Source organism: Trachypithecus francoisi, unplaced genomic scaffold (assembly GCF_009764315.1).
Source record: "Trachypithecus francoisi isolate TF-2019V2 unplaced genomic scaffold, Tfra_2.0 Contig01579, whole genome shotgun sequence".
NCBI classification, from domain to species: Eukaryota; Metazoa; Chordata; class Mammalia; order Primates; family Cercopithecidae; genus Trachypithecus; species Trachypithecus francoisi.
In genome coordinates this window covers 1,284,158-1,345,105 of record NW_022681442.1, presented here as the reverse complement: position 1 = coordinate 1,345,105, position 60,948 = coordinate 1,284,158, and the positions used below count along the sequence as shown (strand labels likewise).

At 44.9% G+C, this 60,948-nt stretch overlaps 1 protein-coding gene and 1 long non-coding RNA gene across 3 annotated transcripts; both read left to right on the top strand.

The window, feature by feature from the left end:
• The first annotated feature begins 274 nt into the window (after positions 1 to 274).
• GLRX3 (glutaredoxin 3) lies at positions 275 to 44,567 on the top strand. Of its 2 annotated transcripts, XM_033178711.1 has the most exons (12): positions 317 to 420; positions 9,070 to 9,178; positions 23,533 to 23,621; positions 23,781 to 23,855; positions 24,573 to 24,774; positions 30,916 to 31,088; positions 31,326 to 31,387; positions 33,535 to 33,592; positions 35,658 to 35,710; positions 39,829 to 39,868; positions 39,959 to 40,051; positions 44,299 to 44,567. In XM_033178711.1, exons 5-12 carry the CDS (start codon positions 24,735 to 24,737, stop codon positions 44,347 to 44,349), a joined length of 570 nt encoding a protein of 189 aa, XP_033034602.1. In that variant the 5' UTR covers positions 317 to 420; positions 9,070 to 9,178; positions 23,533 to 23,621; positions 23,781 to 23,855; positions 24,573 to 24,734; the 3' UTR covers positions 44,350 to 44,567. The 2 variants fall into 2 exon arrangements, with proteins under 2 accessions (XP_033034591.1, XP_033034602.1); XM_033178700.1 differs by lacking the exon at positions 23,533 to 23,621 and having other exon boundaries at positions 275 to 420.
• On the top strand, positions 9,846 to 12,065 carry LOC117064699. The gene is made up of 2 exons (XR_004429621.1): positions 9,846 to 11,438; positions 11,747 to 12,065. It is a non-coding gene; the product is annotated as an uncharacterized LOC117064699 (long non-coding RNA).
• Positions 44,568 to 60,948: the final 16,381 nt, after the last annotated feature.

The window sequence follows — 60,948 nt, the reverse complement described above, 5'->3', positions numbered from 1 at the left end:
GCGCCTACAGCCAGGAGCCACTACAGCCAGGGAGCCCCGACAGCCAGCGAGCCCCGACAGCCAGGAACCCTGACAGCCATTAACTCCGGAAGCCAGGAGGTCCGCAGCGGAGCGCCCAGACCTGGCAGGGTCAGAGCCCCTCAGCGGGATCCAGAGCCACCCAGCGGGATTCAGCGCCCGCTGCCAAGGCCCTTTCTGGGATTTCTCAGGCTCTGCAGCGTCAGCGCAGGCAGGGGCGGGGCTTTCCCTTGCGCAGCCGCTACGCTCTCCGCGGCCCCGCCTACATCCGGCCGCCGGCACTCGATTGCTTCTGTCTGGCGGCGGCAGCATGGCGGCGGGGGCGGCTGAGGCAGCGGTAGCGGCGCTGGAGGAGGTCGGCTCAGCCGGGCAGTTTGAGGAGCTGCTGCGCCTCAAAGCCAAGTAAGCGAGGCGGCGAGCGGCAGGAGTGAGGAGCCGGCGGGAGAGGCCGCGAGACCGGGCCGGTGTGGGGCGGCGGGTGGCTCAGCCCGGCTCCTTGGCGCCCGGCTCTCTTCGGCCTCGGGGGACCGGGCCCGGCGCCACCCGTGGATTCCCCCGAGCCTCCGGCGCTGACTGGCCCGAACCGCGGGCTCCCCGCCCCGGAACAGCGAGCAGGGCTCGAGGCTCTCCTCGCAGCCCCGGCCCCGGCCCTCGCTCCGACCCCGACGGCTGTCCAAGCCGGGGGGACGCGACCTTCCCGTCCTCTGGCCTGGGCGGCCCCGCAGCGGGACGGAGGCGGTGACTCAGCCTTGCCGCAGCGGCGGGACGGGGGACGGGGCGGTGCCGAGACCCCGGCCCACCGCGCCACGGAGCGGGGACCCATGGCTGCGGGCTCCACCTTTCCTGTGCCCGCGGGGTGGGAGCTGCAGACCCGTCGTCGGCCCTTTCCTCTTCAGCCTCCCTTCAGGAACGCCCCTGTCGCAGGAGGGCGGCCAGGGAAGGCCCCGCCGCATTAGCTAGGCCTGGCTGCCTTTGGAAGTCAGTCTTTAAAGTTTGCTGGTCAGCAGGTAGCCTGAGACTTAACCTGTTGCCGGAGACAGATTTCCTGTTCCATGAACTGGTGTCGTGAGAGTCTGTTCAGATTTGGCGCCGGTGTCAAGTCTTCCAGCCCTGGGAAGACAAAAGAAGATCCATAGGAATGCATAGCAAACGTTTTCTGGGTGGACTAGAAGCTCTGAACTGCAAGCATGCTGACGAGTCAATGCTTGCTGGCGTGCGTGTGTGCTGGGAAAGGCCTGCACGTGGACTCTCCGTGATAATACCACCTCACATCGTAGACTCCTGCAAGGGCTGAGTTGTTCTCTTAGTTGTATTAATAGCGGTTGTTATGGGAGCTCTTATGTCGGATTGCCTGGGATCCAGTCCCACTGCAGCCACTCACTAGCCATGTAACCCCTGGGCACATTTCATACCCAAGCCTCAGTTTCCCAACGATGAAATAGATCAGCACCTATTAGTGCCTCAGGGTTGTTGTGAGGGTTCAATGAGATGACGTCTGTAAAATAAAATTAATACAATGCCTAGTATGCAGGAAACACTCAGTAGATGTTGGCCCTTAGGTAGGAAGCAGAGTGGTTCATGGAATTCACAGGCTAAATATACTTTGTTTTGTTTTGTTGTTGAGAAGGGTCTGGCTCAGTCACCTAGGCTGCAGTGTAGGGAAGTGATCAAGGCTCCCTGCAGCCTCCTCCTCCCAGGCTCAAGTGATCCACCCACCTCATCCTCCCATCTTAGCCTCTCGAGTAGCTGAGACCACAGGTGCTCACCACCACGCCCGGCTAATTTTTATATTTTTTTGTAGAGACGAGGTCTCTCCGCGTTGCCCAGCCTTGTCTTGACCTTCCGGACTCAAGCGATCTATCCTCCTCAGCCTCCCAAAGGGTTGGGATTACAGGTGTGAGCTACCACATCTGGCCAAAAATGCTTATTGATCCAAATTTTGTTTTGTTTTGTTTTCGAAACAGGCTGTTGCTCTGTTGCCCAGGCTGAGTGCAGTGGCGTGATCTCGGCTCACTGCAGCCTCTGCCTCCTGGGTTCAAGCGATCCTCCCACCTCAGCCTCCTGAGTAGCTGGGACTACACGTGCGGTCCACCACCCTGGGCTAATTTGTATATTTTTCGTAGAGACAGGGTTTCTTCATGTTGCCCAGGCTGGTCTCTGGAACTCCTGAGCTCAGGTGATTCGCCTGCCTGGGCCTTGTCAAGTATTGGAATTACAGGCTTGAGCCCCCCGTGACCAGCACTGTTGATCTACATTGAGAGGAATTTTGCTGACTGAATTTGAATTAGAGGCAAGTAGTACTCTGATTTTGCAATGGAGAGTGCAGGTGAGATGGGGTGTTGCCTTTGGAAATGGGGAGGGGTGAGAGTTACTGACTAATGGTTAGAAATGCTTTATGGGGGTGAGGAAATAACACAGCTGTTTAGGCATTTCAGGTTTACCTGAGAAATTATTAAGGAAAAAAAGCAGGGGTTGTGGGGGGGACATGTGACATTTACTCACTGATGGAAGCTGGGCTCTGACTCATCCACTACAGATCAGCACAATCACGGGAGTCACCAGAAGTGACCTCTTGAAATGAGCAGGTGGTCTTGTGTGGACCTGCCCTAAGTAAACGTTTTGAATTTACCATCACCTGAAAAGACTGTTTTGTCTATGTGTTTTATATGTTTGTTTTAAATGCTTCATTTTTTTTTTTTTTGAGACGGAGTCTCGCTCTGCCGCCCAGGCTGGAGTGCAGTGGCCGGATCTCAGCTCACTGCAAGCTCCGCCTCCTGGGTTTACGCCATTCTCCTGCCTCAGCCTCCCGAGTAGCTGGGACTACAGGCACCCGCCACGTCGCCCGGCTAGGTTTTTGTATTTTTTAGTAGAGATGGGGTTTCACCGGGTTAGCCAGGATGGTCTCGATCTCCTGACCTCGTGATCCGCCCGTCTCGGCCTCCCAAAGTGCTGGGATTACAGGCTTGAGCCACTGCGCCCGGCCGCTTCATGTTTTAAAAAGTCCTTAAACTATCAAAATGGATAATTTTTTTTTTTTTTTTTTTGAGACAGTCTCTCTCTGTTGCCCAGGCTGGAGTGGAGTGCAGTGGCAGAATCTTGGCTCACTGCAACCTCCGCCTCATGGGTTCAAATGATTCTCATGCCTCAGCTTTCCAAGTAGCTGGGATTACAGGTACCCACCACCACGCCTGGCTAATTTTTGCATTTTTAGTAGAGATCAGTTTCACCATCTTGGCCAGGCTGGTCTCGAACTCCTGACCTTACGTGATCTGCCAGCTTTGGTCTTCCAGCGTGCTGGGATTGCAGGCATGAGCCACTGCGCTCTGCAGGCATGAGCCACTGCGCTCGACCAAAATGTATAAAAGTTTAAATGTGAATACCATTTGGATGTATCCTTGCCACTGGTTTGTACTTGAAATGACCCAGGAAACAATGTACACTTTCCTTAGTGACTATTTTAAATGGACACATGAGAAACGATGTGTGTCATCTGGGGAAGGAGCAAATTTCTGCAGCTTTTTTGGTGAAGATGGAGACATTTAAGAATATTATGGTAGCTCATACCAGCAATCCCAGCACTTTGGGAGGATGACTTGAGGCCAGGAGTTTGAGACTAGCTTGGACAACATAGTGAGAACCCATCTCTACAAAAAATTAAAAAAGTAGCCAGGCATGGTGATACACACCTGTAGTCCCCAGCTACTCAGGAGGCTGAGGTGGGAGGATTGTTTGAGCCCAGGAGTTCCAGGCTGCGGTGAGCTGTGATCCTGCCACTGTACTCCAGCCTGGGTGACAGAGTGAGACCCTGTCTCAAAAAACAAACAAAAAGTGCCCGAATTTTAGTACTTGTGTTGATGTAATAATTTTAAATCTACTTTCCAAATCATTGCTTCTCCAATTTTAAAATTTGACATGAATTGAAATTTTTTTCTTCTAAGTAATTGAATCAGATATTTACATAAGTTGCTGAAATCTCAGCTGGTCTGTACAATGGGGTTATTAATATCCATTTGCAGAGTAAGCAGGTTTAGTATATGATATGTTTAATAAGCAGTAGCTGGTATTATCTGCAGATGAATGTAGTAGCAGAATACTGTAATACTTGAAAAACAACTATTTGCTGATGAAGAGCTGTCGTTTATTACATTGTCTAAAATTACATTAGTCAGGATTTGAATGTGGTTTTTGTCTGATGTTTTTCTCCAACAGTGCACCAGGCATATGGGGCTATCCATCAAGATGGAAAGAATACTGTAACATATAATCCAAAAGGGGATAACGTTTATATTTGTTTCAGATATAGTATGTCCTTATAATACTGGACATTATGTGCTTAATTGAGAAATGGAAGTTAAGCATTAAATAGAATATTGTGGATAATTTCAACTAACAATATCATGTTTTAATGTTTTCAAATGTTTTATATTTTTGTTTCATCTTCTCAACATCCCAGAGTGTTGGTTATTGCTATTTTACAGATGTGGAAGTTAAATTACTCTTCAAAGCCTTGTTAGTAATAATGAAACTGAAATGAATTCTGTTTCTATAGCATACTTTCTTTTTTTCTTTTTTACTTATTTGGACTCATACTGTTATAAAGTTTGGTAACCTACTTTAATTTTTGAAAAATGTAGTTATATTAGTATTACTGTGGCATTGAAAGTTCTTTGAAAATTTGATTTGTAATGGCTTTATAATATTTTCTTATGACCATTTAAAAACTATTATTGAGCATCAGATTTTTCTGATTTGCTACGTAAAATAGTGGGAAAATATCCACATACAGAAAATCTTTTTTCTCTTAATTACTCCTTAGGATTGATACTCATGTGTAAGAAATTTCTGAAAGGTCCCAATTTAATTTTTACCACTAGGACATGAAAGTACTTCTCATCGTCCTTTTTATCATTGAATATTATGATTTAAACAGTCCTTTTGTTGGCTAGGCACAGTGGCTCATGCCTGTAATCCCAGCGCTTTGAGAGGTGAATGCAGGCAGATTGATTGCTTGAGCCCAGGAGTTTGAGGCCAGCCTGGGCATTGGCGAAACCCCAACTTTACAAAAAACAAAATATGGCTGTAGTCTGGGAGGCGGAGGTGGGAGGATCACCTGAGCCCAGAAAGTCGAGGCTACACTTGCCTTGCACTCCAGGCATTAAAGTAAGACCCTGTCTCAAAAAAAGAGAAAAAAAAATTTCTTTTGGTCAATTTGGTGAAAAATGGTATCCCAGCTTTATAAAGAAATTGAAGTATTACATACAGTAACAAAATGCACAGATCTTAATCGTCAGATGTGATGAATTTTCACAATTGTATACATACCAGTAACCACCATTCACAGGAAGAATGTAGAACCCAGGAAGTTTTCTATCTCCTTTACCTAAACGACTGATTTCTTACTGTCCCCGTAAATGAGTTTTCCCTGCTCTTGGACTTTGTGTGAGTGGAATCATACAGTTCTTTGTCTGTGGCATCTTTTGCTCACATATTTTTGAGCTTCATCCATGTCATTGCCTGTGTTTGTAGTTGGTTCCTTTTTACTGCTAAGTTACATTCTGTTGTATGAATGTCTATCACTTTCCCCCATTGGCGGGCATCTGGCTAATTTCCAGTTTTGAGTTACTATGTATAGGGCTGCCATGAGCATTCTTGCATGAGACCTCTGAACCTCTGTTTTGTTCTCGCCATCCTTAGGCAATGGAGCCTCCCTGGATCCTCTTCATTGCTGGAGGCTATGGTGGGCAGAGGCTCCTGAGAGAGTTTTGAGGGGTCAGGCCTGTGTTCTAGTTTTAGGGCCAGAATTCAGTTCCAGGGCCCCAGACAACTGCAAGGAAAAGACTGAAAAATGTAATCTAGCTGAGTGCACAGGAGGAAAATGAAACAGTGCTTGATTGAAACAGCACAGTCTTTGCCTTGGACCTGAGGCGCCACCTACTCAACCGTTGAAGTTGCTGAGTTGTGCTGGATGCAAATTAACAGCCATTGATTGGGGGCTCCTAGAATGTGTCCTTCCCTGCCTTAGGTGGGTCTTTATTTGGAGCATCCTGCTTTCCTTTTGTGTGCCTGTGGACACTCTCCCTTCATCAGTCCTACCAGAGGTCTCTGCTCTCTATTTTCCTATATTTCGACAAATGACCTTGCTTCCCACCTGAGAGAAAACAGGACTTCAGGTAGTATCTCCCCGAGCCCTCCTTCCACTCCCACCTATCCCAGCACTTACCATTTATTTGTAGCCTTACCCATTCTTCATTCCTTGGCTCCTGACTCAGAGGAGACTGCCTCCTTCTTCTGCAAGGTAAGCTCTTCTCTGCTCTGGATTTCCCCTCTCCTGCCTCTTCTGAGTCCTTGCATCCTCAGCTCTCTTGTGTCTACAGCCTTTCCCTCTCCATTTGCACTATCCCCTGGTAAAGTAAACATATGAAGATTTTCTTGTATTAAAAAAGCCCATCCCTTGATTTTGTTTTTCCCTCTGCCTGTACAGATCTCTTAGAGTATATCTCTCCTTCCTCATCTTCACTTCAGTCCTCAGTGGACTGCAGTCTGACCTGTGCTTCTGCTATTCTGTTGAAGTTACTCTCTCTGTTAGTTGCCCTTTCCCACTGCATTGGATGATTATCACTCCCTCTTGACACTCTTCTCTTGACTTCTTTGAGACCCTTTAGTCTTCCAGTACCACCTAGGACCCCTTCTTTGCTTCACTACATGAGTTCCTTCTCCTCCATCTGTCCTAACTGAATGTTGCTAAGCCCCCTGAGGCGCTGACCTCGGGTCTCTTCTGTGTCCCTCTGTATCCCTTTGCAGGTTGGTGCTGGCACTGTTCCTTTCTTGATTCCCAAATCTGTATATCAAGTGCAGACTTCTTCCCTGAGGTCTAGACATCATACTAACAGCCCATTAAACTTCCTTTCCTCAGGTTGGCAGCTTCTGCACTATGATTTGAGGCATAGTTTCGCCACTAGCCGTCAGTCTCTAAGCCAGAACTTGGAGCCAGATGTAGACTGCCTCATCTGTCACCAAATCCTGTCCTTTCTACCTTTGAAATCCTCATGCTGCTCTTTGCTTCTGCTTTCCTGACACTTTATTGTAGGCTTATTCTCTTCTCACTGATATTATTTGATCGGTTTTTACAGTTTGTTATTCCTTTCTTTACTCATAGGTTAGTTGTCTTTGTTTCTTTTTGGCATGGAACATATTTCTGTTTGTGATTTTTCAGGTTTTTTTTTGGGAGGTGGTATTATATTTGAACAGAATTCCATAAAACTGAAGGATTTTTTAGTTGGATATGACCATAGATACCTTTGCCAAGATAATTTTGTATGAAAGCTAACTAAAGTAGATACTGAGTTGTTAATCTATTCTGTGTGTTCATACTATAAATGTTTAGAAATTTTTTATTATTATTTTTTAATGGATCTTACTCTGTTGCCCACACTGGAGTGTAGCGGTACGATCATAGCTCATTGCAGCCTCGACCCCCTCAAGTGATCCTTCCACCTTAGCCTCCCAAAATGCTGATTACAGGCATGAGCCACCTTGCCTGGCCTATAAAAATCCTTTTTTTTTTTTTTTTTTTTTTTTGAGACAGAGTGTTGCTCTGCTGCCCAGGCTGCGGTGCAGTGGTGTGATCCCAGCTCACTGCAGCCTCTTGCCTCCCGGGTTCAAACAGTTCTGCCTCAGCCTCCTGAGTAGCTGGGATTATAGGCATGCATCAACACACCTGGCTAATTTTTTGTATTTTTAGTAGAGATGAGGTTTCACCATGTTAGCCAGGCTGGTCTTGAACTGCTGACCTCAAGTGATCTGCCTGCCTCGGCCTCCTAGAGTGCTGGGATTACAAATGTGAGCCACTGTGCCAGGCCTGGAAAAATCTTTTGTAGCATAATATTAAAAAGTATAAAAGAATGTCTTTGTGAAAAGCAGTTCTGTTCTTTTCCTCATTTTCCACTGGCATGCCTTCATTTTCAACACTTACTACTGTTTCTATGGTCACGATTATGTCTCTTCACGATACCACATTTGAAAAGTAAATAATGATATTACTAGTAATAATGTGTCTACAACCATTTTTCACAAACATTGTGCCATTAATACGGAAATTCAGTTTCCACTTTGCCCAGGGGTCTGAAAATACAGTTGATTTACCTGATTTTTTTTTTGTTTGTTTGTTTACTTTAAGTTCTGGGATACATGTGCAGAACGTGCAGGTTTCTTACATAGGTATACATGTTCCATGGTGGTTTGCTGCACCTATCAACCCATCATCTAGGTTTTAAACCCTGTATACATTAGTTTTTGTCCTAATGCTTTCCCTCCCCTTGGCCCCTACCCCCGACAGGCCCCGGTGTGTGATATTTCCCTCCCTGTATCCATATGGTCTCATTGTTCACCTCTCACTTATGAGTGAGAACGTGCAGCGTCTGTTTTTCTGTTCCTGTGTTAGTTTGCTGAGAATGGTGGCTTCCCTGCAAAGGACATGAACTCATTCCTTTTTATGACTGCATAGTATTCCATAGTATATATGTGCCATATTTTCTTTATCCAGTCTATCATTGATGGGCATTTGGGTTGGTTCCAAGTCTTTGATATGGTAAATAGTGCTGCAGTAAACATATGTGTGCATGTGTCTTTATAGTCGAATGGTTTATAATCTTTGAGGTATATACCCAGTAATGGGATTGCTGGGTCAGATGGTATTTCTGGTTCTAGATCCTTGAGGAATTGCTACACTGTCTTCCACAGTGGTTGAACTGATTTACACTCCCAACAACAGTGATTTACATGACTTTTAATTGATGTGGATGAATATTCAGATCTACTTCAAATGGGCTTGACTCGAAATGCCATTGACTTGAAAATTTATCTGAAAGTCTCAAGACCTTGCAGAGTGCTTTTACATTCCAGTGTTGTATACAACAAAATTCTAGCAATATGAAAAACTTCAGGCAGTTCTTTTAAAGTTTTTTTTTTTTTTTGGTAATTTAATCTATATCAGTATTTGTTTATTTCTAAAATTGGTATAATTTTAAATCAGTGCATTTAATTGATTTACAGATCCCTCCTTGTGGTCCATTTCTGGGCACCATGGGCTCCACAGTGTGCACAGATGAACGAAGTTATGGCAGAGTTAGCTAAAGAACACCCTCAAGTTTCATTTGTGAAGGTATTTATATTTCAATGTCATGTCTTTTATGAATTTAATTCTGATTTATGGGTTAGATTAGGGCTGGACGTGGTAGCTCACACCTGTAATCCCAGCACTTTAGGAGGCTGAGGCGGGCATATCATCTGAGTTCAGGAGTTTGAGACCAACCTGGCCAACATAGTGAAACCCTGTCTCTACTAAAATACAAAAATTAGCTGGGTGTGGTGGGGGGACGGTGCCTATAGTCCCAGCTGTACGGGAGGCTAAGGCAGGAGACCCTTTTGAACCTGGGACGCAGAGGTTGCAGTGAGCTGAGATTGCGCCACTGCACTCTAGCCTGGGTGACAGAGCGAGACACTGTCTCAAAAAAATACATAAATAAAATAAAAGATTAGATTTTATTAACTTATATAAAGATGGAGTGGTGTGGAATTCCAAATATCTGTGATTGATGTGGGATCTGTTATTTTTGCACATTGTTCTTAAAAATCTTAAAATAATTTTTCTTTTCTTTTTTTTTTTTTTTTTGAGACGAGTCTTGCTCTGTCGCCCAGGCTGGGGTGCAGTGGTGCGATCTCGGCTCACTGCATCCTCTGCCTCCCTGGTTGAAGCGATTCTTCTGCCTCAGCCTCCTGAGTAGCTGGGATTGCAGGCGCCTGCCACCACGCCCAGCTAATTTTTTGTATTTTTGGTAGATAGGGTTTCACCGTCTTAGCCAGGATGGTCTCGGTCTCCTGACCTCGTGATCTGCCTGCCTCGACCTCCCAAAGTACTATGATTACAGGCGTGAGCCACCACGCCTGGCCAAATGTACACTTTTCCTCGATCATCCTCGGGTGTGGGGCGTGACTACCAAATGTCAAAGTGGCTGTGGGCTGGAGTTTTGGAGAGCACAGGCAGATGAGTTAGTTCTGTGTAGGTAACTGTGGTTTTAAGACATTTAAAATAGTAACACAAATTATGTCATTGAAAAGCTAGGTGTGCTGTGGAAAATAGTTCAGGAAAGGGTATGTAAATGCTGCTAGGGACCAGGGAACAGGAAGTTGCTATCTTGGTTTAGATGAAGGCAGACAGACCTATGGGAGAAGGTGAAAGTCTTTCTAACCTGTTCAGAATGCGGAGGAAGAGGGAAGCCAGTCAGTCTCTTCCTTGCCTCTTTTGTTTTTCACTCTGGTTTGTGTGCTCCTACATTCCTGCTTCTCTCTTGAGTGGATAAGTACTAGAAAAGCCATAGTTGTGACTGTGGATTAACTCAATTGGTTTAGCACATTAAAGATATTATTCAGGACTTAGTACTGGTTTAGGCAACAGGGCCAAAATATGTGTTGAAAGTCTTAGAAATGAATTATCAGGAGGGGAAGTGCACCTTGTATTCCAAAGCCTGAATCCTTAAGATTAAAAAAAAAAAAGGAAAAACCAAAGTCTTATTTTTTAAAACAAGAGTCTGTGAGTTCAGAGTACATGTTACCCAATATACTCTTATATGGGGTTAAAAATAACATCAACTGTATTGGTCTTATGTCTCTTTTTATGTAAACTGAAAACAGAATTCTGACAGGGTAATTCATTCATGTAGTAGGTGATAAAATTTTCAGGTAGCTTCTGTAGAAATAAGTTTGCTTTGAATAGGTATTGTACTCAGATGGCTCAAAATTCCGAACAGTATAGAAAGGTGTCCATTGAGAAAGCTCACCCCATTCCTCCGTTGTCAGCCTTGTGTCCCACCACATAAGTAACTGCTTGTATTAATTTTGTATGAATCCTTCTAGTGTTTCTTTATGCAAATAGGGCAGATGTGAATATAGTGATTAGCTTTTTAAAATTTAAGGGCTTATTTAAAATTCCAATGAAATGTATAATGTAACTTTAGAGTGTAACCCTAAAATGTTCAATATAAATAATAGAAGGGGGTCATTAAAACTGTATGTTTGGTCAGTGATAAAAGATAATGATTACAAGTGAAATGAATGATTAAACATTTCAATCATAAGATTAATCGAGATGATGGTAATTGTTCTAAGTCTGCTTTTATGTGTATCATGTTACTGGTTTAGGTAACACATTGTTCTTAGCTGCTATCTGAATGATTTATTTAAAGTGACTATAGAATTACTTCTCACATTGGTACCAGACTTGGCAGTGAGATTTTAAGTTGTTCAAGTGCTTAAGTATCTCTGTGAGCCAAAGGTTGGAGGAGCCCTCAGAGATTTTGGGTTGTGGGGGATACCTGAGCCTGACTGCACCTGCCACTCATGAGGATGATGACAGCGTAAGATTGGTCATTCTGGCCGGGCGCGGTGGCTCAAGCCTGTCATCCCAGCACTTTGGGAGGCCGAGGCGGGCGGATCACAAGGTCAGGAGATCGAGACCATCCTGGCTAACATGGTGAAACCCCGTCTCTACTAAAAAATACAAAAAACTAGCCGGGCAAGGTGGCGGGCGCCTGTAGTCCCAGCTACTCGGGAGGCTGAGGCAGGAGAATGGCTTGAACCCGGGAGGCGGAGCTTGCAGTGAGCTGAGATCTGGCCAGTGCACTCCAGCTAGGGTGACAGAGTGAGACTCCGTCTCAAAAAAAAAAAAAAAAAGATTGGTCATTCTTCCAGAAGTCATCACTTTATGGAAATTCACTCTATAACATAGTTTTTCTTTCATTAGCCATCACTGGGGCAAAGGTAATTTGCATGGCATTTGTAAGGTAGCTAATTAAAAGGCACTGGCTGAACAGTAGTAAGTAAAAGAGAAGTAGAATGAGATATCATTGGTCTTTCCCAGTAAGAGAGGCATGCAGGCTGGGCGCTGTGGCTCACACCTGTAATCCCAATACCTCTTGAGGCTGAGGTGGGAGGATTGCTTGAGGCCAGGAGTTCAAAACCAGCCTGATGCACATAGCAAAACCATCTCTACACAAGAAAAACTAAAAAAGTTAGCTGTGCATGTTGGTGTGCACCTGTAGTCCCAGTTACTCGGGAGGATAAGGCAGAGGATTCCTTGAGCCCAGGAGGTCTCAAGGCAGTCACACCACTGGGTAACATAGGGTGAGACCATGTCTAAAAAAAAAGGAATGTAGTTAATTTTAAAACTGCTTTCTTTTTGTTAATGAGAGTTTTTGGAAAGTTCTAGAGTATGAACTAATGTTCTTCTACTTTATCTTGTGTCTATTTGATTTCTTAGTCTTTTTTTTGGAGACAAGGTCTCACCGTTATTACCTAGGCTGTAGTTCAGTGGTGTGATCTTGGCTCACTGCAGCCTCTACCTCCCAGGCTCAAGCAATTTCCCCACCTTAGCCTCCCGAATAGCTGGGACTGCAGGTGTGCACCACCCTGCCCAGCTAATTTTTGTGTTTGTTGTAGAGATACAGTTTCGCCATGTTGCTTAGGCTGGTCTTGAACTCATGGACTCAAGCAGTCTGCCTACCTTGGCCTCCCAAAGTGCTCGGATTACAGATGTGGTGAGCCACTTTGCCCTTCAGTCTTTTTTTTTTTTTTAAATGATAAAATAATTTGGCATTTTTGGCTTGTAAAGTAAAGGGATCAGTTCTTTTTTGTGACTGGGATTTATAAAACATTTAAATAAGTGATCATAAAGTAGATATTTTTAAACAGATTGTAAACTTTTGTGACTATCAATAATTTCTTATTTTGTAGGAGCTGGTAAAATAGAGTTAGAAGAGTTAGTCACCCATTTTTGGTCAGAGTAGTTAGTTTGTGCTCATTGGAATTGAATGCTGAAGGACAAGGTTTTCATATTTATTGCGTCTGAATCCCTCATTCTCTATATTGATGATGTGGTCGTAAAGTGTATTTGGGGTGGGGCAGAGTGGTTCACACATGTAATCCCAGCACTTTGGGAGGCTTCTCTGGGAGGCGTGAGTGGAGGATTGTTCAAGGACATGAGTTTGAGACCAGCCTGGACAACATAGTGAGACTTCATCTCTGCAGAATAAAAATTTAAAAAACTAACTGTGTACACCTGTTGCCCCAGCTACTTGGGAGGCTGGGGTGGGAGGATTGCTTAAGACTAGGAGTTAGAGGCTGTAGTGAGCTATGATTGTGCCATTACACTCCAGCTTGGGTGACAAAGTGAGACTTTGTCTCTTAAAAAAAAAAATTAAAAGGGCATCTATATTCCTTCTGGGTGCTGTGTTTATAATGGGTGGTGTTCCATTTACCTGAGTCACTGCCATGTATAGTGGGCTCTTCTGGGCTCCATCCTGAGGCTGTCACACCTCCAATGGCACAGAAGAGATGATGTGGTATTTCTATCACTAAAAGGAGTTCAAGACCAGCTTGAGTAACATGGTGAAACCCTGTCTGTACTAAAAATACAAAATTTAGCCAGGTGTGGTGGCGCACGCCTGTCATCCCAGCTACTCAGGAGGCCGAGGCAGGAGAGTCACTTCAACCCAGCAAGCGGAGCTTGCAGTGACCGGAGATCGCGCTACTGCACTACAGCCTGTGCGACAGAACGAGACTTCGTCTCAAAACAGAACAAAAAAGTCTTAGAGAAACCTTACGTTTATTCAGAATAAAATGAAATACTTAAAATGTCTTAATGCCTTTTATTTTCAAATTACGTAGTCAGTACCTTCTCTCATACTGATCCTTTGTTGTGTCTTTACCTAAAATAGGAGTACACCTTTGTCATTTAGTTAATTGTTTGATAGAATCTTCCAAAATATGGTATCTGGCAGAGGGGATGGGAGAGAGGAAGAATAGCACAAGGCTTTGTTGGATACCTGCTGCTGGTTGTATTTGAGATCCAAATCAGCTATTTTGTATGAAAGTTTAGCTATTTTTTCCTGTAGCTTTTTGTTTGTCTCTGAACTTAGTCTGTGCCATGGGTTGCTTGGATCAGGAAATGCCCTATATTTTTGTCTGTATTGTCATTCAATTCCTCTTTTCGTTGCCTGCTTGACTAGATGTGAGGTACTTGAGATGGGGACCTTTACCTTATCAGGTTTTCATTAGTAAAAAAAAAAAAAAAAAAATAATAATAATAATAGGGCCTGGCATGGTGGCTCATGCCTTTAATCCCAGCACTTTGGGAGGCCGAGGCGGGCAGATCACGAGGTCAGGAGGTTGGGACCATCCTGGCTAACATGGTGAAACCCCGTCTCTACTAAAAATACAAAAAAAACCCAGCCGGGTGTGGTGGCACGTGCCTCTATTCCCAGCTACTCGGGAGGCTGAGGCAGGAGAATCGCTTGAACCTGAGAGGCGGAGGTTGCAGTGAGCTGAGACCTCACCACTGCATTCCAGCCTGGGCAACAGAGCAAGACTCCGTCTCAAAAAAAAAGAAAAAAAATGACTTTCTTTTGTTTGGGTGGCTCCTGCTTTCCATGCAAGCCTTCCTGATCCCACTTGCAGCTTAGTACTCTCATCCTGCTAGGCCGTGGTATAGTCATTTTACCATATCATGTGCTTCAGCGCAAACATTCTCAAAGTCAGACTTACCAACTGGGTGGTTGGTGAGATTTTATACTATTGTATTTCATTTGACATTAATTTTGTTTGTATAGTAGCTGCTGTACTTGCGTTTTATGTTGACTGTAATTTAAAATATACAATCAAGGTTATGGAGGAGTTATGTATTTAAATGTATTTTTGCTTCTTAAAAAACAAGAATCTTTATAGTTTATTCTTATTTTGAAAGTGCGACTCTCTTAAAGATACAGATTGCATTGTTGAATTTCTAAAGGTCTGTACAATCATAAATGTAAATGTAGTTTATGTTTAATTTCTGAGTGTATAATTATTGTATGTAAACAGATAGTGTTGGGCAATATTCTGAAGGATACCAACTAGCTGTATAACCAGGTGCACGCTAACTAGTGGAATTAAAAATTTTCAGTGTCATAGAATGTTGGCCAATTTATTTGGCATCTTAAGAGAGCATATGTTGGATTTCATTCTACAGGAAGGAACTCTAAAAATGCTTCTCAGATAATTCTGGTAGAATTGTTAAATCTTAAAAAGACTGTAGGTTTTTATCTGTGCTATCTTGGTAATTAAAAAAACCCACAATTAACATGGTTTTATTAGCTGTTTCTGGGCTAAGTTTGGTGAAAGTCTTTGAAGAAGTTATCAAAACTTTTTTCTTTTTAAATTATCATTATACTTTAAGTTCTAGGGTACAGGTGCACAACATGCAGGTTTGTTACATAGGTATACATGTGCCATGTTGGTTTGCTGCACCCATCAACTCATCATTTACATTAGGTATTTCTCCTAATGCTATCCCTCCCTGAGCCCCCTACCCCCAGCAGGGCCCTGGTGTGTGATGTTCCCCTCCCTGTGTCCATGTGTTCTCATTGTTCAGCTCCCACTTATGAGTGAGAACATGCAGTGTTTGATTTTCTGTCCTTGTGATTGTTTGCTGAAAATGATGGTTTCCAGCTTCATCTATGTCCCTGTAAAGGACATGAACTAATCCTTTTTTAGAGCTGCATAGTATTCCATGGTGATATGTGCTGCATTGTCTTTATCCAGTCTGTTATTGTTAAACTGTTTTATCAGAGACCAGGATTGCAGTGTCTGCTTTGCTTTTTTTGTTTTCCGTTTGCTTGGTAGATCTTCCTCCATCCCTTTATTTTGAGCCTGTGTTTGTCTTTGCATGTGAGATGGGTCTCCTGAATACAGCACACTGATGGGTCGTGACTCTTTGTCCAATTTGCCAGGCTGTGTCTTTTAGTCTTTTAATTAGGGCATTTAGCCCACTTACATTTAAGGTTAATTTTGTTATGTGTGAATTTTTTTTTTTTTTTTGAGTCGGAGTCTCACTGTTGCCCAGACTGGAGTGCAGTGATGCGATCTCGGCTCACTGCAACCTCCGCCTTCCAGGTTCAAGAGATTCTTCCGCCTCAGTCTCCTCGGTAGCTGGGATTACAGGCACCCACCACCATGCCCAGCTAATTTTTGTATTTTTGGTGGAGACAGGGTTTCACCATGTTGGCCAGTCTGGTCTCGAACTCCTGACCTCAAATTATCCACCTGCCTTGGCCTCCCAAAATTGCTGGGATTACAGGTGTGAGCCACCATGCCCAGCCTGTTGTGTGTGAATTTGATTCTGTCATTATGATGCTAGCTGGTAATTTTGCCTGTTCATTAATGCAGTTTCTTCATAGTGTCAATGGTCTTTTACCATTTGGCCTGTTTTTGCGGTGGCTGGTACTGGTTGTTCCTTTCCATGTTTAGTACTTCCTTCAGGAGCTCTTGTAAGGCAGGCCTGGTGGTGACAAAATCTCTCAGCATTTGCTTGTCTTTAAATGATTTTATTTCCTCTTCACTTATGAAGCTTAGTTTGCCTGGATATGAAATTCTGGGTTGAAAATTCTTTAAGAATGTTGAATATCGGCCCCCACTCACTTCTGGCTTGTAGGATTTCTGCGGATAGATCCACTGTTAGTCTGATGGGCTTCCCTTTGTGGGTAACCCAGCCTTTCTCCCTGGCTGCCTTTAACATTTTTTCCTTAATTTCAACCTTGGTGAATCTGACAATTATATGTCTTCGGGTTGCTCTTCTCCAGGAGTATCTTTGTGGTGTTCCCTGTATTTCCTGAATGTGAATGTTGACCTGCCTTGCTAGGTTGGATACGTTCTCTTGGATAATATCCTGAAGAGTGTTTTCTAACTTGATTCCATTCTCCCTGCCACTTTCAGATACACCAATCAAACGTAGATTTGGTTTTTTCACATAGTCTCATATTTCTTGGAGGCTTTGTTCATTTCTTTTCACTCTTTTTTCCTCTAATCTTGTCTTCTCACTTTATTTCATTAATTTGATCTTTAATCACTGATAACCTTTCTTCCGCTTGATCGAATCGGCTAGTGTGAAGCTTGTGTATGCTTCACGCAGTTCTTGTACTGTGGTTTTCAGCTCCATCAGGTAATTTAAGCTCTTCTCTACACTGATTATTCTAGTTAGCCATTTGTCTAACCTTTTTTCAAGGTTTTTAGCTTCCTTGCGATGGATTAGAACATGCTCCTTTAGCTAGGAGAAGTTTGTTATTACCAGCCTTCTGAATCCTACTTCTGTCAACTCGTTGATCTCATTCTCTGTCCAGGTTTGTTCTCTTGCTGGCAAGGAGTTGTGTTCCTTTGGAGGAGAAGAGGCATTCCTGGTTTTTGGAATTTTCAGCCTTTCTGTTCTGGTCTCTCCCCATCTTTGTGGTTTTATCTACCTTTGGTCTTTGAAGTTGGTGACCTACAGATGGGGTTTTGGTGTGGATATCCTTTTTGTTGATGTTGATACTATTCCTTTCTGTTTGTTAGTGTTTCTTCTAACAGGCCCCTCAGCTGCAGGTCTGTTGGAGTTTGCTGGAGGTCCACTCCAGACCCTGTTTGCTTGGGTATCACCAGTGGAGGCTGCAGAACAGCAAATATAGCTGCCTGATCCGTCCTCTGGAAGCTTCATCCCAGAGGGGCACCCGTCTGTATGAGGTGTCTGTTGGCCCCTACTAGGAGGTGTCTCCCAGTGGGGCTATACGGGGATCAGGGACCCACTTGTCTGTTATTGGATCTTGAACGCCATGCTGGGAGAACCACCTGCACTCTTCAGAGCTGTCAGGCAGGGATGTTTAAGTCTGCAGAAGCTGTCTGCTGCCTTTTGTTCAGATATGTCCTGCCCCCAGGGGTGGAATCTAGAGAGGCAGTAGGCCTTGCTGAGCTGCGGTGGGCTGCACCCAGTTCGAGCTTCCCTGCCACTTTGTTTACACTGTAAGTATAGAACTGCCTATTCAAGCCTCGGCAATGGCGGACGCCCCTCCCCCAGCCAAGCTTCATAGTCCCAGGTCGGTCTCAGATTGCTGTGCTAGCAGTGAGCAGGACTCCATGGGCGTGGGACCTACTAAGCCAGGTACGAGAGGGAATCTCCTGGTCTGCCAGTTGCGAAGACCGTGGGAAAAGTGCAGTATTTAGGCAGAAGTGTATCATTCCTTCAGGTACAGTCACTCACAGCTTCCCTTTACTAGGAAAGGGAAATCCCCCGACCCCTTGCACTTCCCGGGTGAGGCGACGCCCCGCCCTGCTTTGGGTCCCCCTCCGTGGGCTGCACCCACTGTCCAACCAGTCCCAATGAGATGAACCTGGTACCACAGTTGGAAAGGCAGAAATCAGCCGTCTTCTGCGTCAGTCTTGCTGGGAGCTACAGATTGGAGCTCTTCCTATTTGGCCATGTTGGAAGCGATCTCTGCCTAAGCTATCAAAACTGTTATTTTAAATTTCTAGTTTGAGATTTATATTTGGCTGTTTGACAAATATTTTGATTTTGAAATTCTTTTTTTTTTTTCTAATATCACACATCACAGAGTAGAAGGAAGCCTCTTTTGGAGGTTTAACCAAATGTTCCTGAATAGCAGATTTAAGTGTTCTCTCTGTAGTCTTGGGGCTCAGTGCCATCATTGGCAAGTGGCCATCCCCATTCTTGGCTTAGGTATACTGACCACCTTTAATATTCTATCAAAATTTATTTATCAAACACTAAAGGCCACACAGTAGTCTAGGCACTGAGGATACAAAACATAACGCTAAAGGTCACAGACAACAAACAGTAGACATGTATGTTATCAAGGTCATTTTAGGTAGTAATAAGTTCTGCAAAAGAAAGAAATAGGCTATGAAAAATGGGAACCGGGATAGGTGGGATACTTTATTTAGATTGGACTGGAAGGGTGTATCTAAGGAAGAGAGTGTTTTTTTTAAATTAAGAAACAAGGTCTCACTCTGTCACCCAGGCCAGGGTGCAGTGGCGTGATCATAGCTCACTGCAGCCTCAAACTTCTGAACTCAAGCATTCCTCCCACCTTGACCTCCCAAAATACTGGGATTACAGGTGTGAGCTACTGTGCCAGCAGGGCCATCAAGAAAATGAAAAGGAGCCAGCCGTTGGGAGAGCTAGGAAGAGCTTTTAACCGAAGTGCAGAGTGTCAAAGCAGAAGGCTAGTGGGGCTGGAGAGTGGTGAGGGAGGGAAGAGTGTGACATGAGGTTGGAGTGGCAGGCAGGGGTCAGTGACCTTGTGGGGAATGATAACATTCAGGTCTTATTCCAAGTGCAATAGCAGTGACACAGTTCCATTCCTGTCATAAGTCAGTTACTCTGGCTGCTGGGTGGAGAATGGTTTGAAGGGGGAAGGGTGCAGAATAGAAGCAGGTACCCCAGTTAGCAGGCTACTAAGCCAGGTGAGAGATGAAATGATGTCATGGTCTGAGTGGGATTATATTTTGGAGGGGAGCCCAGAAAACCTGTTGATGGAGTAGATGTGAGAGTGAGAGAAATGGATTAATCAAGGTTGTCTCCTTTTTGATTTGAGGAACTGGATGGATTTTGTGAGATAGAGATGCCTTGGGGGAGGAGCAGGTTTAGTGAGAGGTGTTTGATAGAGCTCTGAGTGCAGATGTTGAGTGTATAGTCTGGAGGTGAGGGGAGAGGACTGGGCTAGGAAGAACTTGGGAGTTGTAATAGCAGCGTCATTTAGAGCCATAGGATCGGATGAGCCCACTCCAGGACAGTGAGTGTGGATAGGCATAGAAGAGGACTCAGAACCAAGGCTGGCACATGCTGGTGTTCAGAGGCTGCCAGAGATGACAGAAACGGACAGAGTCTGAGCAGTTCGGGAGGGCAGAGGAAACATGGAGAGCCAAGTGGAAGGTGTTGCAGGAAGGCAGGTGTGGTCACTGTTACTGAAGGATACTGAAGGGTCTGTGGAATGAGGAAAGGGCAGCAGCCATGAAGTGGAATGTGGTGTAGGGAGGCGCTTGGCTCCAGAGACACACTGCCTCCATCACTCAACAGGTTTGTAATTGTCCTAGTCCATTTGTGCTACTGTAATAGAATACCTTAGACTGAGCAATTTTTAAGCAGCAGATTTATTGTTCACAGTTCTAGAGGCTGGGAAATCCGAGATGAAAGCACCAGCAGATTCAGTGTCTGGCAAGGGCTTGCTCTCTGTTCCCAAAATGGCATCTTGTTGCTGTGTCCTCACTTGGCAGCAGGAGAATAAGGGCAAAAACGGACTAGCCAGCCTCAAACCATCTTATAATGGCACTGTTCCCATCCATGAGGGCAGAGCCCTCTTGGCCTAATCACCTCCCAAAGCTCCCCTCTTAATTGCTATCACCTTGGATGTTGATTTCCAGCATACGAATTTAGGAGGGACATATACATTCAAACCATGACAGTGATCTAGGCCAAGTTATTGAACCTCTTTAAGTTCCAGTTTCTTCTGTAAAATGGATGTTAAAGACAGTACCTGTTATTGTGAGGATTAAATGAGTCTATACATGAAGCACACTTAGAATAGTATCTGGCCCAGAATAAGTTGTAGCTATTTGCTGTTACTATCATAGTGGCCTCTGATGACCCCTGCTCAATAAAAGTAGAATAGAGAGAGGATTCCCCATCTCTGGATTTACCTGATGCCTCCCTTCCGCTTTCTTTCCTTCTCCATAGACACATAGCAGGTGGGACTGGTCCCAAGGTTTAGATTCTTGGTATAGGAAGCAAGTGGTTCCCACTTGAGGCATTTTGCCTGGATTCTGATTTGGAAATGTTCATGTTTGGTTGGTGCTGAAGTCGTGTATAAATCCTACTTTGACATGTAATCTTTCTTTTTGATTGTAGTAGTAGAAAAAATTAACCATGGTATAGTGAAAAAAGCACAGGTTTTATAGTCAAACAAACTTGGATTTGTTTCTCAGCTCTGCCATTTATTAGCCGTGTATCTTTGGGCAAGTTACCCAAGTTATCTCCTGTGTTAATTAGGGTTCTCTAGAGAAACAGAACTAATAGGATAGGTACAGATAGATATGAGGGGATTTAGGAGGCTGAGTAGTCTTGCCATCTGCCCTCCCTCTCTGGAGAACTAGGGAAGCTGGTGGCGTGGCTCAGTCCAAGTCTGAAGGCCTGAGAACCTGGGGGGCCAGTGATGCAAGTCTTGCAGTCTAACGGTTGGAGAACCTAGAGCTGTGATGTCCAAAGACAGGAGAAGGTGGATATCTCAGCTCCAGGAGGGAGGGATGGGGTAGGAGGGGTAGGGGATGGGGGTGTTCGGAGGAGAGGGAGGGAGAGAGAGAAAGAAGGAGAAAGACAGGATTTGCTTTTTTGCTTTTCCTCTGCATTTTTTTTTTCCTAGTTCTTTTCAGGCCTTCAACTTATTGGATGGTGTCCCTCCCCCCCACCATATTGCATGGGAATGGATCTTCCTTACTCAGTCTACTGATTCAAATGCCAGTCTCTTCCTAAAACAGCCTCACAGCCATGCTCAGCAGTAATGTTTTAACAGCTGTCTGGGTATCTCTTAACCCAGTCAAGTTGAAACCTTAAACCAACCATGGCACCTCCTCTTTAACCACTTATTAACCTGAGGTGATAACATGCTAAAATTTTGCACCTTTCAAAATTGTCTGTAGGCTAGGCTGTTTTATGTTAGGCCTTCTCATAGTTTATGGCACAGAGTAGGTCACCCATGAATGATGGCTATTTCTGATCATCTTTGAGCTCTTCTGAATGCAGATCCTTTAAAAATATTTATATATTTATTTTCTGTTTTCATTGTTAAAACTGTTACGTTAAATTCAACAAAGTATTTGTAACGAATTTTAGTGCTGCAAGAGTTTTAGGACTTCAGTCAGATGCCCTTGATGTTCTGGAGAACTCTTTTGCCTTAAATGATATTCCTGTTTCCTTCTTCTGAAGATTTGTCTGTTACCATTGCCTCTGAGTTATAAAGATCTCTTCTTTTGCGAGCTGATTGAGTGGAGGCAGTTGTGGTAGTTCTCAGCCTTCAGCAAGAATTGTAATTGTTACTCCACTGGAAACCAGCAGGAATGTAAGAATATAAGAAGAAATCAGATTTTTTTTTTTTTTTTTTTTCTGAGACGGAGTTTTGCTTAGTCGCCCCAGCTGGAGTGCAATAGTGCGATCTGGGCTCACTGCAACCTCTGCCTCCCGGGTTCAAGCGATTCTCCTGCCTCAGCATCCCAAGTAGCTGGGATTACAGGCACCCGCCATCATGGCTGGCTAAGAAATCAGATTTTAAAAGAAGATCGGAATTTGTTTTTATGAGTCAGGGTGCTACCTGTTTTGTTCTGGTTTAAGATCACATTACCTTATTTCTACTTAGTATTGCCCTGTTTTTAGATTTGTATTACTTTTTGATTAGAATTCAGTTGTACTAAAGGAAGGGCCATTTTCTGATCTTTGCACAATGCCCAGTGGGCACTCCATAGATGTTAGTTGAAAGACAGAAAATAATGAGCTGGAGGATGGTAATGTAGGCATGCCCTACTCGTCAACTTTTCTGGTCATCTTTGATCTAAGTGTGCTGTTGTGTATGTAAAAGAAAATAGCACAAACGTCTTTAAAACTTTTGAGAGTTTGTACTAAATCGCTGTCTCAGAATGCCTTATCTTTTTGTTCTTTTTTCAGATTATTAGACGTTGATATTATGGAATTTTCACATAAGTACATTTTAAAAATGGAAACAATTAAAAATATTGTCGCACAAGGGTTTTCTAAAAATTAAAAATTAAGGTAGTAAAAGAGCACCCGCGAATGTAGGAGATAGAAGATAAAAACCAAATACATATGACTTTGCTTCCCACTTTATCTGCAAACTTTATTTGGGTAGATATAACCTGATTGGGTAAGGCTCTAAATAAAAATAGTATTTCAAGCCCAGTGGAAATCTTTCCGTCTTGGAAAAATACAGTGTATATGATTTAAAAACTTTTAACAATCTAATTTATCAATAAATTTTATTTCCTACAGGTATAATGTGAATACAGATTTTTATTGGTTTCAAAAAGTTTATATTAAATTGACAGTCCTATGAGGGAAGGATATATCTTGGTATTTCTCAAAGTATATCATTTATAAAGACCTAAATAAATAGCTTACAGTAATTGTGCTCTAATTATTTAGAAATTCTGTTACTAAATAATGTTTTAAATTCATGCGTCAGATATCACATCCTGTCTTGTTGAGGGGCCTCAAGGAAATTATCAAACAATGCAGTCATCTTATTTAAAAGGCATTTACATTGTAAATAGACCGGAAGCAAGTAACCTAGCAAGATATCTGCCTAGTGTCCAGCAGCCTTGCAGGAGTTAAAAGCAAAATTTATCAGACATCAATAGTTTATTGAAAAAATAGTCCTTTTTGCTTCATAATTTGCAGAAGGCTGCAACTGTCAGTCATGATGTACTGCCTCTTGAAATTAGTCAATAGAGCAAACAGCAAGAATTGCTGTGGGCAGAAAATAAGCACTGTAATCATGACATAACTGGGGTCAGTGATTTATGGATTTCAATATAGTAGTAGCTGCATATGATTGAAAATTTACTAGGTCACTAGTGCACCAAAAATTTTATTCACAGCCTCCAGGCATCTTTTGAAATGTGCAACAAAATAAAAACCTCTGAACCTCTTTTGACACTGCAAACTCAGTGGATGACATGCCAGCCCAGTGAGTCTCATTTAAATGTAAATGTGTCATAAACTTTTGTACCATACTCTTTAAAAATGCCAACTACTTGAAGGAATAATGCATGTGAAACTGATTTACATATCGAAGTAGAGAAAAAGGACCTTGTAATAATCAAGTTTGAATTCTTTTATTTTAAAGTTGGAAGCTGAAGGTGTTCCTGAAGTATCTGAAAAATATGAAATTAGCTCTGTTCCCACTTTTCTGTTTTTTAAGGTAAGGATAAAGGTGGTACAAGAGATTATCCATTTGTAGGGTGCCATGGGGCTACCTATTTTGTGTCTTTACCCTCTCCCTAATCCCCGAATATTAGGTATTTTGCTGTTTCTGGCCTTCCACCTTTCTTCTGATAGTCTCATTTTGCACCCATGCTGAAAAAGAAGACCATGCCAGCTGCTTGCCAACATCTTACATGGACTGTGTAGGGCCAGCAGCCAGAATCAAGAGCTTCTTGATCAAAATTCAGATATGTGGCTGTGGAATGCCAGTGTTCCCTGAGTTGGTTAAATTGGTTGTTCAGAGCATGTGCCTGGACATAATGGAACCTCTGGCTGGTTCTGGTTTGATGAATGAGTCTTAGGAGGCAGGTGCACAACTGTGCTGGGCACCCATGGGTGTCATCGTAGTTCCCCAAATGCCTCATTTATACTTAATAATAGATTCATCCCAGCCAGTGTGGGGGCAGTCTTTTTTGTATTATGTTAGACTGACCTGATTTGACTTTGAGATGTGGCAGTGTTTTCTCTGTGTGTTTCCAAGAAAAGAAAAAAATTATTATGTATTTCTAAAATTGAGATGCAGTGCAGGCAGTTGGCAATGAGGGTTTCTTTTTTTACATATCCATTAATACTGTTGTCTCCTTTAAAAATTTGCTAGAACAATGTCATTATTATGGAATGCTGCACGTATTCTAAATAACTTTTTAAACTTTAGAATTCTCAGAAAATCGACCGATTAGATGGTGCACACGCCCCAGAGTTGACCAAAAAAGTTCAGCGACATGCGTCTAGTGGCTCCTTCCCACCCAGCGCTAATGAACATCTTAAAGAAGATCTCAACCTTCGCTTGAAGAAATTGACTCATGCTGCCCCCTGCATGCTATTTATGAAAGGAACTCCTCAAGAACCACGCTGTGGTAAGAAGCTGCCTTTAAGATAACATATACAAAATGGATGCTTTCCCAGAACAGGGTTTGGTTGAGATGGGCATCCTGTTTCCAAGTTATACTATACATCTTATACTTGTCTTCACATACCTTTAAAATCAGAAAGGTTATAACTCCCAATGACACTATAGAAGAATTAGTTTGCAGGCCAGGCGCAGTGGCTCACACCTGTAATCCCAGCACTTTGGGAGGCTGCGACGGGCGGATGACGAGGTCAGGAGATCGAGACCATCCTGGCTAACACGGTGAAACCCGTCTCTACTAAAAATACACACAAAAAAATTAGCCGGGCATGGTGGCAGGCACCTGTAGTCCCAGCTACACGGGAAACTGAGGCAGGAGAATGACGTGAACCCGGGGAGCGGAGCTTGCAGTGAGCCGAGACTGCCTCACTGCACTCCAGCCTGGGCGACAGAGTGAGACTCCGTCTCAAAAAAAAAAAAGAATTAGTTTGCATTATGGACTCAGAATGTTGGAACCAAAAGGAGTCTCGGAACTCATCTAATTCAGATTTTTGTTTTATACTTAAGTCCTCAGACTCAAAGATAGAGGTGACTTGCCCAAGATCACCTGGTAAGCAGAGTTAGGATTAGGTTCCGACTGCCGTATTGCTGTCTCTTTTGCCTGTTTAGCTGCTTTTGCTGTTAGCAGTTATTTTTTCTTTCTTGGAGTCTCCTGTTTTTCACCTAGTTCAGATTCAGCAATTTAAAAATTTGTGGAATATTTTAGTGTTTTTGTGTCCACCCTGTGTGCTTTTGTCTCCCCTGTGTCATCACTGTCTTAATGATTCTCTTCCCGCATTGCTGTCATTTCCAGTTTATAGCTGCTAGTAATGGAAAGATTTCGAAATCTTGGCCTGTAGTCACTCTTATTTTCTTATTTTTTATTTTTTTTTTTTTTTTATTTTTTATTTTTTTTTTTTGAGACGGAGTCTTGCTCTTTCGCCCGGGCTGGAGTGCAGTGCCGGATCTCAGCTCACTGCAAGCTCCGCCTCCCGGGTTTTACGCCATTCTCCTGCCTCAGCCTCCGGAGTAGCTGGGACTACAGGCGCCCGCCACCTCGCCCGGCTAGTTTTTTGTATTTTTAGTAGAGACGGGGTTTCACCCTGTTAGCCAGGATGGTCTCGATCTCCTGACCTCGTGATCCGCCCGTCTCGGCCTCCCAAAGTGCTGGGATTACAGGCTTGAGCCACCGCGCCCGGCCGTCACTCTTATTTTCTATACACATGGATGCTTATAATTTTGTCCTTAAGTAAGTTTTAGAGTTATTTGACCCCTCTGGTACTGGGTTTATGTTATTTTCTTTTTACTGTGCCTACTACAACATTAGTATGCTGCATAATTGAGCATTTAATGCCATTTGATGATGCTGTTGAGACTCTTAAGAGTATTTATATCAACTACACAGGAGGGACTTTATTTTGAGTATGCTCTTAATGTGATTACAGCATGTCCAGAGTGACTTTATAAAGATAGCCAAGCTTCTAGTGTGAATTTGATTCTAAATTCTTCCCTGTAGGGTTATTAAATTACATATTAGGTTATGATAATGTCTAGTTTTAAAACTAAAGTTTCATGATGAATTCTTATTTTTTCGAGATGGAGTTTTGCTCTTGTTGCCCAGCAATGGTGCGATCTCAGCGGGCCGCAACCTACATCTCCTAGGGGTCAAGCGATTCTCCTGTCTCAGCCTCCTGAGTAGCTGGGATTACAGGTGCCTGCCACCACGCCTGGCTAATTTTTTTGTATTTTTAGTAGAGACAGGGTTTGTCTGTGTTGGTCAGGCTGGTGTCGAACTCCTGACCTCAGGTGATCCGCCCGTCTCGGCCTCCCAAAGTGCTGAGATTACAGTCGTGAGCCACCTGTGAATTCTGTCTTAAAAGTATCTCTTAGTTCTGACTAAAAAATTTCACTGCCAGTATTTATGTGTCACATAATGCCTGCTGTTTATGTATTGCAAAGCTAACTTAGTCTGTACTAAACTAAAGGTAGCAACAGATAGTCTCTGTTGCGTTTGTTATTTTGTTAAAAACAGGGGTTGCAAATGGTTCACATTCACCTTCTTCCATGAAACATGAAAATCATTTCTTGTACTTTATGTGGTAGCCACTAAGTGAGAACTTACCACTTCAGTCGAATGGATCGTATTCAGTACCTTCATTCAGATCTCAGGTACAGTAGAACTGGCTATGAAATGTGGGTGAAGCACACCTACAGTGAAATCTCTACAGTATTCTCTCCTTTGGGGTTGAACAGCAGCAGTCTCAGTCTTTTCTGAATGATAAAACTAATGAAAAGGCAGGTGGCAACACTGAAGCTTGGGGAAGGGGTGCTCAGAGGAGAAGGGCGTCCTGGGAAGTGTGCTACACTGGATGTCATGCCAGGCGAGCCTCAGGGCCCACCCCTGCGGCCTTAGCAACTTTGGAGACAAGTCAGGTACCCTCCCTTATGCCTTTAATTCCTTCTGGTGCTGTTGGGAATAAGATTGGCTGTTGGAGCCAATCTTGGAGGGCCTTTTCAGTGCAGATATTGTATGATTATTCAAGTAAATTAGAAATTTAGAAATTATAATTTTTCTGCTTACCTTTTACTTTATTAAACTGAATTTAGAATATACTGCTAGCATTTTTATATTTATGTTAAACATATTATTTATATTTATATTATTATAATGGAGTGACATTTGGAAGACTGCACAAATAATAGAATAAAAAACTTTGAAATAGTTCAGGGCTGGGCGTGGTGGCTCACCCCTGTAATCCCAGCACTTCGACAGGCTGAGGTGGGCGGATCGTTTGAGATCAGGAGTTTGAGACCATCCTGGCCAACATGGTGAGACCCTGTCTCTACTAAAATACAGAAATTAGCTGTGCGTGGTGGCATGCTGTAATTCCAGCCACTTGGGAGGCTGAGGCAGAAGAAACGCTTGAACCTGGGAGGCAGAGGTTGCAATGAGCCGAGATCGAGCCACTGCACTCCAGTCTGGGTGACCGAGTGAAACTCCGTCTCAAAACAAAACAAGAGAACAAAACACATTTCAGAGCCGTCTGAAAACATGGTGTTATAGATATTTAATTAATACAAGACAATAAATATTTTGAGATACGTATGATTGAACGGTTACAGTTTCTTCTTTCAAAGTACTTGTTTTCTATGTAATTTTTATAACTACATTTTCAATGGGTTTTTCTGTTTCCTGATATTTTCTGTTACATGTCTTTCTGTCTTACATAGTAAATAGATCATTTAAGAATGTTGCTGTTCTTTAATAAAATACTTAGGATTAGCTGGAAAATATTTTTAAACTGTTTTCTTATGGGAACATAAGTCCCCTGGACCCTCTGCTGTTCCTTTCCGAGCCTGCTTACTGGAGCATTGTTTTTGCTCTTCTGCTGGCATTTTAGAGAAGGGTGTAGGTAAAGCCCCCTTTATAAAAGCGCTGGCCGTCTCATCTTGTGAGCACGCACGTGGCTGCCCTTTCCTTGTTTTGCACTAAATTAGCTTTGAAAGCGCTACCTCTGCTAACACCGCTGAACTCCACTGTGGAGTATAACCATGTCTGTTCAGTTGGTCCCCACCTTGCTTTCTGCTAATCAGAAAAACATGAATGAGTAACATTTAAATTTTATATGTAGAAAACCTTGAAAGCCATTTTTAGGGTTTCTGCTGGAGCCCCATTGGACTCAGCCCAGCTCCTGCATAGGTCATGTCTCCATCTTCTTATCCTTCACGTGGGCTCTGCCTGCAGAATTGTATGGTGTGTTATGAGCCTGACATGTAGATGGGGTCTCAGTTGAAAAGAATTGGATTGTCCTTATTCTGTGATCCTCATGAAGACAGGAAAATGCTTGTTTTAGGAAGAGTTTCCAGAAGCACTGAGATATATGTCATCTTAAACAGAATCTTAAATCCTTGAGCAGGTTAATTATTTGGGAATTCTTACAGCTATTTCAGTTAACAAAGCTTTTAGCAAAGCAAAAGGTTTTTGAGTCATAGTCAGATATTCCTCCTGCAGTGAGAGTCATTCAACTGGGCTCTTACTTTTAAATCAGTATCAGCCACAAAATCAGGTTTCAAAGATGTTTTTTAGGGTTTATTGTTAGGTAGTGATGAGATGCGGTGTTAGGCACCTATTCATGTCATGAGTAGAAATGACTGGGGGTGGAAATGGGGATTCTGTGGCAGTTAAACATTACTTTTCTACATTTAAATATTTTTATTGCTTGCATGCATTTTTCTTAAAAAAAGTGTGTAAATATTTTGTTACTAGAATAAAGCCTTCTTGCCATCTTATCCTTAAGCATAACATTTCTAGTCTGCCACTTTAACCCTTAAAAATGAAACACTACCAATCAATCTTTCTAGTCTGCATGTAATTGCCTAAAGCTAAAATAAAGCTTTTTCTCCGCCAGTTACAGTAAAAATGAGTTAATATATTGGCAACAGAATAACCATCAGCAATCAGCCGTTAGCTGTTTACTAATGAACTCCCAGATGAATAAAAAAATTTCAGAATCAGTGTTTTACTTCAGGCTGTACATGAACTTCACACTTCAGATGTAGGAAAAGCAACTTACATGCTATACAAATAAATACTAGTGCTTCATCTCAATAAACTGCAGAACTGGAAAATGTTTGGAGCTCACTTGTAGATCCATGTTTTAATAGTAAATATGATTTTGGGTGACATCAGTAAAGCCCATTCTTGCAATTAATCTTATATTGAATTTTATGGTTTGATTTTATTTAAAAATAATTGCTGATACTGCTAAGTCTTTTAGAAATTTTGAATCTGAAGAATAGGTTCCTTTCCAGTGAATTGTAACTGTGTTTGAGAAGAAGAATGAGGCGTGAAAGAGTAGGGCCCTACAAAGTATTGGGAACAATGGAGAAGAATTAGCTTATGGAAAGAAAAATACTTTTCTTTTCAGACTAGGCTAATAGGTTTATAAAAGACTGATATTCACACTCTTATTCTTCAGTTCTAATGTCATAATAAGATGATGTCAAAAAAGTACAGAATAAAAATGTGTCACAAAAGTATAATAAAATCATGGAACATAAAATTGTCACTATAGTGTAGTAAAAAAAATTACATTACATACTTTAGGGAGTGTAAATAGTTTTAAAAAAGAAACTGTCAAGTTATGACATGAGATGAGAAAGAATACCGTCAATCTATTGATGGTTCATATATAACAACAGAGAAGATAGTTTTAAAATTCAATGTACTGTGTGTATTTCAGACTACAGGAGAACACATGCCTTCTTGATTTTTAATTTATCCTACTTAGAGATAGTGAAGATTGAGAACTACCAAAGTGGGAACTCAGGAAGTAGTAAAATGGCGGTAGAAACGAAACAGCATTGAGTTTTTAGTATAGTCAAGTAGTTGTTAAAAATAACAATTGTAGAATTTTTTCCTCTGCCCAGAACTGATTCTTGTAGGTTCACAACAGGAAGGCTGGGAGGGACTGTCCAGAGCGTCAGGTCAGTCTCCTGATTACTAGGAAAGTGCTGAGCGGAGGCCACCCATGGCCTCATCATGTGTCACCTTGGTGGGTGGAGGGAGCAGGTGTCAGATTCAGATTTCTGGTTTTTTTTAAAGACAGGGTCTTGCTCTGTCACTCAAACTGGAGGCTGGAGTGCAGTGACAATCTCATAGCTTGCTCCAGCCTCAGATTTCTGGTCTCAAGTGATCCTCTTACCTCAGTCTCCCCAGTCTCTGGGATTACGGGTGTGCACCATCACCCTCAGGTCTGTGCTTTTTGGCTAGTGCTATTTCTTCTGTGACAAAAAATGTCCATAATATTGAAGAGTAACTTTAATAAATACACCACTTTTTTTTTTTTTTTTTTTTTTTTTAATACTCACAGTTGTGTCAAAAAGTTAAGTCATATCTGAGTGTGTGATATGGTTCAAGGTCAAATAAGGGGATCCAGGAATTTATTTTCTGTTTGTATACTATTCAGCCATGCTAATTAAATCACCAGCAAAATAAGGCAGGTGTCTATGTCCATTAGATGATATGTATGCTGAACTAATGTATTATCATGTGTATGTGTTTCGAGAGAGAGAAGCTAAGTGCTTTATTTTCTTTTTTTGTGTACAGGTTTCAGCAAGCAGATGGTGGAAATTCTTCACAAACATAATATTCAGTTTAGCAGTTTTGATATCTTCTCAGATGAAGAGGTTCGACAGGGACTCAAAGCCTATTCCAATTGGCCTACCTATCCTCAGCTCTACGTTTCTGGAGAGCTCATAGGAGGACTTGATATAATTAAGGTTAGAATTGAGAAGTCTGTGCTTTGTGAATAAATTCCATTTACAGCATACTTTTTAAAATGTGATAAATCTAAGATACAAATTTCTTATGAATCTATATTTACTAATAAGAACCTGCAATGAATACACAGTATTTCTGATTAGTTGATTGATCAATAAGCTGTGTTATGGTGTGATCAAGGAGATTTATGTTATAATAATTTTTTTTAATAAAACTGACATGTGTGCTTATTTTAGGAGCTAGAAGCATCTGAAGAACTGGATACAATTTGTCCCAAAGCTCCCAAATTAGAGGAAAGGTAAGTGTTTTAAAAAGTTTTAAATAGTCTATCATTTAATATGTTAAAAATATTTTAAAGTCCTCAGGTTTTGCATTGCTCTTTCTGTGTAGAAATCAAGGATTTGGTATTTGTATGCCAGAGGTCATAGTTTCATTGTTTAGTCAAACTAGCCATGCAAACTTTGGCAAATCTAATTTGGATTGGAGAAATTTTAGCACCAACTTAATGATCATGTGGAGGATCTTCTTTGCTTTTATAGAAATGTCATTGTTTCTGTGGAACAACCAAATTTTGCTTACCTCTCTGCATTTCAGAGCCAGGGTCCAGTTGTCTTGTCACTGCTCCATGGCGTAACCTCAGCACACTCGTGTTTTCCTGGGTGCAGCCTTGGTGACTGCTGCGGGTGCTGCCCCAACGCCAGAGCACTGAGTGACAAGTGGTGAGTGTGAAAAGCTCATCACCTCGCAACAAGCTTTGGGCACTTCTCATGGCCTTTCTAGACCACGAGAACTTACATGAGCAGGTTTTGGGGCTGTGAAACATGTATTTGTTTTATCAAGGATCTCAGTTGGCTTTTGGAGAAGTTCTCTTACAGAAATGTTGGACTTTGGTGTATAAGGCAACTTAATGGGATTTTTATTGCAGTAAATGTGAATTAATATAGAACTTTAAAAAGGAACTTACTATGTGAGCAATCAGCCATTCATAGTTGGGGCTGGAGATTGTAAGATAAACCTTCCTTTGGTAATTTTTTTTTGCCATGTAACATCTTGAGAATTTCTAAAAGTGTGTAATAATAATAAATACCTCATTTCTCTCTCGTTAATTAATAATTTCTATAAATAATATTCCATTCCACGTATGTAAGGCTGATCTTTGAGTACCGCATTCTGTCCTGTGGTTTGTACCATTTCCTGCGTTCTTCGTGAGAAAGTGATGCTCTGCATCCCTTTGTTGACTCTGGACGTCTTCATGTGTGGTTCTTGCCTGTAGCCTGGTGATGCCCTTGGCCCATGGAGGCTGTGTGTTCTCCAAGGACAGCTGTGCTTTTTATATGCTTATATTCGCTGTTCAGTTGATTTTCCTTCTCTGCTGAGTACACTTGCTACTTGTCTTGTCTCCATCAGACCTTTGTTTTCCTAATGTGCTGTTTCTAAATCTGTGCTTGCAGACACCGAAAGGTAACTGGTTAGAATTATGTAGAAAGTAAAATTCAGCATATTTTGAGTAATAATTTAAAGGGCTCCTAGTGAGCAGAGTGCAGGAAGTGGACTTCATGGACTTGTGATGTGTATTTTGGCAGTACATTGTGAGCTGTGGTTCCCTGTATCCAGGTGGCTGGGTTAGTTATTGGGTTGTCAGGGTCAGCATCGTATTTCTGTATCCATTCATATTTTTCTGAACTTGAGCTGATTCCACTCGGTTGGCAATGTAAGTGATACAGCTTTGTGCATGATTTATGCATTTCATTTGGGATGTGTTTATAAGGAGATTGTTGAGCCTTGCATTGGGAGAACATGGTGGTGTGGCCCCGTGGAGCTTAGGTTCTTTAGTGACCTGTCATCCCGACACTGACTTCCTGAGATTTGTGACTAAACTTGTGGCTGTATACAGATAATTAAAATTCCTGACAGCATGTTAGATTATGATGTTGGAGAAAGACTATATAAAATATAATGTTAAGATGAGAGTATTTGATTTGAGTATCTGGCATTAGTTGATGTTCTGAGGTTTAATGCTGTCACACTGCAGTCCGACCTTGTGAGCTTTACACGTGTACAGTGGTATGCAGCATCGTGATGGAAGATGGTGCACACAAGATCTAGTTCTGGAAGTTTTGGATGGGCTTAATATATAGGCCCCTTATTGAACAAGTCCTTACTGAATTGGTTATTATTATTATTTTTTTTATTACTGTGAGTTGATGGGCTTAAATTGCAACTTGAAGGAACATTCTTTGCCTTAAAAGCCATATTGTGTTTTACAGTGGCTTAGGGAGAGAATGAAATCAAGGAAAATGTCAACGCATTTGCTTGTTTAATACCACTCAAAGCTGTGAACTGTCATCCTGCCATCCCTCAAATATGCATGTTACTCACGAAGCGGAGGAAAAGTGGTGTTGCATAATTGAGCTGAGCCGTTTTATATCAATTTTCTCTCTTTAGGCTCAAAGTGCTGACAAATAAAGCTTCTGTGATGCTCTTTATGAAAGGAAACAAACAGGTAAAGAACTCAAAAATGGTTTTATTTGTAATTTCTTTTGATGTTAACATCTGCAACAAGGGGACAGTTAAATCTCTTTTTCCTAGCTTTAGCTAATGAAGCTGTAGCAGTATCAGGAAGTTATCCAGGCCTTAATTGGTGCTTACGGAGATCAAACAAAGTAATCTACATTTTGCTTGACTTTATCATCAACATCTCAGTGGGGTGCATTTCTTTCTACTGCCAAACTTTGTCAGCTAACGTGGTCAACACTGTTAACACTTTACTGGTTGTATGAGTTCTTATTTCATTATCCTTTGTTGGAGTTTGTGGACTGCTGGAGTGTGCAGCTGAGTCACTGGACTTCCTGAATGCAGGGAACCTGGTGGTGCTTGGGTTTGCACCCCTAGATCGTCCTTTTGTGACAGTGGAGGAGCAAACCCTGGCTGTAGCAGGTGTGCTCTGTGTGTGTTTGATGAATGAGTGAAATGGTCAGCAATTCTCATTTGTAATGGGATGGTTCTTGTAGCTTTTTGACGAAAGTGCATATTGATTGTGCGTCATTTTGAATATCAAGTTTGATAGATTACTTCCACTAATAGTTTGAGCAGAACTAATTTTCTTTCAGATTGAGATCAGAGTGGTAATTTCCAGAAACCAGCCATACACATTTATAGCATATTTTGTAGTTTTCATAGCAATTTAACCTCTATTTAATTCTCAATCAGTTGTTGAAGTAGGCAGGGTTGGACAGAGTTTGGACTATTTTAGAGATAAAGAAACCAAAGCTTTGAAAGTTGAGGCTGTTGGAGTAAAGAAACTGCCTCACTTGGTAGCCAGATGCACTGGGCAAGTGACACAGAGAACCACTTTGCTCATTGGGAAAGGGACTCAATACTTCTTCACAGGGCAGACTCTGGTTGCCATAACTAGTGTGTAAGTTAATATAACTAGTATAATGAAGCTAATTAGTTAACATAACTAATTGGTTAATATAATTAGGTAATGAAAGTAACAGTAACAAATAAAATGTTAATATAAATTTCAGCATGTTGGAATCATTAGGTTAGAGCCTAAATTCTTTGGTTTTGCTTCAGTGTATTGAAACAGTAGAGGAAGTTAATAATTCCTAGTAATGATAAAGTGACATTTTTTTCTTATTCTTGGTAATTGTTTAAGCGGATATTTATTCTCAAAACTGTTTTTTTCTGGAAACCTAGAAAGTTTTGATACATTTTGGAAACAGTGTTATTAGGGCTATTAAAATGTTTACATGGTACCATATCTTTTGCACAAGATTGCTGGAATTTGGAGTCCTGTGGCATGAAAAAAGCTTAAGATTTTCATAAACTCAAAAAAGTGTTAGTATTCTGCAATGTAAAAATAAATGAGGCCGGGCGTGGTGGCTCATGCCTGTAATCCCAGCACTTTGGGAGGCCAAGGCAGGTGGATCCCAAGGTCAAGAGATCGAGACCGTCCTGGCCATCATGGTGAAACCCCATCTTTATTAAAAATACCAAAAGTTAGCGGGGCGTGGTGGCGTGCGCCTATAGTCCCAGCTACTCTGGAGGCTGAGGCAGGAGAATTGCTTGAACCTGGGAAGTGGACATCGCAGTGAGCCGAGATTGCACTCCAGCCTGGGTGACAGAGTGAGACTCCGTCTAAAAAAAAAAAAAAGGAGTCAGAGTCCAGTTGGAAATGAGAAAATAATTGTCATAATCATTGCAAAAAGACTAAGTGAGTTAAGATCATTTTGCATGAGTGAGGTGAAGAACGAACTGAAATCTTTGTAGAAAATCTAGGTTTCACTTAGAAGAACTTTTTGACCACAGAGATTATAAACTGTTGGAACACATGTCATCTCAAGTGGTTACAAACTAAAGTAAGTCTGTGGGTCACGTGTGCCTGGGTTGATGTGCAGATGGTTCGTGCTTGAAGAGGGGATTAGCAGAAGCTCTGCCAGCTGAGTGAAAGCAGTGGCATCCACGATGGACAAGTGCTGTGCTGGTTGACAGAGTTTTAGGTACAACCGTGCTGCTCGGGTCATATAAAAAATGTAATCTTTATAAATTTTTTTTTCATCTAGGAAGCAAAATGTGGATTCAGCAAACAAATTCTGGAAATACTAAATAGTACTGGGTATGTAAATGTTGTTTTCAGATGTCCCAGAGAAGGAAGGAAATGCCCTTTGCCACCACTCTCAGGAAGACAGAATTGGAATTAAGCTTTCGTAAAGCTTCCCAAATCCTTTCATCATTCTACAGTTTTATGCTGTTTGTGGAAAGATTTCTTTCTCAAGTAGTAGTTTTTAATAAAACTACAGTACTTTGTGTATTTCTTTTCACTGTGTATATTTCCACTGATCTGATCTCACTGTTGATGTTGCTTTCCAAAGATGTATGTTGCATAATACAGTGGATCTGAATTTATTATTGCTTATAGAACACATTTGATGGAATAGGAGTACTGGTTTTTCATTATGGTTAAAAATGAAACCAGCTGTGGATTTCAAAACACAGTGTATTCTAGATCATCTGCTATCCATGCTGATTTTTATTGCACAAGAATTAGGTTTGAACTCGAGCTGGAACCCTCAGCAGACTAGAGTGTATATTGTTCGGTATTTCTTTGGAAACATTTCATTAATGTACTTGTCTTAGAGAAATTTCTGGACTTTAGTAAAAAAAGTAAAGTTAAACTTTTAAAACTCAAAAAAAAAAAAAAAAATTCCAACCTGGCCAGGCGTAGTAGCTCACATCTGTAATCCTAGCACTTTGGGAGGCTGAGACAGGAAGATTGCTTGAGCCCAGGTGTTTGAGACCAGCCTGGACAACATAGTGAGACCCCTTCTCCACAAAAAATAAAAAAATTAGCCAGGCATGGTCACATACGTCTGTGGTCCCAGCTACTTGAGAGACTGAGGTGGGAGGATCACTGGAGTCTTAGAGGGTGAGGCTGTAGTGAGCCGTGATTGTACCACTGCACTCAGCCTGGGTGACAGAGCAAGACCCTGTCTCAAAAAAAAAAAAAAATTTCAACTTTTCCGTTCTGCCACTGGTGCTTTTCAGTTGTAATGTCTATATCCATAAATATTTGTATCTTTTCGTTATTTTTGCTGTATTATTTTATGAATGCCTTAACTTAGACCAAAATGGTATTTTCTGGCCAGTGTCAACCTATTAGTAACATAAAGGAGGTCCTGAGGCAACCTTTGGAATAACTATTTGTCTACTTTCCCAGAGGAAGATGTGTAACTTGAGTCCTCACCATGCATAAATATATTTCAGGGAGAATATATTATAGGTAGTTTTAAATTTTTCTCAAATATCCTAGTTGCTAAACAATACAAAAAGCTGAGGGGGCGCATATTAAGGTCCATTACCTGCATCTGAGAGTTGTAGCGCAAGTTAAATTGCAGTGCTCCTAGTTTTAATGTACTCAGTGGTGAAGCTGTCAGGTAAGAATACTGCCATTGATTTTTGTGGTTATAAACAAAAGCACTTATTTGGAGATATATAGCACATATTCTGTAGGGTTTGTCAAATATTTTTGTTTATTTCTCATTTCATAATTGCATCTTTTAAAAATCATATATTCTAACTGTAACTTTAAATAAATTACTTTCAAGTAATCTTTGATATACTTCAAAGATCTATTGAAAATCGTCAGTTGAATAGCACATGTCGAATACAATTTCAGGGACATAAAAATAATATGAGGCCAGGCACAGTGGCTCACACCTGTAATCCCAGCACTTTGGGAGGCCGAGGTGGGCTGATCACTTGAGGTCAGGAGTTCGAGACCAGACTGGTGAACATGGTGAAACCCCACCTCTACTAAAAATACAAAAATTAGCCGGGTGTGGTGGCACACGCCTATAATCCCAGCCACTCAGGAGCCTGAGGCTGGGAGAATCACTTGAGCCCAGGAGGTGGATTTCAGTGAGCTGAAACCAAGCCACTGCACTCCAACCTGGGTGACAGTGAGACTCTGTCTCAAAAAAAAAAAAAAAAAAAGATGTGGTTGTTTTCTTCAGATTATTATGACATTTTATAGAGGCAAGTACAGTGAGTGTATTGTGATGGTAACTTCTAGCCTGTTCCTTTCTTCACTCCTGCCCTGGGCTATACAGTGGGGGCTGGCTTGTTTCTAGTCATTTTGCTCTTTCTTTGTCAACTCTCTGCTGCAGCCCCACAGTGAGACACACACACAGTCCATCCCTCCCTAAGCAGCACCAGGTTCCTCAGGTATCTTCTGAGCCGACACACTGGGCCTGACCCAGCTCATGTCTGTGGTGGAACATCTTGGTAACTTGGCTTTCTGTCCCATATCTGTCTAATCTCCATTGTATTGAAAGCACCCTGTTGTCACAGAATGCAGGAGGCTGCTTTGGGAGAGAATGACTCCCAGCTCCGGACTTGCTAAGCATGATTGGCCCTAAGATGAGTGAGGCCATCCAGGACCTCAGCTTCTTTTAACGTGAACAGACCATGCTCTTGCTGGGAGTCGAAAGTGTGTGGAGAAAACTGCTTTTTACTTTTTCTCATTTCTTATCTTTTCCTTTAGTAGCCAAAATATACATGCATGCGTGGCTGAGAACCAAGTGTATATTGAGGTTTGAAAGGTACCCTTTATGAATAACTCTTAGGAAGTGTATTGACTGTTAGGACTCCACATACATACACTTGGGCCCAGTGCTTCCTGGATCCTTTATGAATAGTTTTTTATTTTTTATTTTTTATTTTTATTTATTTATTTTTTTTTAGACGGAGTCTCGCTCTGTCGCCCGGGCTGGAGTTCAGTGGCCGGTTCTCAGCTCACTGCAAGCTCCGCCTCGCGGATTTACGCCATTCTCCTGCCTCAGCTTCCGAGTAGCTGGGACTACAGGTGCCCGCCACCTCGCCTGGCTAGTTTTTTGTATTTTTTAGTAGAGACGGGGTTTCACCGTGTTAGCCAGGATGGTCTCGATCTCCTGACCTCGTGATCCGCCCGTCTCGGCCTCCCAAAGTGCTGGGATTACAGGCTTGAGCCACCGCGCCCGGCTATGAATAGTTTTATAACTCATTGTTTTCACAGTATTAAGAGATCTGCCACCTTTAGTTAGTTCAACTTGAACAAAGACTTACATTGGGTTTTTAAAAAAACATTAGGTTTACATTGGGGTCCTTTTTTGCTCTTCTTTCAAACATTCCGTTTTTGGTAATTGCTTCTGATTTATCCTGCCACTTAGTTGTTTTGTTTTTGTTTTTTTTTTAACTGTTCCCTGCAGCATAGTTTCCTTGGGAACTTGTTTACTAAATAAACAAGATTTCCCTGTGATAGTTTCAGTTTTACGGAAAGTCTAGTTTTTTTTTACATGTAGCATTTTCTTTGACCACCTTTGGGAATTGCACCTGTACCCTCAGGCACCCTGCAAGGATTTAGGCATACATTCTTGCTTAATACCTGATCACCTAAGAGTGAAATCACCCTGAGTAGATACAGTTGGATATTCATGCAGTGATTTTTCTTTGTACGAGTAATGTTCATTGTATGGCATAAAGCCACAAAGCTTTCATTGGCCTTTTGTACATTAAAAACAGCACCCTCTCTGAAATAAGTTTAAGTGTGGAAAGCATGTCTCTTGCTAAAGTGGAGGGAGCTGGCAGCGTGGTTGTCATCTGGCTGCTGAGCCCTCCAGCCTCCGTCCACGAGCACTACTACATCCTGCTCCACGGGCAGCTTCCAGGAGGTTAAGCAGCAGCAGCCGGGGGTGGATTAGATATTAGAAGTGGATGAGTGTGTTCACTTAATGAAGGCTTGTGCAGATGGGGATGTGGGTCTGACCCAGGGGTTGGCAAGTTGCAGCTGGCTGCCCATTTTTGTAAATAAACTTATATTGGCACATAGCCACATCCTTTCATTTATATGTTGTCTGTGGCTGCTTTTGTGCTGTCCAGCAGAACTGAGCAGTTAAAACAGAGACTGGCCTCTAAAGCCTGAAGTGTTTACTGTCTCACTCTTTAAGAAGAAGTTTCCCCATCCCTGGTCTAACCCAATATTGTCTGGAGAAAAATCCAGATAAAGTCGTATCTTGGAATGACTAATTCTGTGTAGTACCAGACAGATTAAGAAGTAAAATCATTTCCGTTGGTCTGTAGTACATTTTGTTAGCAATGAAATAGTTTTCTTGATTATTTTAAAAACATCAAATGCATAGAGGTTTTACAATTTGATTTAACTGTATTTCCAGTTAAAATGTCTCCTCTTTGTTCCAGTGTTGAATATGAAACATTCGATATATTGGAGGATGAAGAAGTAAGTTCTGTGTTTGATGTTTCACCTTTGTCTTAGCTTTAATCGTAAGGGCCTGACAGGATGGTTTCCGGATTCCTGTTGTTTCTTTAGGTTCGGCAAGGATTAAAAGCCTACTCCAATTGGCCAACGTACCCTCAGCTGTATGTGAAAGGGGAGCTGGTGGGAGGATTGGATATCGTGAAGGTAAGTCCAGTTCTTCTGCTGTTCTAAAGAGCGGAAAAGACTTCGGTATGTTTACAAATGATTTCAGATTGAATGGAAACTTGAGAGTGGTTTTTGACTCCTGTTTCCAGCCTGACTCAGGCATTTCTAGACCAGTATCACCATTTCTGTGTGCATAAGTACCCTGCCATTCTCACTGTCCCCACCTGGCAGCCTGTTCTTACTTCCAAACCGGAACTAGCCATTTCATCCCTTTTCTGTGGGGCGATCTTACCTGTCACTCAGGGTCCTTGTTAGATCCTGCTTCAGCTCCCAGCCAATAAATTATTTTTTCTTGCCTTACTCACCTGCCCTTGGGTGCATGGACTGACAGCAGTGTGAGGCCTGTGGCCCAATGCTGCCTATCCTTGCCACAGAGGCTGAAGATCACTGTCCCTGGTCCCCTGAGAGAAAAAATGTAGGTCCCTTTATGGTTTTCAGATGTTTGGAAATCTGTTATCTGTTAGATTGTAAGTGTTTTAGATAAGACACCATTTCTTATGTATCTTGAGTCCTTCCTGATGCTTTGTGTATTTTAGGAGTCCAGTAAATGGTTGTTGGATGGATAAGTGACTTTACTTCTTGCTTGAATTTTAAATGGACATGACTTTGCTTATATTTAATGTCTAGAATTTAGGGCAGGCCCACCAACTAGCACCTGTGTGCTCCATAGCTCTTTGATGAGCTCTTTGTAGCTTTAATATCTACCCACAGGCCCCACTGCACCCTAGGCCCACTGTGGGCATGGTGGTATTGAGGAGGGTGGTAGCCGGGTGGGTTATATAGAGAGGAGCTAGACAGGAATGTTGGGCAGGAATGCCAGGTTCTGCTCGGGGACATGAACAAAACTGCCCCGAAAGGTAGGCTGCTGACTGCCCTCAGACCTTCCTCTTGCCTCAGTCCATTAGAGAATTTTCTCTGAGGTCAGATCTTCGACTTTTTATGTGGAAAACAAATAGCAAGTAGTACTACCTCTAGTTATGTTGTAAAATAAAAATTGTTTTTTTTTTTTTTGAGACAGAGTTTCACTCTTGTTGTCCTGCTGGAGTGTAATGATGCAATCTTGGCTCACTGCAGCCTCTGCCTCCCAGGTTCATGTGGTTCTCCTGTCCCAGCCTCCCGAGTAGCTGGGATTACAGGCACCCACCATCACGCCCCACTAATTTTTGTATTTTAGTAGAGATGGGGTTTCATCATGTTGGCCACGCTGGTCTTGAACTGCTGACCTCAGGTGATCCGCCCGCCTTGGCCTCCCGAAGTGCGGGGATTACAGGCGTGAGCCACTGCACCCAGCCAAAATAAAAGTTTTTAACACATGCTTTTGTAAAGTGAAGCACTAGCTTACCACTGAAATGACATCAGCACTTTGGACCAATATGTTTTATAGAAACAAAGCTTGAGCTCCATTGACTGCAGAGACTGTTTTTGTCCTGTGGTGGCCTCTGTGCTGGTTTTGTTTCCTGTGGAGTTCCAGGTTTGATATCATACTTCTTAAGCCAGTGAGACATTTTTCCTGGGGAACGGTCTCACTCCTGGAGGAAAAAAATGTTTAAGACTATAGCTCTTGTATAGCCCTGAAGCAGCAAAAACGGATCTGCATCTGTTTCTCCTCCCGTTCCCTCCTTCCCTCCCTTCGTCTCTCTCTCTCTCTCTCTATATATATATAAAATCTTATTTTTGTAAGACACAAACAGTACTCACACCCCCAAATACTCTTGAGCCTGTTCTTGTCTGAATGTTTTATAGCCTGTACCTTAGCCATTGGTAACTCTTGGGAAGATACAATCAATAAATCTCATTTAATTCTAAAGCTAAGCTGTGTGGATAACTTCTTTTTAGTTATATAACAGAGTGTTATATGATTTTTTTATGTTCACCTGCTAAGAACATACACATTTGGAATGTGTGATATTGTTAACGTTTTTCCTTGAGAAGATGTATGGAATAGCTCTTTCGATGCCATTTTGATCTGTTTCTTGCAGAATGCGGTCCTTCATGTTCAGTTCAAGTAAAAGATGTTTGAAATGGTCTAATCTGACTGGCCTCTTTGGAGCAATGAGCATTTGTTTTGTTGAATGAGTGACTGAATAATGATTTGGTTACTCAGCCAATCTAGTGTCCTGAGAAAATTGTGAGTTGTTATTGCCTCTGAAGAGTAAACGGTTCACTACTGCTGTTGCAGAATGTTTGTACTTAAGACAGTTTGTTGAGAGAGATTTAGAAGATTTAGTTTGGTTAGGTTTAGATGTTTCACCTGCCAACTCGCATTAACAGCGGTGAGGATGGTGAGGACTCCCTCATTGGGCGCAATCTCAGTGTTCCAGGCACACTGCTTTGGTGCTTTAAGAGGCTGCTTCACGTCATCTCCCAGCAGCCTCAGAGAGCAGAATTCTTCTGTCAGTAGAAGAATGAGGAAACAGAGACATGGAGAGGTCAGATGAGTTGTCAGCCACCCATCACTAGTAATCCAGAGTCCAGATTCCACCTGAGTGCCACCTGCCCTTGCCCACTCAGCTGCATGGTCCTCTCTCTGCCTTCTTGAGTGCGTGCTCAGAAAAGTCCTGCTGGGTCCCTTGCAGTGGCAGGGTGTCTGCTCGTTGAATAGTAGAAGAAGATCCCTAGACATGACTGAAAGCCGTCTGGGTTTTGTGTGACAGCATCATTCCTATTGGAATTTCATCCAGAGAGGAGGTCATACAGATTTTAATGGTTTTATTGATTGATGTTTACGCTGCTCAGTGATAACCTGAAATGTTATATGAAATGTTTGTTTAAACCAGAAAATTTTATTTATCATGTCTCTCCTTTCAAACTTGGGGTCTATACTCCAGATTTTAAATCTGAAAAACAGGCACAGGGAGCATGGTGCCTGTACTGCAGTTCCAGTCAATCTAGTGGTAGCTCTTTTGATGCCATGTCTGTTTCTGAATTGTTAGGTCTTTTTGATGGTTTCTGCCTTTCCCTGTTACTGGTACTCTAGCTTTTCCTGAGACAGAGATGTATTCCCAGGTTGGGTTTCAATAGCAAAGCCTGTTTCCTCTCTGTGAGTGGAAGAACGGGAGGGGAACAAGCATCATATTTGAGTAGGCTTTTAACGTCACACTGCTTTTTTTGTTTGTTTGTTGTTTGTTTTTTTTGGAGACAGAGTCTCACTCTGTCACCCAGGCTGGAGTGCAGTGGGGGTGATCTTGGCTCTTGGGTCACTGCACCCTCCACCTCCTGGGTTCAAGCAGTTTTCATGCCTCAGCCTCTTAAGTAGCTAGAATTACAGGCACATGCCACCACACCAACCTGGCTAATTTTTGTATTTTTAGTAAAGATAGGTTTTGTCATGTTGGCCAGGCTGGCCTTGAACTCCTGACTTCAAGTGATCTGCCCCCTTGGCTTCTTAAAGTGCTGGGATTGTGGGTGTGAGCCACTGCGCCCAGCCACGTTGCTTCATTCTTCAACCTTGAAAGTCACTTGATTTATTTTCCTTATTTATTGCTGTAGTTTAAATAGGGGGCTTCACTGGCTCCGGTTGCTCTGTTTCCTAATACTAAACAATCTGTTGGTTTTAGGATACTTTAACTTCATTTATTTAGTTATTTATGAATGAATGAATGAATGAATGAGATGGAGTCTCGCTCTAGCCCAGGCTGTAGTGCAATCGCACAATCTTGGCTCCCTACAACCTCTGCCTCCCGGGTTCAAGAGATTCTCCCTGTCTCAGCCTCCTGAGTAGCTGGGATTACAGGCACCCGCCACCATGCCCGGCTAATTTTTGTATTTTTAGTAGGGACAGGGTTTCACCATGTTGGCCGGGCTGTTCTTGAACTCCTGACCTCAGGTGATCTGCCCACCTCGACCTCCCAAAGTGCTGGGATTACAGGCATGAGCAACTGTGCCCAGCCTTATTTATTTATTTTTTAAGAGACAGATTTCACCATGTTGGTCAGGCTGGTCTTGAACTCCTGGCCTCAAGTGATCTACCTGTCTCCACCTCCCAAAGTGCTGGGATTACATTTGTGAGCCACCACACTTGGCCAAGAATACTTTGTTATTCTTTAACCTGATAGTGTATTCAGGTTTTATGGCACATTTAGTATAAGAGTGTTAAAAGACTGGAGTTTTAATCCAATAAGTGTTTCTTTTGGTTCTCAGATATACATACAAGCTGTGATTGTTTAGATGTTTCCATCTTTTTATATATGCATATACATATTATTATTGTTGTTTTTCATTTTTAGGAACTGAAAGAAAATGGTGAATTGCTGCCTATACTGAGAGGAGAAAATTAATAAATCTTAAACTTGGTGCCCAACTATTGCAAGAAGTATTTAATTACATTGGAAGCAGTTCATGATTTAGTCCTCAGAAATGGACTAGGAATAGAAAATTCCTGCTTACTCAGTTACATGTTTTGTGTATTTCACAATGTCGTGCTAAATAAATGTATGTTACATTTTTTCCCACCAAAAATAGAATGCAATAAACATCTTCAAATTATTAACAATAATTGTATGAAAAAAGTATATCTTTACAGCAATATTAAACATAGAGCTACTATAATTAGCCCACATTAAATCTCTTTTTCTTAGTACATGAGTATCTTCTAGCAGTTAAGAAAGGCAGTCTTCAGAAAATGGAGAACTGTGGCGGAATGCAGTACACAACAGTATTTAGGACAACTCCTTTGCCAATACAATGGCTCCCCTCGCTGGTGAAAGATCTCTTTACAGCTTGGGAAAAACAACGGAAATTAGTTTCTGATGTCATTGCTGAGCTCGGCACTGGTTAAATTGCAGAGGCAGTATAGGATGTCTGCAGGTTTAGACTCTCATTTCACAGGGCACCAGTAGTGAATTATCAAGAAACATTTCAGAGGAAAATGATTTCTCATTGAATATGATACAACAAACACTTTTTCATAAGGTCTAGAAGAGTGGGTAGTCATGACAAAGGATGGAAAAGTATTGTCATTTGTTGTAAGCATCACTACTTTTTTTTTTTTTTTAAGACGGGGTCTGGCTCTGTCACCCAGGCTGGAGTGCAGTGGCACGATTATGGCTCACTGCAGCCTTGACTTCTCGGGGCCTAGTGATCCTCCTGCCTCAGCCTCCTGAGTAACTGGGACCACAGGCTGCCATCACCATGCCCACCTAATTTTTTTATTTCTTGTAGAGATGAGGTCTCCTGCTTCAGCCTCCCAAAGTGCTGGAATTTACAGGTAGGACTACCACACTTGGTCCACTTATTTATAATAAACATTGATTTGGTCCTTCAAGGTCCTTTGGTCCTCCTATTGAGAACAGTTTGAAGTCCATGAAAATTTTAACAGTATTTTTGATCCTGAATCTAACATACTCGAGAAATAGTTGCTCCACTAGGCTTCCACAAGCAGGCTTCAAATGGGATGGCTAAATTCACCTCATGGTTCTTAGTTTTTTTTGTACTTGTGACACATTCTCTTCATATATTACCCCACCCTGTTTAGGCAGTTAAGATGCTGGCACCGTCCGGTGGTGATAAGGAAAGGGAAGCAGAAGTCAGTAATTCAGACAAGAATAAACAGGATGAAATGCGTCTATTCCTAGGCCTAGGTAAGATTAGCCCACCACCTGCACACTGTTGCTGTCTCTTCAGCTCAGGCTGTTTTTCTCTGTTTGGATTGTGTAAGGAGTAGAGTGCTGTATTTGTGTGTGACAGAGGCTGGTCTGTACAAGTCATAAAGCTTGATGAGGCCCTGCTTCCTGCTAGGTGTTAGGATGCCCATGGTGGTGGATTTTCTTGGCGTTCTGTGTAATTAGATAAGGCTCTTTAGAGCATTGGTCCATGACAACTTCCTTGTTTCTATTTAAAATGAAAATCATTGTATAAATAAAACCTTTTAAATGCAGATACAAATAGAATTTTAACTTGAAATTTTTTTTTTTTTTTTTTTTTTGAGACGGAGTCTCGCTCTGCCGCCCAGGCTGGAGTGCAGTGGCCGGATCTCAGCTCACTGCAAGCTCCGCCTCCCGGGTTTACGCCATTCTCCTGCCTCAACCTCCCGAGTAGCTGGGACTACAGGCGCCTGCCACCTCGCCTGGCTAATTTTTTGTATTTTTTTTTTTTAGTAGAGACGGGGTTTCACTGTGTTAGCCAGGATGGTCTCGATCTCCTGACCTCGTGATCCGCCCGTCTCGGCCTCCCAAAGTGCTGGGATTACAGGCTTGAGCCACCGCGCCCGGCCTTAACTGAAATTTTATGAAGCCGTTGGCTGCAGGGATGTGTGTGTCATGGAGGAGGGCTCCATACTTTTTTTGTATACTTATCTCAAACCTAAATCATTTGCATACTGCTTTTTCTTTAAGTGCCAACTGTCCTAGTATATTTTCTAAGTCAACTTTTAACTTCACTTTATCCTAAGCAAGAATATCTTTGCCATCACAGATTCAATAAGCTCGTTTTTTTCTAATGCACATACAAATAAATAAAATACACAACTTTTAACATAAATGACTACCTCCAATTTAGGAAGCACTGTTCTGGCCAGAGGCCATTGCTCTGATAAGGTCATGTGGTTAGTGCATTTTAGGAAGACCTCCTTTCCCTTTGATTGACTCCTGTAGGACATAAGATACCAGTGACATTATCCTTTGTTGAGCCATCCTGGTTTGAGGCAGGATGAGTGTTGAGAGTTTTTGGGGAGTTGCCCCTGTGTCCTATATGAATTTATCCTCTTAAATTCTGGTGGTCATTGGCTCTGCTGACTCCAGGTAAGTTGGGGTGACAATGCAGCATATTTCTATTTTCTAGTTGTTTTTGGCCAGACATGGGGAAGATCAAGAGATCTTGTTCATGCAAGCGGATTGATGGCCATTCCTAATCTGATTTTATTAGTGTATTTGAGAAAGTAAAGTAAGATTCTTGAGCCCAACTGAACTTCCCCTATTGAATTTTCTAACAAAAAGAGAGTTTGTGTATGGGTTTATAATTGAGCCTGCTCTTGTAGAAATGTTTTATCAGAATTGAAATCCTCTCTGATCCTCACATTCTAGAGACAAAGCTGTTTTCTGAATTTGAGAAATCTGTTCAGTTCACAAGGAAGGGTGACAACATGACATTTGGATGTTGTCCCACATGTGAGGCCTTGTTGGGTGCTTATGGTGGGAGGGACCGTCCAGGCAGGTTTTGTATGAAGAGTTTTCATGTCTGGACACATTTCTGTCCTGAGAAGCACTGCTGTGCTTTTGGGAGCATGGACTGAGGCCAGAGCCTGTGGCCAGCTCTGCCTGCCCTCCCTTTCTTGGCCTGCTCTGTTGAGTCTGTAGTGGGGCTTCCTTCGTGTGGCATCCTGCCAGGTTAAAGCTGCGTGGTGCTTAGGATAGAGCTGGCGCTGTGGGGAGGCTCTCGATGATGGGGGCTGCCATCTGTTTGCCTGTGAACTCTTAGAAACCAAACCTCACATGTCAGAATTTCCTTTCTAGAAGAGGCTGGTTGAATAGGAACCAGAAAGGCCCTCATACAGGCAGAGCTGTTCACTCCTCTTGACTTGTGTATTTGTGCCTTCTTTGTAGGAAGGCTTCTTAGGGAATTGGTATCTGTTTAGGGGAAGTAAGCCTGCAGGAATGAACTTTTTTAATTTTTAAATAAAAACTCTTGATCATAAATGGAAAGGAAAACTAAAACCAATGAAACAGGTTAGGTAGTTTGTGGAATTCTCCTTTGCAGGTGAGGGGAGAAAGCAGCTCTCTCAAGGGCACAGCTACAGGTTGGGAGCTGGGGCTTCCATCCAGGGTCTGGGACACCCAAACCTTAGGCTTGCCCCTCCTGGGAGGCCTCCCCTTCAGAGCTGTGTGGGATGCAGTTGCCTTTTTACCTGTGATGAGAAACTGGTGAATTGCCGGGATTCTGGCTCTGATTTCAGTCTGCCCCTTTCCTGGGGATTAGAGGGCATTAACCCTACTTCCTACAGCCGAGCAGCTCTTCCTCATGACTCTATTTTCTAAACTCTGGGGGTTGACTGATTTGAAGACTGCTTGTTGATGAATGTGTTGATGCTTGCTATCATAATGTAAATGCTTCTTATTAAAATAACAGGACCTGGTGGGTTCAGTTGCCTTGCCCACGTGTGACTTACATGCTTTTGCCTTTTGTTTGTTGAACACTGAACCTTGCAGAAGCATCAGGAAGTCCATCTTGGTCCCACTGGATTGATCATTAAGAAGGAAGGAGAAAAATTATTGCCATTTCCATTCTTTAAAAAAAATGTCATAAGTCTGCTGAGGAGTAGACTAAAAAATAGCATGTTTTTATAATTAGAAAGTCTCATTTTATTAACTTAGAAAATGTTTAATCTCTGAAACAACTGCAATACATTTTAAGCACTTGGTAATCATGATCTGTCTTATTGGAAAGAATTATACAAATAAGACCTGTCTTGACAGTCAAAAGTTAAAAGCTTAAGATTGTAATATGAAACATGATTTCTGGTTTAGTGTTAAAAGTAAAATCAGCTTGCTTTTCCTTTTTTTTTTTTGTGATTGAGACAGGGTCTCCTCTGTCACTCCGGCTGGAGTGCAGTGGTGCAATCAAGGCTCACAGCATCCTTGGCCTCCCAGGTTCAAGATCCTCCCATCTCAGCCTCCTCGGTAGCTGAGATGACAGGCATGTGCCACCATGCCCGGCTGTGCTTTGATTTTTTTTTTTTTTGTAGACATGAAGTCTCACTCTGTTGCCCAGGCTCGTCTCAATCTCCTGGGCTCAAGTGATCCTCCCACAGTGTTGGGATTACAGGCCTGAGCCACCATGCCTGGCCTAAGATTGGTTTTCTTAAATTTGACAGTTGCGACTTTTCAAAATTTAAACCTTTCTAAATAAAAGTAATTTGATTTTTTGCAGATGAATTCTTGTTTTATACACATTTCAGATGTTGAGTTGGAGGACCTAGACCGTTCCCTTTTTGTCTAGTCACATTTCCTCATGGCCATCCACTGATCATTGAATCAGTATAAACATGGACAGTTTCTCTTGAGTCTTTGGGTCTTCATTTCTGAAGGCTCCTATGTCACGTTAGACTTAAATAAATCTTTATTTAAGTCTTAAATATGCTTTTCTCTTGTTAATCTCTTTTGTTATAAGAGTGTCGGCTGTGCCCCTTGTGATGGATGAGGAAAGGTATCCACCTTTCCGAATCAGACACAAGCTGCAGTGGCTTCCTGATGCCTCATTTACCAGGATGGGTAACTTTAAAGAGAAGTTTTATAACTGGCATCCCATTCTGGTTTCAGAGTCTCGGGGGCTTTTTTCATACAGCTTTGTCTGATATTTAGAGACGTTAAGATTCAGAAGAAATGAGTTCAGTTAGCTCATGGGCGGGGCACATGCACTGAGTCACTGAAAGCAGCAGAATACCTTGAGGGAGTCTTGGTGCACTTAGGTCACTGTAAGGTTCTAGGGCTAGGAGTGGGGATTTGAACCAGGATCCCTCAGCGCAGCCCCAGTGCTGTACTTGAAGCCTCATGCCACACTGGCTTTGAGGTAGCACACTGTGTTAGTGGAGTTGCCCAAGTCTGGGGCTTCTGAAATGACCTGGTATTTTTACCTTCCTGTTAGAAATGGTGTGGCTTTTACAAATTAAGTGCCAGGCTGGGCACAATGGCTCATGCCTGTAATCGCAGTACTTTGGGAGGCAGAGGCGGGTGAGTTGCTTGAGCTCAGGAGTTTAAGACCAGCCTGAGCAACATGGCGAAACCTCATCCCTACAAAAAATAAAAAATTAACTGGTCATGGTGGTGTGCACCTGTAGTCCTAGCTACTTGGGGAGCTGAGATAGGAGGATTGCTTGAGCCCAGGAGGTCAAGGCTCCAGTGATCGTGCCATTGCACCCCAGCTTGGGTGACAAAATAAGAGAAAAAAAAAAAAAAAAAAAAGCGAGGACCTGCAAATTTTGACTGAAAAAGACCTGTTGTCCCCACGGTCATTCATCTTGTCATTGGTTGTCAGTGGTACAGTGTTAATCTTTTCTCAAAAAATCAAGTTTTGTTTGAGGAAGTGACAGATTTCCGTATGAACTCCTAGAGAGAGAGCCTGCCCTCGTTCGGGGTTGCCTGGGGGATGCCTGCCATGTGGTCCAAGGTGAGGTAAGCGTTTCTCTGCCCCTTGTCTCCCAGTCTGCTGTCCCCAGGAATGAGTTCCCTAACTCCTAGCCCTGTCGTTGAGCCCAAGCTTGTAACCTGGATATGGGAGCCGTCTATTTAGGAAGAAGGCTTGTATGGTAATTTCTAAAGGAATTAAAATAGATTTTTATGCTCTTGTCCTATGTTTTGTGCTTAAAAGGGAGAGCCCCAATATAATGGAGAAAAGCCAGAAGGAGCTTGGATGCCCTTGAGAACCCCGTCACCTGTCTGTAGGGGCAGAAAGGAGGATACCTTTCTTCACCCATCACAAGGGGCACAGCCAACACTCCTTTAATAGATTACCAAGGAAAAGTATAAAATTTATGTAAAGACTTAGGTGACACAGGAGCCTTCAGAAATAAAGATCCAAGAGAAACTGCATGTTCACACTCAGATTCAGCGAAGAGTGGGTGGCCATGCAGAAATGTGATTGGGCAGAAGGGAAGAGTGTCATCGTAGACTGGATGGGAAAACCTGGCCCCGTGTAGCATTCCTTCCTTCCAGGTACAGGACAGGGGCCCTTCTGGAATGAAGGTCTGGGAACACTTTCAGATAAAGTACTGTGGAGGATGTCTTTGTGGCCGGCTCCTGTAGTGGAACGCGGGTCCGGCTGCTCGCCAGTTCCAGAGTCCAGTTGACAAGAGCCAGGTCTGGTAGGAAGAAAATGATGGTTAACCAGAACTAGTCATGGGGATATGGCTGGATTCCCACCCAAAGTAACAACTTTGAATTTCTGGGGAGAAGGCAAGGGTTTAGAAAGGGGCGGCGGGAGGGGACTTGAAATGGGAGGTGTGCAGGGGTTGTGCTGAGTACAATGTGTGTCTTGTTCTGGTGGCTGTCCTGGGCCTCAGTCCACCTGGAGTGTGGGCTGGCATCATCTCAACGAGTGGCCAGATTTGACTGCCCACCTTAAGGTAAGCTCTGGGATTTTGCAGCTGGGTTTCCACACTTGGTCTGTCTGAAGATTAGCCCCTAGAACTTTGAACTAAGCACGTAATTAGAGACTAGCTCACAGACACATGTGAAGAGGGTATACGGTGAGAAAGGGGAGGGGTATGGAGTCTATTTTAAGATTAAGGGAAAAGGCTTCTGCAATTTAAGGTTATGTCTCAGTACTAAAGAAAAGGGAAAAAAAGTTTAAAAATGCATTTTGAAGTTAAGCTGCTTAGTTAAACTCCTACACAAAGGCCGGGGAAGGTGAGAGTCATATTTCTAGGTGTTTTTTTTTTTTTTTCTTGAGACAGAGTTTTGCTCTTGTCCCCCAGGCTGGAGTGCAGTGGCGTAATCTTGGCTCACTGCAACCTCCACCTCCTGGGTTCAAGCAATTCTCCTGCCTCAACCTCCCCAGTAGCTGGGATTACAGGCGTGTACCACCATGCCTGCCTAGATTTTGTATTTTTAGTAGAGATGGGGTTTCGCCATGTTGGCCAGGCTGGTCTCGAACTCCTGACCTCAAGTGATCCACCCGTCTCAAGCCTCCCAAAGTGCTGGGATTACAAGGTGTGAGCCACAGCACCCGGCCATATTTCTAGGTTTTTATGGCTGGCCTTGCATGAGAGGGGTTCTGGTTTCTGTCACCTGCACTGGGGAAGAGGCATTCTACTTTCTGTGGCCTACCTTGAGGTGGGTGGGGTGGGGGCAAGGGAAGGGGCCAGAGGGGGTCAGAGAGCCCTTGCTTCTGAGGCCCTTCCGGTGTCCTGAAGTTCCTAGTACTCAGTGTGCCAAAACCCCAGGCCTTGGGTATCATTTTCTGAGCCCCAACCCAGCCCTCTAATTTGCCTTTAGGTCTGGAGGAAGGTTCCAGGGCATTTGCCCTTGGTGGGTACAGGTAGGGAGGATCTGCGGGTCTTCCTCATGCCAGGAGTCTTGTCCCAGAATCAAAGGCTCCTGGTGGGTAGGAGTGCGACCCATGCTGCAGCACGCTTGGCTGTCTAAAGTTGCTGATGAGAAGCAGCACAGGATCGGATCGGCAGGGATGGTCCTGAGCAGAGAGGCTGAGATGGCTGAGCAGAGAGGCTGTCTCCATCCCTGAACCCCATGCACTGAGGTGCAGGAAGTGTGTGTAGTTTCACACACTTAAATGTAAGAAAGCATGTTCCTGTTGAAAATAACATCCCGCTGGGCATGCTCTGGGATGACGACAGGTTTTGTCCTCCTCCTGCAGCTAAGCCCAGGAGTCCTGGAGCCCTGGGTTCTCATCGGGGCTGCAGTGCTCTGCTGTTTCCCTGTGTGCTGTCAGGGAAGGAGTCTCCTATATCGCAGGGCAGGGCCTGCGTGCAGGTCCAGGTGTATAAATTTTAGGGCTTGTTCAGGAAGAAGGCAAAATGTGCCCTTGGAGGTGCTGAGATACAAAGCTTTTCCCCCTGGTGTTTATTATTTGCTACTTAATATTCTAAGTAAAGAAAAATCAGAAATTTAAGTCATTAACATGAACGTTTCTGCTTTTCTTTACACTGTGCAGTGGCAATTTCAAATGCAAATATAAGAGCATTTAACTTGTGTGTGGGGTACCTGAGCTGGCCCATTAATGTCTATCTCAGCTTCTGCCAGGATGCTGGAGGCGCTGCACAAAAGGAAATGCTCTTGATCCGTGCACATTCCCTCAGCGAGCACTGCCTTCAGGCTAAGGCAAGAGAGAGAGAAGGAGCTGTGGGTTGCCCTCTCATTGCCTGCCTCCTGTGTCATCTTCAGTGAGTAGCTGGCTAGTACAGGCAAGAGACAAGGCAGAGAGGATATGATTTACTCCGTCATCCGTGTTTCTTAGAAGGCAGGTGCTCTCTTTCTGGGCTGGAAGCAAGCTCTGGTGTGATTGGAAAGTGTGGCGCCAGGGCTATCAGCTCCAGCTCTCCTGTCACAGCTGCTTACATGCTGAGGTGGCCCTCGCCTTGAGTCTTGTCACCCCTGACGCCGGGGCCCACTGGAACGCTGCTTCTGGTGCATCGTGAACCCTGCATGTTAGCCGGGTGGCAAGGAGTAGCCAGTTCTCTGCTCACCCACATGCTCTGTGGTGCCTCTGCACTAACAGCACGCGTTCAGATAAAATTATTAAGAATTTTCAGATGATGATAGCAGAACGTGAAACCGAATGTAGTCCTGAGTGCAGGGCCCCACGGGACCGCACAGGTGGCAGGCCTGGAAAGCCAGTCCTGCTTCTAGCCGTGTGGCTGAAGGAGGTTGGGGAGCTCAGGCCCTGATCCCAGGGTTCTCCTTTCCTGGAGATTCTGTTAAAGGGCCACTCACCTTAACCATGATCTTCTGTTTGAACTTGCTCCGAACTTCTCACTAGACAAACACACACCCGGTCACCTGTGACCCCTTGTTCTATGTGCATTCCTGCGGGGACGTACTCTCCAACCGACGCTGAAACTACCACAGCAAACAGGTGCTGTCCTCTATTAAGTCATCTAATTCTCACCACAACCCTATGAGGTAGGCATCATCAGCCCCATTTGACAGATGGGGAAACTGAGGCATGGGTGAAGCAAACTGCTCCTGGTCATAGTACCTGGTGGACCAGGATTGGACCCTGGGCCTCCTGGCTGCAGTTCGCCCTCTTAACCCCTGTGGGGTGTGAGGAGTCAGTGAATTGGCTCCTGTGGCTTGGGAGGGAGACATTTTCCTCTGGGTGCCCCGGGACAGCACTGTGTGGAGGGTGGAGTGCTGGGCTGTGAATGGGCCCATACTGGTCCTGATGGTAGGCAGAGAGGGTGAGGAGGTGCCCGGGACCGGCTTTGCTGGAAGGAGAGAACGCTGGCACCACAGGAGCAGCCCACCGTGAAGGCCATGCCCTGCCCCAAGCGTGGTGCCTATTTAGAACCTGCTGAGGACCCCCCAGCACGATGGCATTTTGGGTGTTATTTTTGCCGGTAGGGAAACAAACTCAGGAATTTGCCAAAGCTCTCATTCAGGGGGCGAGTGGCTCAGCCTAGGGTTCAAACCCGCTCCGAATCTTGCTGCTTCCGGATCACAGCAAGCACTGTGCTCAGGCCTGGGGCGGGGACGGATTCTCCCTGAAGGCAGGTCTGAGGCGGGCGGGAGCACTCACCCCCGGCGCGCGCGCTGGGTTCTATCTACTGTGGTGCGATCTCGGCTCACTGCAAGTTCCGCCTCCCGGGTTCACGCTATTCTCCTGCCTCAGCCTCCCGAGTAGCTGGGACTACAGGCACCCGCCACCTCGCCCGGCTAGTTTTTTGTATTTTTTAGTAGAGACGTGGTTTCACCATGTTAGCCAGGATGGTCTCGATCTCCTGACCTCATGATCCGGCCCGCTTCGGCCTCCCAAAGTGTTGGGATTACAGGCGTGAGCCACCGCACCCAGCCGCAAATACTGGAAGTTTTAAGTCAAGCGAACGAACGTTAAACCGTGTCCTGTCCTCTTACCTTGACGAATACACCTACCAGTGACCGTGAAGGCTGCCTTGTGAATTTAGAAAGTCCTGGGTCTTGGGAGCTTCAGGGAACAGATCGCCCGCCCACGTGTGCTCCCCTTGCTTCCCATCCTGTTTCTGTCCCCTCCCCGGGCCCTGTGGCGCACAGGGGTGGGGTCGGGGGTCTGCGCCGAAAGGGGCTGCTCAGGCTCCAGACGCGCGCTCCTGGGGGCGGCCTGTGCATGTCCCTTCTGGAGGAGCCTGCCCGGCGCATCTGGGGAGGCGTACAGCCCCTGGTGCCAGGGTCCAGGTGGCGCCACTGGGGAGGGCGTGTGCAGGAACCAACAGCCCTGGAACCAGACGCCAGGGTAGGAGCCAGTCACGAGCCCTGCCTGGCTGGGTCGGGTCCCTGTCCTGGATCCCAGAGTGCCTTGGACGTTGAGGCTGCAGGGACACCCCGGGACCAGCGACGGCAGGTGATGCCCAGGGTCCCGCGCCAACTGGGATCTTTGCTGCCTCTGCAGCCGAGTGTGACTTTGGAGGGACAAGGCCGGGGCGCGAACTGAATCTTCTGTCGTATGCGGAGTCAATGCACTAGCTCCAGGACCTTGAAAAGCTCAGTTTCCACGTATGCAAAACGGTCCAGGATGCTATCGTCCCCTGGTCGCTGCTGCACCATCGAGGTCAGCGCGCAGCAAGTCACAGGGAGGCCACGTCGGCTGCAGACCTCGGCGGCGGGCGGTGGCGGGGTGTGTCCACGCGAGGGCGCTGCGCACCGCGCTCCAGCCCGGGCTTGCCGTCTCCAGGGGCGGTCTCCAGGCGCCAGGGGGCGTGCGAGGACGGAGGATCGCGCAAGAGTCAGCTCGCGGATCCCGGACCGCGCGCCCCGCCGTGTGCGCGCCCCGCCGTGTGCGCGCCCCGCCGTGTGCGCGCCCCGCCGTGTGCGGGGTCCCGGGAGCGCGACCGGTCTGCCCGGGCCTCCTTCGCAGATGAAGCGGCGGCTGGAAGGTCTCGGGGGCGCGCCAAGCCAGAGGCGCTTGCCTTCGCACCTGTGCGGGCTCACCTGGTTCTGCGGCCGGCCCGGGCGTTACCTGCATGCACTGTGCTCTACCTGCGGGAGAGGAGCAGAGTCCGCGGTGCCTGCGTGGCCGGGGTAGGACCCCCCAGGTCTGGCTCGGAGCCCCGCCCCGCTGCCTGCGGCTGCCGAGTCTTTCGGAGCAGGAGTGGGCCGGGACCTCCGGGGAACACGTGCCTGAGCCCTGGAGGTGGCCGTGCTGGGAGCGGCGGCTGCGGTGAAGCAGGGGGGATCCCCGGACCCCTGCCCGTCCGTCCCCGGGGACCCGCGGGTCCGTCTGGTTGGGGGCCGAGCCTCCAACGGGTGGCCCGGGTTGCTCGGTCGTGCAGGGGACGCCCCTGTCCCGTCCTGCCCGGGCTGCGACTTGCGCTGAAGAAGGGAGCGGACCTGGCATAGCCCTAGCCCCAGACCATCGGGGTGCCTTGCCCGCCTCCCCAAACCCGGGTTGGCTCGGCCCCTGCAACCACCGGGCCTGGGCCCCAGCACTCGAGCAGCAGGGCCCCACAGGCCTGGCCTCCCCTCCCCAGAGTCAGCCCTTCCCAGGAGTTTTTTGTTCCTTAGCCCCAGTGAACCTTCTGCGTCCCCTCGAAGAGGGGAGCCAAGGGACCTTGGGGACAGTTGAGGTTCGGCTTTGGTTTTAGAGCAGTTCTGTATTTACAGAAAAAATGAGCAGGTAGTCCAGAGTTCTTATTACACCCCCTGCTCCCCCCACCTACCCGCCCCGTGAACATCTTGCACAGGCGAGGTGCATTTGTTCTAATGAATGAACAAATAGTGACACGTTACTATTAGCTAGAGTCCGTACAGCTGAGGTCCCCTTTCTGCCCCAGGATCCCACCAGATCGCCGTGTCCTCACACTCCTTTGGCTGCAGCATTTCTCGGACTCTGCTTGTCTCTGGTGACCGTAACAGTGTGAAGAGTATTTTGAAGGATTTCTCGACTGGGGTTTTCTCATGGTGAGGTTGGGGCAGCGGTGTTTTGGGAGGAAGCCCTCAGGGGCAAAGCGCCACCCCGCTACCGTCACATCGAGGCTATGCTGCTGACACGACTTCTTGCTGCGGCGCTGACCTTGGTCACCTGCCCGGTCTCCACCCCAGTTCTGCTTTCTCCCTCCTTCTATAGGGTGTCGTTGGAAGTCCCTGTGTGCAGCCCACACTGAATGAGTGTCCCTGAGGGGGACTAGCCCATAAATTGCTGAGTTCTACATGGAGACTTCTACATATTCATCTCTTTTCTTCATTTTTTTTTCTTTTGGAGACAGGGTATCTCTCTGTCACCCAGGCTGGAGTGCAGTTGTGCGAATACAGCTCACTACAGCCTCGACCTCCTGGGCTCAAGCAATCCTCCTACCTCAGCCTCCCAAGTAGCTGGGACCACAGCCATCATCACACCTGGCTAATTTCTTTGTATTTTTTATACAGACAAAAATTACAAAGTTTTGCTGTGTTGCCCAGGCTGGTCTTGAACTCCTGAGCTCAAGTGATCCTCCCTCTTTGGCCTCCCAAAGTGCTGGGATTATAGACATGAGCCACTGCACAGACTTCTCTGCATTTACTCATCTGTTTGATCATTCTGTCAGTGTAGACTCATAGGTATTGTATAAGGGGTTAGGAGGGGTGTGGTTATAGGCTGCTGGTGTACACTTGGGTACTTGTTGTGTGGGTCCCTATTCTTGTCTGTGTTTGAAATGTTTCTAGTGAAGTGAAATAAAGATGGGGTTAGGACCGCCACTGAGGGGTGAACCAGGCTGGTGGACAGTCCCTTACCAGAGCCTGCCTCTGTATCAGGGAGGGCTGGATCTGGACCGGGCTGTGTTGGGCCTTTGTCCCTGTGCCTGGTGCCCTGTCTGTGCTAATGGCTATGGCCCTAACAGAGGCTCCTGAGGCCCAGGGGTGGTTCCTGTTGGCCTCCAAAACCTGCCCTACTCAGTGACCGAGAGAGCAAGTTGGGACCCACTGGGACCGGGCCCTGCCCTTAAGGCAGCCCCGTGGCCTCTCCGAGTGCATGGCAGTAGAAATGGTGGGGGACATTGCAACCTGCAAAGTGGTGGGCTGGAGGCCACTGGCTGGGCCACCCTGTTTCTGGCAGGGACCTTCTGACAGGGCTGATGTGTGTCCTGAATGGGACTCCTGCCTGCGTTTGGGGCTATCCCTGCAGCGAGAGCGTGGGGTGTCTGTGGGGGCTGGCTCCCTTCTCCTGAGTCCACCCCAGCCTCTGTGGACGGCTGCTCGCCTGGGCTGATGGATGTGGGCTCATTATCTCGTCTGTCTTAGGGGAAGGTATTAGCTTGGCAGTTAATAAAAGATTTTAATTAAAGAGGGAAGAATCATTTTGGCAAACTAGCCTTGTTCCCAAACTCAAATGACCTGTCAAAGTTATAAGTTCGCTTAATTTCCACACAAAACCTTGCTATTTGGGGGGAATTCAGCCAGAGTCTGGGGTGACACAGCCCTGGGACTAGGCACGCTGGGTAGAAAACTGTTTCCCTCTCTCTTCTCGCCTGTGAAAGCCCCTGGCAGCCACCCCGTCCCTGCTTCTCCGAAGCCCTGCTCCCTCTGCCCATAGTCCTCATGTATGCCAGTGTTACCCTGACCCCTTCTCCATGTGCCCTTCCCGCCCAGGTCCTGGTCTCCTGCAGAGCTGCCTCACCTCCAGGCATCCACATAGGCTGTTACATCCTCTTTTCCACGTGCTGGCGATGGGATGCTTAAAATACATTTTGAGAGAGTTACGGGCTCACAGGCAATGGCGAGGGGTGGTACAGAGAGACCCCATGCACCCTGCCCTGTTCCCCACAGCAGGAGCACCTTGCAAAACTGGAGTGCAGTAGCACAGCCGGGATATCCCATCAATACACCACGAGCCTTGTTCTGGCTTCAGTTTTGTGTGCACCTGTCTGTGTGTGTGTGGGCACGTTGAGTTCTAGACAATTCCACCACAAGCACCCACAGCTAGATGCAGAACAGCCATCACTGAAGGCTCCCTCCTGCCCTTTCACCCACAGCCACCTCCCTCCCACCCAGCTCTCCTGGGTCAGGGGTGTGTCTTTTTAATCCGCAACGCAGATCACGCCTCCTGCAGCCTGCAGTGGCATCTCCCAGGTCCTCCCAGGCTGGGTCCGCAGGGCTCCCCACCATGGCGGCAGAAGTGGCCCCTGAGTGATGGCCGGTGCACTTGCTCTGCCCGGCTCTCTCAGGCCCTCCTCACCCCTGCCTGGATGCTGCCTGGCCCACCCCTTCCACTGCCTCCCTCACACTCCTCTGCCTCCGCAGCCCGCCTTCCCCCTACGCTCTCCCTCTAAGGGAAGGGTTTCTCGGGAGCCTCGCTACCCCTCTCTCTGTCTCTGTCTGTTTCTCTCTCTTAGTCTTTTTCTGTCTGTGTCTCTCTGTCTCTTTATATCTCTGCCCCAGTGTCTCTATCTCTGTATCTCTCTGTTTCTGTCTATACTTCTTTGCCTCACTCTCTCTCTGTCTCTTCATCCTACCAGGACGTCTGGCTGCCCTTGCCTCCCTCCTGCATCCCTGGCGTGTGGAATGGTGCTCAGGGCAAAGTGGATGCTCGATGACTCAGATCCCTGCTCCCTACTTTGGTCTTTGCTGAGCCTGCTTAGGGCTGTGCTTGGGGACAGGATGGGGACCTGTGGCTTCTCTCCCCTCCTCTCCTGCCCACGCCTGCTGCCCCGCCGGCTCCTGGAGGTCCCAGGCTGGTGACTGGGCATGCAGATGATGGAGGAGCCCCCAGGGGTCCTGGAGACACCACCTGGAAAGTGGCCAGGTGTTGGTTTGGGCCGAGCTGGGTGTGGTTCTCCTGTGGCCTGGCCACCAGCAGGACAGAAATGGCAGGGTGATCACTGGCTTACCCGGAGATTTTGTCTCCACAGAGCCTTGGCCTTCGTTGACTGTTACCACTGGGCTTTGAGTCAGACATGGCGTGCTGCTAGAGAGCGAGAAAGAGTGAGAGCAAGAGCGAGAGAGAGAGAGAGGGAGGGAGGGGAGGGGAGGGGAGAGGAGAGGATGGGGGGGGAGAGGGAGGCAGGGAGGGGGAGGTTCTTCAATTCTCCCAGACCTCCTGGCCAGGCACCTCCAGGCCAATGGAATATTTAGTTCTAAATCCTTCGCTGGTACAGATTTAAAGTGAGGAGGGTGATCTGGGGCTTGTCCGTTTCCATCATTTCTCAGGTATCTGGCAGCCTCCGTCCCTGGCTCCTGGCCATTGTGCGGGCACAGAAGGAGAAACAAGGACGTCCCTTGGCCTCAGGGGCTGGCTAGATGCAGGCAGGAGTGAAGATAACACATGGCATGGAAAGGCAGGCGTGGCCCTTAGTGACAGCGGTGCTGGGAGCCTGGCTCCCTGGGGGCTGCTGCTGGATGGGTTCAGAGATGAGCAGGAAGGAGTGGGGAGCTGGGAACGCGGTGCCCTCCAGGCCAGGGAGAGCTGGGACTGGGGCTGTGGAGGGGCTCTGCTGGGGTCCCTGAGTCACACCGGCTCCTCTGTGGCACTCCTTGGCTTCAGCAGTCCCTCCCCACTCCCTCCTGGGTGCAGGGTCCCCTCCTGTGACGTCCCCTTGCTCCTCAGTGCTGGGTCCATGGAGGCTCCAGACACCGTCTGCTTGTGCATGTCCAGCATCCATGCCGAGTCACTCGGTCACTGAGGGGACCCCACGCAGCGGGCGCCAGGGGCCTGCAGTGGATGGAGGTCCGTCCATAGTAGGTATGGGGCTGGCCCTTGACCCCAGAGTGACTGGGAACCCCTCAGCTCCTGGGCAGGGTAGGGGTGATGGAAGTGGAAATGCTGCTGGAAATACATTAGCCTGGCCACTGTGGCAGGAGGAACTGTGCAGGGCCGAAACCCAGGTGCAGGTAGGTTATGTGGTGGTGGCTGCTGGCCTGGGGACAGAGGCTTCAAGGACTGCAGTCCTAGTGGCCCGACACTGACACAGGTGGGGCTGGAGAAGAGGCCAAGGCCAAACCTCGAGAATGAGCCCAGGTGGCCGGCTGGACCCGAGGGGTGGTCCTCGAAGCCATTTTTGGCCCAGGGTGCCATGGGTCAGTGCCAGGAGCCCCACAGGCACCTGCATCCTGTTCACATCAGGCCTGAAGGATAGGAACAGGATAGGGAGCCAGGGTCCCATCCCATCAGGCCAGGCCTTCTCAGGAGCCCTCTGTGGCCTTCATTAGGCTCCTGTTACAAGGCTGCACAAGGACAGGTGGAGCTTACCTGATTCTCGCAGCAGGGATTTTATTTTTTGGCACAGGGGAACAGGTGGGCACCCTGCACAGCCCAGCCATTTATAA

Coding starts and splice junctions, on each gene's coding strand:
- GLRX3 (XM_033178700.1), top strand. CDS start 329: ATGGCGGCGGGGGCGGCTGAGGCAGCGGTAGCGGCGCTGGAGGAGGTC. Junction 23,856..24,572: donor CCACTTTTCTGTTTTTTAAG/GTAAGGATAAAG, acceptor TTTAAACTTTAG/AATTCTCAGAAAATCGACCG. Junction 24,775..30,915: donor TCCTCAAGAACCACGCTGTG/GTAAGAAGCTGC, acceptor TTTTGTGTACAG/GTTTCAGCAAGCAGATGGTG.